The 69568-nt window shown below is 56.1% G+C and overlaps 1 protein-coding gene across 5 annotated transcripts; it reads left to right on the top strand.

Annotated features, from left to right (window-relative positions):
- The first annotated feature begins 31619 nt into the window (after window positions 1-31619).
- KCNJ12 (potassium inwardly rectifying channel subfamily J member 12) lies at window positions 31620-69296 on the top strand. Of its 5 annotated transcripts, none has more exons than XR_006270088.1 (3): window positions 31620-32288; window positions 43128-43306; window positions 44443-44776. XR_006270088.1 is itself a non-coding variant. In XM_043472153.1 (3 exons), the coding sequence occupies exon 3, from the start codon at window positions 64813-64815 to the stop codon at window positions 66094-66096; it is 1284 nt and encodes a 427-aa protein (XP_043328088.1). In that variant the 5' UTR covers window positions 31630-32288; window positions 58483-58601; window positions 64752-64812; the 3' UTR covers window positions 66097-69296. The 5 variants fall into 5 exon arrangements, 4 of the variants coding, with proteins under 4 accessions (XP_043328088.1, XP_043328112.1, XP_043328097.1 ...); XM_043472153.1 differs by lacking the exons at window positions 43128-43306; window positions 44443-44776 and adding exons at window positions 58483-58601; window positions 64752-69296 and having other exon boundaries at window positions 31630-32288; XM_043472177.1 differs by lacking the exons at window positions 43128-43306; window positions 44443-44776 and adding an exon at window positions 64752-69296 and having other exon boundaries at window positions 31630-32288.
- The last annotated feature ends 272 nt before the right edge of the window (window positions 69297-69568 follow it).

Genomic DNA, 69568 nt, shown 5'->3' with positions numbered 1-69568 from the left:
CTCCCTATGAACTTGACGACTCCAGGTGCCTCCTGAGTAATATTTGTATTTTTGTGACTGTCTTAATTCCATTTAGCCTAACATCCTCAAGATTCACTCATGTTGCAGCAAGTGTCAGGATTTGCTTCCTTTTTAAGGCTGAATAACATTATTTTGCATGCATAGACCATCCACATAGAATTTTAAAGAAAGAAATAAAAATGTGAATGCTTTGTTTTTGTATTTGATCCTTTAATTGACTAGGATTGTATCTGGGTGGATGGTGTGAGGTAGGGGGTAGACATTTGAATTTCTCCACTTTTTCACAGGTTTTGGTGTAAACGTGCACCACGTGCAGGGCAAGGCGGGGAGATAAATGAAGCAGCTATTCTTTTTTTCACCAAATATTGAGTGTCTGCAACTTGCCAGGTACTTTTGTAGGGTCTGGGGTACAGCTCCATGAGGACAGTGACCCTATCCTTGCTCTGCTAGTGACTGGTGTCAAATGTTGGAAGACATGGGCCTGCCTGGGGTTACAGGAAGAAGTGGTCACTTTCAGCTTTTTGGAGGATGTTACCAGAAGGTAGCCTTTTATCTGGGCCCTATAACATGGTTGGGATTTGGAGAGAAATGAGGAACGAGACCTTTCACTTAGAGGCAATGACTTAGAGACCTGGAAGTTGAATGCAGGTGTGGTTTCATAGTCTATTAAGTTAGAAAGCTGTAGGCGACAAATCCCCAAGTATAGCAGCTTGAATAAAAAAATACATTGAATTATCTCATGTAAAGAAAAGTTCAGAGGCAGCTATTCCACTGTTCAGTGGAAGCCATCTCTGGCTATCCTACTGTTTTGCCTCCTGCTGTGTGTTGGCTTTTTGTTCTTAGGTTTATTGTCTTATAGCTACAAAAAGGCTGCCTCAGCTCCAGGCTTCACATCCTTTCACCATGGCCTTCAAAAGCTGCAGAGAAGGGGGGTGACCAGTGTGTAAAGTGTCCACTCCTCCCAGGTCTGTCCCTTTGTGCCAGGAGGATCGTCTTTCTCAGCCTTCCTTTATGTCTCCGTTTAGCCACTGGCACTGGGACTCTGTGACCGGGTTAGCCCCATCTAGATTCATCCTCTAGAGCTGACAACCTTCTGCAAAGATGGAAATGCTCTGGATCTGTGCTGCCCAGCATGGAGGCCACTGGCCTCATGTCCCTACCGAGCTCTTGAACTGTATGTAGCTAGCGAGGCTGCAGAACTGAGTTTTTATTTAACTTTTAATTAATTTAAATAGCTAGGTGTGGTGAGAGGCTCCTATATCAGAGAGCATGGCTAGAATAAGGTCTGGGTTCAGATACTGAGGAGGAGGGAGCTGGCTCAGAGAGGGTCAGCATGGGTCTGCCGGGGACCTCCCTGTGAGTAGATAGATGCAGATCAGGTGAGTGTGTGTGTGTGGAGGGTAGGGCCCCCATGGCCACAAGCACTTCCATTTTCCCCCAGGCAGGAAGGACCCTGGGGAGAACTCACCTGGGGGTGGGTCGGCAGGTGCACTGGACGCATCCCTTCCAGAAACTTTGGTCCCACCTCTAGCACCGTAGAAAGCGCAGCTCCCGACCCGGGCACCTCTGAAGATCTCTGACTCAGGTATCCAGCTTCTGGTGAGCGTGCTGACCACTAGCCTGGGGTCTCCGTGGAGGCCTTGCCCAGAGCACAAACTCGGACGCAGCAGCACATAGCCCTGCACCCTTGCCCCCACTGACTGACACTCTGAGTCTGCAGTGCCCGTAGGCCACGGCGTGGGGGCCGGAGGGGCCCGGTGCACATGTGCCCAGGGAAACATGAGGCGGACCCTGGGTGGGGGGAAGGTGAGGTGGTCCCACTGGGCTGCAGGGGGCGGTGTCTCCTGGCCTGGCTCCACCAGAGCCTGCACCTTCTCTGAGGCCTCTGGAGTCAGAGTTTGAAGCAGCCCGGGTAGGCCCTAGCCCATAAGTCAGAGAAACTCAATGGAAACATCATGTGGGTGTATTTTCAGCCTTGCTGGCGGGAGTTGGAAGTCAGCACTGCTCTGGTCATCAGGGAGGGTGAATGGGCTGCCTGACCTCCTGAGAGAGTGGTGGTGGGAGGATGAGCCCAGAGGGTGGTGACATGGGCAAGGTCACACTGTGTGTGGGGCAGAGCTGGGGGCTGAAGGGCCTGGGAATGGAGCCCTGGGCTCTGGAGTGAGGACTCAACTGCAGTACAGGCTCCTCCTTGGGAGTCACTCTACCTCCCTGTGCCTCAGTTTCCTCATCTGCGAAATGGCATCACAGTGCCGCCTCGGGGGTGGACGCCAGCCTGGCCACGGCCAGGTCACAGCAAGTACTCAGAAGCACTAACACATGTGCAGCCAGCTCTGTTCTGAGCACTTTTTGTGCCACTTGCAGTGAGCCCCCATCTCAGGGCGGCTCCCTTCTGGAGGGCGCAGTGCAGAGTTCTGAGCCTAGGTGGGCAGTTCTGGGCCATGCTCCTTGCCAGGACCCTGAGGGTGAGGCTGTTCTGGGGCCCTAAGCCCACAGTTCCCATTCTGAGGCCTGGCCCCCACACTCTCATCCTGCCATCACTGCCTCTGCTCCAGGATCCATTCCCTGCCTGCCTGCCTTCCCACTCTCAGTTTCAGGCATAGAGGGTGGTTAAGCATCCACTGATTCACTCACTCATCCAGCACATGTCCACCAGACCCACAGTGAGCAGGCTATCTACGGACATGGCCCCAAACCTGGCCTGCCCCAGAGGGTCGGCTGGGTGGGTGGGGATGGTGAACAGACGCCAGAGACACAACCATCCTAACCAGTCATGAGGAATGGGGCGGGGGAGCTTTCCTAGGGCCTGGCCCTCCCCACCCAGGAGGTGATGTGAAGTCTATGAGGCTGGGGACAGCGGTCCTGGCTGGGCAGGTGCAAGGGGCCAGTGGTGAGGAATAAAAGAGCAGCTCGCTGGGTGTCCAGACCAGCAAGACCGGGGGTAGCTGTGGCTGGAGGGCAGCAGCAGGGCCTGGGGTCCCCTCAGAGGACGGTGGTGTCCCTTTCCAGTGGCTGACTTGGCCTGACCTGGGTCTGCGAGTTCTGTGGGGTGAGTAGGAGGTCTGAGGCCATGAGGCCGGGTTAAACTAGAGCAAGCCTGGATCTGAAAGCCCCTGGGGCAGGTGTTCTCCCAGTGGCAGGGTTAAGTAGGCTCATTTTGTCAACCTTTCTTCATGATTCCCCTTAAATAAAATTCATGAGTGTGTTTATGCATCTGCCGTGTGGCCACTGCCCAGGTCAGGCCCAGCACCCCACAGGCAGCCCTGCTTCGACAGCATCACCCAGAACGGTCTGGTTCATTGGGAGGCATGAGTGTGGCTCTGTGTTTGGATCCCTTCTCTCTGAGTAAAGGTCCCCGTGGCTGCTCCCCGTGGCAGGCCTCCATGGCTGCTGTGCTGCATGCCTCCATGTGAATACACATGATGTGTTTGCTCTTCCTCCTCTTGATGAGTTGCTTCAATTTAGGGCGATTCTGAACAAAGTGGCAAGAATGTTGTAGTGTGTCTTCCAGTGGATTCGTTTCCTGGGGGTTCACACCCAAGAGTGGACCGCTGGGTCACAGGCTATGGGCATCTTCCACAGAAGCTGTCAGACAGCTTCCTAGGCGCTTGTCCTAATTACATTCCCACCCACACAGTATGGGAGGAGTTAACAAACCCATTGAGGAAAAAAATGGAACTATGTCAAACAGGATAGAAACTGGAGTAAGGTTCATGGTGGGGGAGACTATACCTCTTGTCCCAGATCACCCGTGAATCCTAGGGTGCTCTGGGACCCAGTATAAACCCCTCTTTCCTTCCCATAGGTAGGAGTCATGTGCTGGAGAGGGCAAAGTTTGTTAAAATGAAAATTCCAGAGCCCCATCCACATAGCATTTGATTTGCAGCCTGAGGTGGAACCCCTGCCCTCCCTCCCCCACCACCTTTCCCTCGCGCCACCCTTCCCATCCCCTCCACCCCACCGCACCCCCACCCCACCACTAGTCCTCACCCAGTGACTCAGAACCGTGACTGACTGGGTTTGAGATGGCTGCAATGGACATGGTACCTGGGAAATGCATTTTCCCGGAGAAGTGTTGTCAGAGCTGGTGCCTGAGTTTTATCTCCTCTAACTTTTATCTTAATTGGGGCCAAGTCTCTGCTGGGACCTGGCCCGTGTAGGGCTGGAGGACAGGGAGTGGGCAGCATGGCTGGAAGGATGCTGGTAGGAAAGATGTGCCTCGCTGACCATTTTAGCTCAGGGCCCGGGGCTGGGCTGGACACAGAGAGATGGATCCTTCTTGGAATCAGGGACAGTGAGCAGGGCCAGGAGGAGATTAATGTGACTGGGCTTTGCAGGTTGCCCAGGAGCTGGCCATGGGCTGGCAAGGAAGCAGGAAAGGCTGCATCAGGCAGAAGATGTGGCAAGCGCAGAGAGTGCCGGTCAGCCTGGTGTGGGTGGGGCTGCAGGTGCGTGCCAGCAGAAAGCAAGGCAGCTTTGAGTCCCCTCCTCACCTTCTCTTCACCCCCACGCAGGCCACAGCCAACTCTCAGATGGAGGAGAAGACCCATCCTTGTGGGCCCAGAGTCAGTGCAGAGGGGGCTGATGCTAGTCTTTGTACTCTTTACTGGTGGGGCCAAGCTGCCCCTCAGCCCGTGAGCTGTCGGTACAAAATGTCCGGAGGAATGAGAGGGCGCCCTTGGTGTGAACTTTATGTGCAATGACACATCTTTATCAATAAGCTGTCAGAGTGCTGGCAGGACTGTCACAGTCATCCATCCTGAGGGGTACACTCTTTGTTCCCTCTGTCTGTGTCCCCTGACTTCCTAGCAATGGATGGTGGGTAGGATACCCCTTTGCAGATGGAAATGTGGCCTGGAGCTTTGGCCCACTGAAACCTCAAATCTCCTCATCTGTGAAGTGGGGATATGGTGTGTATCAATTAACAATTGCCCTGTAACAAACATCCCCTAAATGCAGGGTATAAAATGACACTTTTATTTTGCTTACCATCTTTGGGTTGGTGATTTGGGTTGAACTCAGCTGTTCTCCACTGGGCCTGCTCACTGTTAGCCAACTCAGGTGGGATGACTGGGCCTTACTTCCAAGAGGTCCTGTACCTGTCAGCAGGCCAGCCCAGGCAGAAGTCTACAAACTTGTTAGAGACCTGGTCTTGGTCTTGGTCTTGGCATCACCTCTGCCTGTCCTCCTGGTGCCGCCAAGCTCATGATGCAAAGTTTGTCTCCTGATAGAGGTCACCACGGGGAATCTGTGACCTTAGTTGCAACTTACATGTGGTCAAAAGCCATCATGCATTCAATCAGTAAACAAGTTCTGAGCTCCCAGGCCTCATGTCGGGTGTTGCTGGGGCCACAGAGAGAAACCAAACTCAGTTTCTGCTCTCAGAAGCTCTGATTGCTGAAGAGGCAGACATGGTCAGACGAGGATGCCCAAGGTGTGAGGAGTCAAGGGAAGTTCTGATCTGATGCAGATGAAGTCATGGAGGTGGGTCTGGGGCACATTTGGCTCAAAAGTGCTGATTCGGGGCTTGTTGTTCACCACAGGTATTCGTGATGGTCTTGTTGGCTCTGGGCTATTAGGTGACACCCGGGCAGCTGAGGTCACTTAGCTTGAGAATGGTCCTGGGCCAACTGGCTTTGACCCCAGGGATTCAGTAGGTGAGCCACTGACTTCAGGACCGTGGAGCCGTGCCACCCGACATCTGGGTGATGGGACATTTTGCTGGAAGTGGGAAGCCAGGTGGGTCCTGGGTGACCCAGACTCTGAAGAGTCTGGGGTCCAAGCTACCAGGAGGGGAGCCGTCCAGGCCCAGGGCCTTTGGCTGGCAGAAGCTCAGGGAGGGGGACTCTGAGGGTCTGGTGAAGTCATATTTCTCCTCGGGGAAGGTCCACTCCCCAGTCTGCTTCCTTGGGGCCTCCTCTGCCTGGCTGGCAGGGCTCTAGCAGATGGGAGGCTATGGGGACAGCCAGCCCCAGACTCCCCTGCTCAGCGGGGCCTTGGCCACCCCCAGGCCTCGTGGGCCCTGGCTCTCTGTAGCCCCGTCCTCCGGTCGGTCTCAGGCAAGGAGGAGTCTCAGGTGGCTCTTGCCCAGGACTTCTGCACTTCGCCTTGCTCAGTGCTGGAGCATGAGCATTGCTCTGTGGAGGAAAGAAGAGGCCCGGGACTTGCCTCCCCAGCCAGCGGGCAGAGGGGCGGCCGGACCGGGTCTCATTCTGCTTACTTCGGACCCATCGCTGCTGAGGGCATGGAGGCCTGGGGAGAGGACGGGTGTCCTAGGTCCTAAGTGAAGAGCCAGGACTGAGCGACGTGATGGAGCGATGAGGGTGAGCCCATGTCTGGGGCAGGCCACTTGCTTCCCACTGCCTCTGTTTCCCGTTGGTCAGACAGTACGCTCTCAGCATCTGCCTCGGGTGAGGAGCCGTTCAAAGTGGGGAGTGAGAGTTTAAACAGCATCTGGTGTGTGTGTGTCTGGGTGAAGCCGGCTGTCACAGTCGTGTTCATAACTGGCCTGGATGAGGTTCTGGGGTGTCGGTTCCCACAGAAGCCCCATGAGGCGGGCTACGCTCCTCAGTTTACAAGCCTGCTCCCCAGTGCAGGGTCAGACAATGGCCTGAGGTCCCTGAACTGGGGACGTGGGCAGTGAGTGAGGCCGTGCTGCCCACAGAGCCCTGTGGGGTGTGGCCTGCCGGCGGCGAGCGTCCCCTCACTGAGTCCCCTGGTCTCAGCTGGCAATGGCCCGGTGGGGACCAGGCGGGGGCCCCAGACACCTCGGGGTGACACGCTCGCGGCTGGTGGGGCTGCCCAATAGTGACTTTACGGGTGAGGGGCCCCTCACGTTTCACCAACCAGAAAACTAACTGCGGTGGTAAAGGGGTGTGGCTATGACACTGCCAGGTTGGTTCTCCAAGCACACAGGGCCACTCTGCGGGGAGCCACTTCCATGGCTGGTGGGCGGTCGGGCTGGGCCTGAACCCTGGGCAGGGCCCAGAGGGTGCCCCTTCCCTGCCAGCTGCGGTGTCATCACACGTTTATTACTGGGAAACCGGCGCAGAGAAGTCTTGCCTCTTTCCCCAGGTCCTCCAGCCCTGAGGTGGCTGTTGGAAGCCGCCCCCTGCCCACACTCCCAGACCCCACGCCCTCGGGTCCACTCACCCCACCCTGTCAGCTCACTGGGCCCCTTCCCACACTCACCACAGGCCCAGCTCACTCCAGGCCCGGGCCTCAGCCTGCCCACCTGAGACGTGTCCTCCTGGGCCCGACACACCTGGTCCTTTCTGTCCTCTGGCTCCCTTGTACCCCTCCTCCGGCCCTCCCCCACTCCCGCCAGCCACGGCTCCAGAGCTCGAGGCAGGGGTTTGGTGTGTCTTGCCACCCCTCTAACCCGCCACAGGCCCTTCTCTTCCCTTTGAACTGTCTGTCTTGCTGTGGAGGAAGCTATTCATAGCCGAGATGATGCAAAATTTATAAAGCGTGGTTGGTAGGGCTGAATCCACCCGACACAGGCCACCTACCCGTCCCTCTGGGCAGCTCTTCCTGCCTCTGTGTGTGTGTGTGTGTGTGTGTGTGTGCATGTGTGCACGCACATCCAAGTGCACATGTGAGCGCTGGCTCCCCTACCCGCCCCCCCACCCCGTTCAGCCCCCTTCCTTCCTGGCCTCCCCTCTTGGCACAGCCAGCCTGAGTGTCCACTCTTGGGGGCCCTGGGCTTAGCCCACCTGGTGTGGAGCAGCCCAGCCTGTAGCCCCCTCGCCACGCTCCAGCTTGACTCTCTGTCTCCTCACCTGAAGCATGAAGGCCCTAAGCCTGGGTGCCTGACTCATGCCTGTGGAGCCTGTGTCTCAAGGCAGGACTCAGTCAAGTCTCCCTGCACCCCATAGAGTGGTTGTAGTTACCCCACATTTACAGATGGGGAGACAGAGGCACGGAGCCTCAGACTGTGGTCATGAGGGTGGTGGGCTGGGCAGCGGGGAGCTGGGATCTGAACCCCGCTGTTGCCTAATCCCCACTGCCCACCCTGTGGAGTTCCAGGAACAGAAAGGCCCTAGGGCTGGGGCTCCGGAGACGGCTGGTGTCCAGTCCCTTCACAGGCGGGTGGGTAAGTCTCAGGGACGAGACACCAGCTAACCAGGGACACGGAGGGACGGCCGCTGTGGCTCAGCTCTCCACCAGCGGGGAGGGTGACTGTGGCCCTTGCTGGTGGTGGTCATGTAGCAGCAGACATGCCACGGGCCCTCCTCACGGCCCCGGAGCTGGTGCGTTCTCCTCCTCTGCCAGGTGGAGACATGGGGCTCAGAGAAGGGACGTGGCCAAGGTCACGCTGCCGGCAGGTGGCTGGAGGAACACGCACCCAAACATCTGTTCACTCTGTCTCCTGTTGTGGCTGCTTGTGGTCCTGCCCTGGCCCTGGTGACTCCCCTCTTTTTATTGAGGTAAAAACCATGTGACATAGAATTAGCCAAAGCGCACAGCTCAATGGTATTGTGTATACTCACGGTGCTCTGCGGTCGGCTTTACGCTCCAGTTGCAGAGCGTCTTCACCCCCAGAAGCAGCACCCTGTATGCGTCAGCGGGCACCCAGCACCCCTGCAGCCTTCGTCTGTGAATTTGCCTGTTCTGGACACTTTGTGTAGGTGGAGTCATGGTCTTTGTCCTTTGTTTTGGCATAATAACCTCCGGGGTCGTCCTCTCGGGGTGGAGTACTATTCGACTGCATGGACAGACCACCTTTTGTGCATCTGTTCATCCGCTGATGGTCACTTGGTTTGTTCCCCACTTTGGCCATTGTGGGCAGTGATGTTCTCAACCTTCATAGATGGTTTTGTGTGAATCCTGGATTCAGTTTCTTTGGGCGGAGACCTTGGAGAGGCATTTCTGAGTTACAGTCCCTGGTGTTTGGAGGGTTTGAACTCCTTCTGTCCTCCCAGGCTGCACATTGCTCCTTCCAGGGAGGAACCAGGTCACAGACAGGGAGGCCAAGGCCCACAGGGAAACAGGGTGTGGCCCGGTGTCAAGGAGCTGAGCTGGGACTTGACAAAGGTCCACTGGACCCCTGAGTCCTGGTTGTCACATTGTCACCGTGTCGCCAGGCCAGCGGTTGGGGAGCTCACTCTGGAGAAAGCCAAGCTGTGGGGCACTCACGGTCCCTCTTCCTGGGGCATCAGTTTTCCTCAAAAGTCCGGGGCAGGACGTGACACTTCCCATGAGAGCCAACCTAGGGCAGATTCTGCAGGAGAATGCCAGCCTCATGTAAATTTTTCATCCTCAACAGGAGGCATCTAAGAAGCATCATGGCTTGAATGGGTCAAGACACGTCGGGGATGGGACCCAGGCTGCTCAGTGGCCAGGGTGTGACTGGTACTCCAGACAGGCTCCCAGTGTGTGTGAGGGAGGGTCTCTGCATCCCCAGTAGCCTGCCGAGAGTTCCCCTGGACTCCTGAAGCCCCAGGGCGGAGGGGGAGGACACTGCCAGCACAACCCAGGGCCCCCGGCCCCGCCCCCGGCGCCAGCGTGGACGGGGCTGCGGCCTTGGCTCTCCTCCTCCCACGGCCCCAGCTCCTCGCGGCTGGCCACGCCACCCCCACCCTTTCTGAGCAGCCGTGGACCATTGGTAGACATCAAGGTGACCAGCGCATCTATCTTCCTGACCCGGCCAAGGAAGCCCCTGAGTGTCCCTGAGGGGCTGTATTTACCACTGTCCTCATTGTGCACGCTTCCCTGTTGGCTCGGTTGATAAAGAATCTACCTGCGGTGGGGCGACCTGGGTTCCATTCCTGGGTTGGGAAGATCCCCTGGAGAAGGGAACGGCTCCCCACTCCAGTATTCTGACCTGGAGAATTCCATGGACTGTATAGTCCACGGGGTTGCAAAGAGTCGGACACGACTGAGCGACTTTCACTTCACTGTGCACATGGGTTGCCCACTAGGGCCGAGGGGCAGGTTTGGGCCTGGTGAGCAGCTCAGGATTGCAGGCAAGGGTTGTTCCCCTTCTGCGCTCAGAAGCCCTTGAGCTAATGTTCTCACTGGGGAAACAGATATAGGGTGCTAGGTGGAGACCAACACTGTCAGGGAAAATAACACAGAAAAATGGACAGCGAAGGTCGGGGAAGGCCTCTCAGAGAAGGCACCACCTGAGTGGGCACCTGGACAGGGCGAGGGGCCGGGAGGAAGAGCTTTCCAAGGTGGGGTGGGGTGGGGCGAGTCAAAAGCCCTGATGGGGCATGGTGGAGGAAGCTGCCTCGGACCTGGCCCTGTTGTAGGGAAAGATGAGAACTGAGGGCTCCAGGTGCTCTGGGGCCCCACTTCCCAGCCTGGGGTCCACCTGTTGGTATCCTTCATCTGGTGGACATCAGAGCTCTTCCCAGTGGGGCAGAGAGGGGCTTGGTGCACCCATGCCTCATGGCCCACTTCGACGGTGCTGGCATTCCAGGGGTGACCCTCCTCTTAGAGAGGACGGGACCCAGCTTCTGGGAGGACACGTGCTCTCTCGAGGCCACAGGTAAAGGGTCAAGGTGCAGACACTAGCTGCCAGACCTCTGATGATGTGTGGGGATGTCAGACACCAGATGATGCCACTTCTGGTCCCTCCTGGAGTGGGCAGGGACAGGGCAAGTTCGGTGGGCAGGCTCAAGGCTGTCATGAGGAGCCCCCTGCCCTGAGCGCGACTCCCTTGAGGCCCCTCAGTGATGCCTCCCATTTGTGTGGGAGGGGCCTCCCGCAGTCCCAGCAGATACCAGTTGAGGTCCAGTGTCCAGGACTGGGTGCCGTCCACAAAGAAGCAAGGGCAGCTGGCGGGGGGACCCTGGCCCTCCAGTCTCTTGGCAAGAGGACTGGCCCAGCCACCCTCCCTGCCTTGACTTCTTTTTCCTGCCCGTCCGAAGCAGCTCTGTGGGGCTCTGGCCCTGGACGGACCCAGGGCCCTCCTCATTCTTGCTCCCGGGGATTCAGAGCCTTGCAGGGCTCAGGCCTGGTTTACTCCCTAGGCTCCGCCTGTTTCTAGGGCCAGGTCTGTGGGGTCCAGAAGGCCCGTTTTGTGGTCTCAACTCTGCATCCAGGGGCTTGTAGCTGAGGCCAGCCCTCACTGGAAGGGACTTAGCCCAGCAGCTCTGGGAATCTCAAAGGGCTGGCCCTGTGGGCACACAAGTTCCCGTTACACACTCTGAGCGAGGCTTTCCAGAGAGGCTGAGCTACTGGCCTGGGGTCACACAGCACCTGCCCTTGCTGTGTTCTGCCTCCAGCCCCTCCCAGCCCCTCGTTCCTTTCCTCTTCTGCTCTTTTCCTAGAAGCTTGGAACCGGGGGCCAAATGAGTCCCAAGCACTCAAATAGAATGTGCCCATTGTGTCTGGGGTCACCTGGCAGATGCAAAGTGGGGCCCCAGGAACCGAGGGGCCACTGCCTGTGAGTCCTTTAAGGGCACTGACAGGACCCCATCTGTGGAAGGAGGGGTATGGCGTGTTGTGTGCGGGTGACTAGCCTTTTGGAGCTCCTCGCCACCGAGTCTGTCCCCCTCACCGGTTTCTCCCTGTGGGTGTGAGACCAGGAGGTGCGGTGGGAGTGTGTTTCTGCGGGGCCAGTTTGGTCGTGTGGCAATGGAGGGCTGCATCTCTGAGCCCAGAGAAGGGGCAGCTAATGTGAGTTGAATGGCAGCCTGGAGGCGGGCCAGTAGTGGGGCCTCAGCCGGGTCCTTCCCTGGTGCCCAGCCCTGTGGTGGGGACAGTGACAGTCAGATGTCCTGGAGGAGCCAGCAGGAAGGACTGGTGGTGGGCACACACGGGGTGGGCACACACAGGGTGGAGTTTGGTGCTGTGCCGCTGGGCCCTTCTGTGTGGGTAGTGGTCCACAGCCCTGCCACACACATGCTAGACCCTGTCCCCTCCTGCTGGACATTGGGCCGTTTCACCTCTTTTAGCCACTAAAACAGGCCCTGCGGTTACAACTTCACATATCTTAATTATTTCTGGAGGGTTTGCCTGCTATTGTAAAGTCCCTGGGTCAGTGGGTCAGGGGGTTTTATTTCTACGCTGAACTTGTAACGGACATGTGGGGACAGAGTCTGAGGGAGCAGCCTCCTCCAGCCCTTCATGTGCCCCTTCTAGAGGTGACCACTGGGTTCCTTGTGTGTCCTTCCCATGTACACACAGCATTGACACAAAATTGTTTTTGTGGTTATTTTGAACAGAAAAAGGCAGCATGTGTGAATGCTGCCCCGCACCTTGCTTTTCATTCATGTGTCACCTCTGGAAGTGTCTCCTGGCCAGAGCAATAGAGCCGCCATGCTCACTGTCTCAGCTTTGTGACACTCTGAGGGTGCCGATGTCTGTTGCGTCAGAGCCCCGTGGTGGGCACCCTGAATTTCCAACCTTTTGTTCTGCACACAGGCTGCTCTTCGCCAGTGGCATGTTGGGCACCTGCTGACCTGGGGAGGTCATCTTTCAATGTCATATCTTTTTACCCTTTCATATTGTCCATGGGGTTCTCAAGGCAGGAATGCTGAAGTGGTTTGCCATTCCCTTCTCCAGTGGACCACATTTTGTCAGAACTCTCCACCATGATCCATCCATCTTGGGTGGCCCTACACGACATGGCTCATAGTTTCACTGAGTTAGACAAGGCTGTGATCCATGTGATCAGTTTGGTTTTCTGTGATTGTGGTTTTTCATTCTGTCTTCCCTCTGATGGATAAGGATAAGAGGCTTGTGGAAGCTTCCTGATGGGAGGGACTGGCTGTGGGGGAATCTGGGTCTTGCTCTGATGGGTAGAGCCATGTTCAGTAAATCTTCAATCCAATTTTCTGTTGATGGGTGGGGCTGTGTGCCCTCCCTGTAATTTGGCCTGAAGCCAAACTATGGTAGGATCCCAGGACTCCTGTATTCAGTGCCCCTGACCCCGTGGCAGGCCACTGTTGAGCCACGCCTCTGCTGGAGACTCCTGAACCCTCACAGGCAAGTCTGGCTTGGTCTCTTTTGGGGTCACAGCTCCTTTCTCATGGGTCCTGGTGCACACAAAGTTTTGTTTGTGCCCTCCAGGAGTCTGTTTCCCAGTCCTGTGGAAGTTCTGTAATCAAATCGACTGGTCTTCAAAGTCAAATTCCCTGGGAGTACTCATTCCCTTTGCTGGATCCCCAAGTTGGGGAATCTGTTGTGCCCCTTAGAACTTTTGCAACAGTGCGAGAACTTCTTTCATATAATTGTTCTCCAGTTTGTGGGTCTTCTGCTCGGTGGCTTTATGGTGGAGCTAATGGCCACCTCCTCCATGAGGCTTTATGTCACACATGGTGCCTCCCAGGTCTGCTGCAGCCAGAGCCCCTGTCCCCTGACAGGCCACTGCTGACCCTTGCCTCTGCAGGAGACACCCAAGCACTCAAAGCAGGTCTGGCTCAGTCTCTGTAGGGTCTCTGGGTCCTGGTGTGCACAAAGTTTTATTTGAGCTCTCCGAGCACCTCTGGTGAGTATGGGGTTTGATTCTAAATGCAATTTTGCCCCTCCTACCATCTTGTTGGGGCTTCTCCTTTGCCCTTGGGCATGGAGTATCTTTTTTTGGTGGGATCCAACATTTTCCTGTCGATGGTTGTTCAGCAGTGAGGTGCAAGCTTGGAGTTCTCACAGGAGAAGATGAGCGCACATCCTTTTACTCCACCATCTTGAATCTTAAACGTCCCACCACAAGCACCCAGGCTGCTGGCACCCTGTGGGGTGTGGTTGGGTGTGAGCAGCTAACAGTGTTTCCTCTGGGATCTCAGAGTCCATGGGGCTCACCATGACACCATGGAGCTCCATGGGCCTGTCGCTTCCTCCACTGAGCCAGATCTCAATATGCTGCTGGAGAAGAGCAGAGAAATAGCTCAGGAAAGAATGAAGAGGCTGAGCCAAAGTGAAAACAACACCCAGTTGTGGGTGTGACTGGTGATGGAAGTAAAGTCTGATGCTGTAAAGAGCAATACTGCATAGGAACCTGGGATGTTAGCTCCATGAATCAAGGTAAATTGGAAGTGGTCAAACAGGAGATGGCAAGAGTGAACAGTGACATTTTAGGAAGCTGTGAACTAAAATGGACCAGAATGGAATAATTTAACTCAGATGACCATTATATCTACTGCTGTGGGCAAGAATCTCTTATAAGAAATGGAGTAGCCCTCATAGTCAACAAAAATCTGAAATGCAGTACTTGGGTGCAATCTTAAAAATGATAGAATGATCTCTGTTCGTTTCCAAGGCAAACCTTTCAATATCACAGTAATCCAAGTCTATGCCCCAACCAGTAATGCTGAAGAAGCTGAAGTTGAATGGATATATGAAGACCTACAAGACTTTCTAGAACTAACACCAAAAAAAGAAAAAAAAATGTCTTTTTCGTCGTAGGGGACTGGAATGTAAAATTATGTAATCAAGAGATGCCTGGAGTAACAGGCAAGTTTGGCCTTGGAGTACAAAATGAAGCAGGGCAAAGGCTAACAGAATTTTGCCAAGAGAATGCACTGGTCATAGAAAACACCCACTTCCAACAACACAAGAGATAACTCTACACATCAATATCACCAGATGGTCAATACTGGAGCTGTCTGTGGCTCAGATCATGAACTCCTTATTGCAAATTCAGACTTAAATTGAAGAAAGTAGGGAAAACCACTAGACTATTCAGGTATGACCTAAATCAAATCCCTTATGATTATACAGTGGAAGTGATAAATAGATTCAAGGAATTAGATCTGATAGACTGAGTGCCTGAAGAACTATGGATGGAGGTTTGTAACATTGTACAGGAGGCTATGATCAAAACCATCCCAAAGAAAGAGAAATGCAAAAAGGCAAAATGGTTGTCTGAGGAGGCCTTACAAATGACTGAGAAAAGAGAGTCAAAAGGCAAAGGAGAAAAGGAAAGATGTATACATCTGAATGCAGAGTTCCAAAGAATAGCAAGGAGAGAGAAGAAAGCCTTCCTAAGTGATCAATGCAAAGAAATAGAGGAAAACAATAGACTGGGAAAGATTAGAGATCTCTTCAAGAAAATTTAGAGATACCAAGTGAACATCTCATACAAAGATGGGCACAACAAAAGACAGAAAAGGTACAAACTTCACAGAAGCAGAAGATATTAACAAGAGGTGGCAAGAATGCACAGAAGAATTATACAAAAAAATCTTCATGACCCAGGTAACCATGATGGTGTGATCACTCACCTAGAGCCAGACATCCTGGAGTGCGAGGTCAAGTGGGCCTTATGAAGCATCACTATGAACAAAGCTAGTGGAGGTGATGTAATTCCAGCTGAGCTACTTCAAATCCTAAAAGATGATGCTGTGAAAGTGCTGCACTCAATATGCCAGCAAATTTGGGAAACTCAGCAGTGGCCACAGGACTGGGAAAGGTCAGTTTTCATTCCAATCCCAAAGAAAGGCAATGCCAAAGAATGTTCAAACTACTGCACAATTGCACTCATCTCACATGCTAGCAAAGTAATGCTCAAAATTCTCCAAGCTAGGCTTCAACAGTCCATTCCATGAACCGAGAACTTCTAGATGTTTAAGATAGATTTAGAAGAGGCAGAGGAATCAGAGATCAAATTGCCAACATGCGTTGGATCATAGAAAAAGCAAAAGTGCTCCAGAAAAACATCTATTTCTGCTTCATTGACTACGCCAAAGACTTTGACTGTGTGGATCACAACAAACTGTGGAAAATTCTTAAAGAGATGGGAATACCAGACCACCTTACCTGCCTCCTGAAAAATCTGTATGCACGTCAGGAAGCAACAGTTAGAACTGGACATGGAACAATGGACTGGTTCCAAATTGGGAAAGGGGTATGTCAAGGCTGTATACTGTCACCCTGCTTGTTTAACTTCTATGCAGAGTAAATCATGTGAAATGTAGGGCTGGATGAAGCCCAAGTTGGTATCAAGATTGCCGGGAGAAATATCAATAACCCCAGATATGCAGATGACACCATCCTTATGGCAGAAAGCGAAGAGGAACTAAGGAGCCTCTTGATGAAAGTAAAAGAGGAGAGTGAAAAAGCTGACTTAAAATGCAACATTCAAAAAATGAAGATCATGGCATCCAGTCCCATCACTTCTTGCAAACAGATGGGGAAACAATGGAAACAGTGACAGACTTTATTTTCTTGGGCTCCAAAATCACTGCAGATGGTGACTGCAGCCATGAAATTAGAAGACACTTGCTCCTTGGAAGTAAAACTATGACCAACCTAGACAGCATATTAAAATGCAGAAACACCTCCAACTAATAAAAATAAATAAATAAATAAAATAAAAGTAAAATAAAATAAAATGCAGAAACATTACTTTGCCGACAAAGGTCCGTCTGGTCAAAGCTACGGTTTTTCCAGTAGTCATGTATGGATGTGAGACTTGGAGGCTGAGCACCGAAGAATTGATGCTTTTGAACTGTGGTGCTGGAGAAGACTCTTGAGAGTCCCTTGGACTGCAAGGAGATCCAACCAGTCCATCCTAAAGGAAATCAATCCTGAATATTCATTGGAAGGACTGATGCTGAAGCTGAAGGTCCAATACTTTGGCCACCTGATGCAAAGAGCTGACTCATTGGAAAAGACCCTGATGCTGGGCAAGATTGAAGGCGGGGAGAGAAGGGGACGACAGAGGATGAGATGGTTGGGTGGCATTACCAACTCGATGGACATGAGTTTGAGCAAGCTCCAGGAGTTGGTGATGGACAGGGAGCCTGGCGTTTGCAGTCCATGGGGTCACATAGAGTCAGATGCGATCGAAGGACTGAACTGAACTGAACTGAAATGGTGCAGCAAGCGTCCTTGATCAGGCGTGCCACATGTGTTTGAGGATATTCATGAGCTAGAGTCTTCAGTGGGATTCCCATGTGGCTCCTACCAATGCAGGAGACATGGATTTGATCCCTGGATCGAAAATATTCCCTGGAGGAGGGAATGGCAACCCACTCAAATATTCTTGCCTGGGAAATCCTGTGGACAGAGGAGCCTGATGGGCTACAGTCTATGGGGTCACAAAGAATCAGACATGACTGAGTGACTAAACAAGAACAAAGTGTTCATCAGGCCCGGGGGTCAGTGGTCTCTGGCAAGCTTGGCTGAATGGCCCTCCATGGTGGCCATTTGGCCAGTGGTGAATGTGATGCCCACTTCCCCATGCCCTTCTGGGGACTTTGAAAATCTGTTGGTGAAATGGTACCTCCGGTTGACTGCATTTGGAGTGCACTGGCAGAGTAGAGGCTGAGGGAGAGGGAGGGACCCCTGGTGAGGCGGTTGGCTGTCACACGGGGTGGTCCTCTGTGTTAGGGGCAAGCAAGTCTTCCTGAGGGATTGCCGTTGTCTGGCCCTCCAGATGGAGGCATTATTGCTGCAGGGGAGAAAGAGGCAGGGCCTCCTGGGAGGTGAGTCACTGCAGGCCAGTCGGGGAGGTGTGGCCGTGAGTGTGGGTTTAGGGTGCTGTAAGGCTGTTGGCTTGGCAGGAGGGGACAGGACCGGCCTGTGAGAGCCTCGATTTGCCCTCTTGGTGCTGAGGAGTCAAGCAGGCGAAGGAGAAGGCAGGACCCAGGGTGGACGGGCAGGGCGACCCTCCAAACACTGAGCACAGGGTGGAGGGAGCCCGATGTTTTATTCATGGCCGGCACAGAGCCATCCATCTCTGCTGCCCAGCCCGCGCCGCCTCCATCATTCTGCCATCTCAGGCTATTTTGGGCTTGGGCTCTGCCTTCCTCCCCCATCATCCAGGCCCCTCTCCCCTCCTGGGGTGGGGGCACTCATTCTGGCTTGAGGTGAAAGCCAGAAGCCACGCGTCTACCACCACCGAGCACTCGGGCAAACTGAGGTTCCAAGAGGTGCGAGGCCCGCATGGCAGCTGGGGGTTGTTCCTCCCATTTCAGGCGGGGGGAGGGGCCCGGGGGACCTCAGGTGGTAGACAACGTCCCAGGTCACACGGGGCGTCAAGACTGCCAGGAAGCTGGAGCTGTCCCCACCTGTCACTGGGCAGAAGATGGGCAGGGTCCCCCTGTGCCAACCCTGGGCAGTCTGCCAGCACCCATGCTCTGCGTCTTCCCGGCCCCACGCACACCTGAGCCACCTTGTTTCCCCCAGCTGCACCAGCGTGTTTACCTATTGTCTCCCTGGGGAGTGTTGCCTCCACATCATCTGATGTGCTCACCTCTCAGTGCTCAGAGCCGTGCCTGGCACACAGTAGGTGCTCTGCAAATACTGTCAAATCAGTAGTTGCCAGTTCTGTGCTCACTGACTTCTGCCCCTCCCCCCAAACCCATTTCCTGTCAGTCTTCCCTATTCTATGACACTTACTGGGCACCTACTGAATGCCAGGCCCTGTGTAAGGGGCTAGGGGCACAGTGGTGGCAGAACAATGGCCCTGTCCTCATGGAGCTGACATTCAAGTTGGGGATTAATAAATATCGGGGGGACATAGTGCATTGAAAAGAAAAAGGCAGGAGAGAAGGGCCCATGCTGCTGGGTGGGAGGAACTGCAGGTTAACATCTAGTGGTCTGGGAAGGCCTCCCAGAGCAGGTCACGGATGAGCAAAGACTTAGCAGGTGAAGGACTGAATGAGAATCCATTTGGGAAAGAGCATTCCTGGCAGAGGCAACAGCAGGTGCAAAGACCCTGGGGTGGGCTTTTACTTCCTTGCTTCCCCTCCCCCACAACACTCAGGCCCTCAGTAACCTCTGCAGTTCTACCTGCTGAATTCCAAACCTCCTCCCCACCTCCACTGCCACTATCCCTGGCTGGACATGGTCAGTGGCTGCCTTGTGGCCACCCTGGGTCACACTTGTCCACCTAAATTCCTCTTCACATGGCACCTGGATTTTTCTGGCACCTGATTCCAACCTTCCCAGCACAGAGATCCCCTGTTCACCCACTACTGCTGACAGTAGGAGCCCAAACTTCCAGCGTGGCTGGGCTTCACGGCCCTCCTAGGTTCCCTCTGCTCTCCCCTTTTATGCCTGCTGTTGGTTCTGAAAACCCATGGGCCCCACTGCTGAGTCACCCTCAGATGCCCCCCTGGCCTGGGTTGGAAGTGTCCCCGAGGGTCTGTGACTGGGCTCCTGACTCAGTCTGTGACTGAGGCCCAGAGAGGAGGGGTGAGCCATGGTCACAGGGGCAACGGAGAGGGATGAACAGAACCGGAAGCAGGCACTGGCCTCTGTCTTCTCACTTGTGAGAGGGCATGGAGGGCAGTGTCCTCTCCCCAGGTTCCAAGCTGGTTTTTAGACTCCCCAGGGTGGTGGAGGAGTGGGGCTTGCTCTTCCCCTCCCTCTCTGCTACTTATCCACTTAACAGCCCTGATGACCTTGGGCCAAGAGGGGAGGGCTGCTTCTGGAGGGCCCGTCAGCCCCATTAACACTGTTAACAGCCCCCGGGGAAGCGAGGGCCACCGGGTCGGGTCGCAGCAGCAGCTTGGCCATTAACAATCCATTAGCCCCGTCCCAACCCCCACTCCAGCCGGGGACCTGCACTTCCTGGCAGAGCTTCTGCCCCCACACTAACCCGGCAGGCTCAGAGGCCCCCACCTGTGCTCAAGGGCTGGCTAGCCTGTGTAGGGCTGAGGAGGAAAAAGGCAAGGGAGAGCCTGGCAGATGTGAGCTGGTGGCTGGACCTCTGAGCAGGGGATGATGGCAGGTAGGGAGGGGGTGGGCTGTGGGGCCAGCAGCCCAAACTCCCCTCTGTCCCTTTACCAAGTAGGGGTCATATGCTGTCCTCTGCGTCCTCCCTCCAGCGTGCATGAAGTGCCTTTTACCCAGGAGCAGCTGTGCCAGATCAGGTAGGCAGTCAACAAACATCCACCGAGCTCACAGCCCCAGTGTTCTATCAACGCTTCAGTGTGAGAACAAGACTCAGACTCTCCTAGTTACCGAATTCATTCATTCACCAACACTAGGTCTCCTGAGCTTCCTGCCAGCTTCTCATACTTTCTAACTGGGAGAGTCTAATTCCATTTATTGAGCATCCACTGTATGTCAGGCCCTGAGCATAGCAGTGAAAGAGACAAATATCCCCGGGGCGAGGTGGAAAATAAACATGTGAAGCGACCAATGGGGCAATTTCTGAAGGAAAGTGCCGTGCAGGATATAAAACACGGTTTCCCGTGAGCAAGAGTCAGGGGGCCTCTGTAGTCTGGGGACTTGGGCTGGGGGCTGTCGGGGAGGACACCACTGAGCTGAGGGCCCCCAGAGTGTTGGTGGACTGCAGGGCGGGCGCTGAAAGGTTGTGCTGCCTGCGTCCCTCATGGCAGGACTGGCCGGTGACCCAGGCTGTCCACACTGAGTGCTTCGTAATATTCCTTTACTGGCTCCTCCCGGGGCCCTGATGAGGTGCGGGCTGCTACCCTTTGGGCTTCATGCAGGAAGGAACTGAGGTTCAGCAAGGGTCGGGATCCGGCCTTCGCCAACCATGGGGGACAGGCTGGAGAGGAGTGTGAGTGGGTGCTGTGGGAGGGCGGCCGCCTGCCTGCCTTGCTAAGGGGATGGTGGGGGGAGGGGAAGACGGTCTTCAAGTGGGGAGGAATGTCAAGTGGTGCTGTAATTGGGATACTCCAGGAAGTGGTTCAGTGGGTGAAGAATCTGCCTGCAGTGCAGGAGCTGCAGGAGATATGGGTTCGATCCCTGGGTCAGGAAGATCCTCTGGAGGAGGGCACGGCAATCCAGCCCAGAATTCTTGCCTAGAGAATCCCCATGGACAGAGGAGCCTGGTGGGCTATAGTCCATGAGGTCACAAAGAGTTGGACATGGCTGAAGCAACTGAGCAGCATGGGAGAAAAACTGTTACACATGCTCAATTATTTTATATCAAGCCCATCAGGGTGAGGAGAGAGCCCCAAATCTCAGCAAAGCTGGTGTGGGGGGTGGGCACTGGTGCTAGGGGAGGGAGGAATGGAGGTTTCTTCAAGTTGCAAGGCCAGGAGGGTCCTCTTATCCCACAAGCTCATGCCCTCATGATGGAGGAATTCCAGGTGCTGTGGGGGACACTTCGGTGAGGATCCCAGAAGCAGACAGACCCTTCCTCCTTGACCATGCTAAGTGGAAAGGAGGGCCTCCTGGGAAGGAGAGACCAGTGTTTATCTCTGTCTGGGTCACCACCGGCTTTACACCCTCCATGCCTCTCCCCCCACCACCCGCCTCACCCTCCTGATAAGATCCTGGTTCCCTGGCCTGAGTGGTCCTCATCAGCTTGTCTCATGGTCTCCCTCCGGCCCTGCCGGGTCCTGCCCTGAGTCGCTTTGATTCTTAACCAGGCCTGGTAGGTTCCTGCTACCTGGACCACCATCTTCCTTTTGCTCACAGCTGGAGAACTTGATGTCATTTTTTTCCTGGTTTGGTTCAACTTTTCTCCTCAGTAAATCATCCCATGTGTCTCACCTGCTGGCAGGAGTCCCTGGTGTGTCCTTGGCCCTCAGTTACCTCATCTCTTCAGCTGGGATGGAGGCTGGACTGAAATTTCAGAATTCTGAAGTGCCTGTGCCGGGAAGGATCAGGGTCTCCAACCCGCAGGCCCTCGAGAAGGTTTCCACAGTGGTCGGCCAGAGATCAGTCATCCCCAGGATCTCGGCCCTCAGCAGAGCCTGGCCGTTGGCAGGTAGTCAGGGTGAGTGAGGAAAAGCTGAACATTTTGAATTCCATTTTAGAATTAAATTTTAAATTTCAAATTAATTAAAAAAATTTATTTGGCTGCGCCAGGAGTTGTGGCACTCGGGATCCTTAGTCGAAGCAGATGAACTCTTAGTTGCAGAATGGGGATCTAGTTCCCTGACCAGGGATGGAACCTGGGCCCCCAGCACTGGGAGTGTGGAGTCTTAGCCACTGGACCACCAGGGAAGCCCCTCAGACTAATTTTTTAAATCATGATTTTGCCTTTACAAATATGTCTGGGAGTGGAACAGTGGCTGGGAAATGGGAACCTGATGGAGAATCATTTCTGGGGGCTCCCAGGAGCCACCCCATGGGCCTCCACTTCCCCATCTGTGAAATGGGAGCACTCAGGTCTCCATGGAGGACTGAGTGTGTTAGAGAGGCTCAGTGTTATTGACAGTAGCTGTAACAGCTCCACCTCCCGTGGAGACAAAGTCAAGATTTCTCCAGGCTCCAGAGGAGGCCCTCCTGAGCCCCCACCCCTCTGAAGCCTCATTCACCTACCTATCCCTCAGTTTCCTTTCTTCCTCATTTACAGGATCAGTTTTTTCATTCAGCTCTCACCTTCCTCTGACTTCAACCTCCCCGCTAGATGGAGGTGAGAGGTGAATAAAAAACTGGTGCTGTAAATGATTAAGAAAGGGAATTGAGGGACAGACGGAGGGTCAATGGATAGATGAATGGATCAATAGGTGGCTGGATAGGCAGGCAGATGGATGGATGGATCAATCGATGAGAGGATGGGTGGGTGAACAGATGGCTAGGAGAAGGACAATTATGACGATGATGAGAAGAAGCAGCTATGATGCACGGAAGGACTCCTATGTGCCCCGCCTGCATTTCACATACTCAATCTCATTAAATTCCCATTTCAACTTGGTGATGGAGGCATTTATGTCCCCACTTCAGAGATGAAAAAAGCTGAGTCTGAGATGTGAAATGACTTACTAAGGGCTAACAACAAATGACAAAAACCCTTTCTCAACCCCCCTCTGGCCTCCTCAAATGATGCTGGGGGTGAGTGAGAGCCCAACCTTCAGAGCCCCTGAGACCAGCAAGGCTGAAAGGAGCCCCAACTGGGATGGGGGGACCCAGGTAGGGGCAGCACCTCCTCACTTGGTGTGAGCTATGTGCTGACACAAGACCCCAGATTCCTCATCTTGCTTCCCTCACTGCAGCCATTTTGTGCCTAAGACCTGGTTTGATGGAAAGCCCAGGAGAGATCCCTGGACAATGGTGCCCCAGCTCTGGGCACTGCCCTCTCGTCTCAACGTGCCCCCTGTCCCGATGAACACACACACACACGACACGCTGACCAGAGCCCCACCCAGACAGAAGCAGCCCCCGCCTGCTGCTCAAGGACAGAAGAGTCCTGGCTCTTTGCACACCTCTTATAATGTGGCTCTGACTACCCCAATGGCAGCTATGTCTGGCTTTGAGCTGCCCTGGTGGTAGGAAAAGTTGCTCTTTCTTCTGCAGGAAGAATGGACCAGAAGGAGGCTGACTTTTGGCCTCCAAGAGACTTTGATTCCACACCTACCACCTGGTCCCACCACCAACCATTTGTCTTTTCTGTTCTCTCTGCCCAAAGGCCCTCCTTGCTCCCATTCATTTTGTAATGCTGGGCCTTTAGGCACCTGAGGAGTAGGCGGAAACAGCCCTGAGACTCTGTCAGGAAGGGGGCAGCAGCTGTTGTGAACCTCAAGTCTGGAGTCAGTACTTCATGGCCATGTGATATTGGACTCAAGGTCTCTGTACCTTGGTTTCCCTCAACACAAAGTGGCCAAGATGCTCTCACAGGGAGAATGGGGTGTAGGTGGAGAGGTTGCCTGGAGAATTCAGTGTGTTGAACCCAGGGATGAGCTGAAAATATTCTGAGGTCTTGGGGCCGGCCTCTCTAAGAAACCCGGGTTCTGGGCCCCCATATTCAGCTGAGCTGCTGGCTGTGGGAATGGGAGGAGGGACTGCTTTCTCCAGGCAACCCACCTGCCCCATTACAGAGTCCCTTGTGAACAATGCCTGCACCCTCCCAGCTTCCCCGACCTGGGCCCTCTCATCTCTTTCGCTGCCCCATCTTCTGAGTGCTGGTTTTGGGTGCTGGAGATTCTGGCTCTCCAGGGGTATCAGGAGCCTCAGCCCAGATGCTGGGGAGGGACTGAAAGCTGCACCTGGGGAAGACAGCTCCCTGGTGGACTTAGAAATAGCAAGGCCAGTAGTGAAGGCATGAGGTCTCTTAGGGCACCCCCAAGGACAGCACCTGCCCGGCCCGCACCCCAGAGCACAGAATCCCCTTCTGGTCTGACCTTGGAGCTTATGCAGATAGCTGTGCTTTAGGAAGGGTGAGCTTGAGGCTCTGAAGTGTGTGGCCACAGGCCCAGGGCCAGAGTTGTGGTGCCGCCTCTCTGGGGCTTTCTGGCCCTTTCCTGTGCCTTAGACACCTCCTCAGAATCTTAGTTTTTAAATGCATCACCTAACATCCAGGATCCCTGCAGGGCCAGTTATCACAGAGGCTAAAAAGCTCGCTGTGATATGGCAAGATGTGAGCTGTGTGTGTACATTGATGATAAAGCCGAACGGCACGTTTCATCTCAACCACACTTTGGGGCCAGAAATGAACATCAATGACATAACCCCAGCCCCAAGAGTGGGATGTGAGCACTTCTGTGACTCTTCTTGGTGATGAAGTACTACTACTTCATCTACTGCTACTGCAGATACCAGGGTTTGCTGCTTCAATTTACAGCTGAAGGAAATGCTAAATTTCAGCTGTGCTTGGTAAAAATAGTGATACTCTCCCCATTCAAACACGTGGGCCCAAGTCCATCCCTGACATTTTGCCTGCTCCTACCCTCTCTGCCAGGAAGAACAGCAGCAATAACAACGCCACATTCAGTGATGGACAGTGACAAGTGACGATCACTGGTCTTTATGGAGGCCTTGCACTGTGCCAAACACTGGGTGAGTGATTTTTCTGTGTCTTATCCTTACCAGTTCCTTGGTGGCATAGACAGTAAAGAATCTGCCTATAATGCAGGAGATCTGTGTTTGATCCTGGCGCTGGGAAGATCCCCTGGAGGAGGGCATGGCAACTCACTCCAGTATCCTTGCCTGGAGAATCTCCATGGACAGAGGAACCTGGTGGGTTACAGTCCCTAGGGTCGCAAAGAGTCAGACATGACTGAAGCAATTAAGTACAAACAGCACATCCTTACCATAGTGCCTGCAGGGTAGGCACTAGTATAGTCCCCATTGTGCAGAGGAATAAACTAAGGCACAGAGAAGTTAAGTAACTCACCCAAGGTCACGCAGCTTGTAAGTGATGGTATCAGGATTTTAATCCAAGCCTATCTAACCCCAGAACCCATGGTCATTACTGAACCCTCTGTGTTCACAGAGGGATGTTCCCTGGGGCTGGGCCAGGTTCTAAGGATGTACAGTTGATTCTGTTTGTCACCCCCACCCCTAGGTTAATGGATTTTAAATGGAGGTGGTACTAACTGTCCCCAGCTGTGGATGGCCCAGTCTGGGGGCAGGGTTCCCTCCAGCTCTGAGCCTGTTGCCAAGATGCCAGTAGGGGTAGCACTGGGCCAAGAGAACAGGGCAGGCCCAGGTGTGTAGGCTCCTACAGACCACTGGGGAGCCGTGAGCTCCCGTCCCTCAGACCAGCAGCTCCTCCTGGCCCCTGGCACAGGGCGAAGCTGTCCCCAAGGAGCTTCTGTGAGATTTAGGTCATCACAGAGTGTTTATTAATCACCACAGACAGGACGGGGTTGGGCAGCTCCACGGGGAATCTGGAGCCGGAAGGAGCGGTCACAGGAAGGAGCGGCAGGGGTGGGGGGAAGGGGGGTCAGGATGGCTCTCTGGACCAGCCTCCTGGGCAGCAGGGAGCCCCTTCTCCCCTCCAGCTTTTATTTTATTTATTTCTGGCTATGCTGGGTCTTCCTTGCTGTGGGAGGGCTTTCTCTATTTGCAGGGAGCAGGGGCTACTCTTTAATTGTGGGCATGCAGTTTCTCATTGCAGTGGCTTCTTTTTCTGGAGTATGGGCTCCGGGGCATGAGGGCTTCAGTAGTTTTGACCCAGGCTTAGTTGCCCTGCAGCATGTGGAATCTTCCTGGACCAGGGATCAAATCCATGTCCCCAGCACTGTAAGGCAGACTGCCAACCACTGGACCACCAGGGAAGTTCCTGGGCTATTTTTAAATGAATTGATGTGTGTGTGTGGGGTGGGGGGGCACACGGAACTCTTGAAGGTGGTGTAAAGGCACAACCGGCAACCCATCCACAGAGAACAGCGCATCTCCCTCCTGCCCCTAACCTCCTGATCCTCCTCTGGGGAGTCAGTTTCTGGTGTCTTTTCAGAAGGTGTCCTAGGTTGTGTGTGTGCACATGCCCTGCTTAAGCAACATACACTGATGACATCCAATCCCGTCTCTTCTGCATTGTGCTTCTTCACTGTGTCTTAAAGAATTTGCCCCATTAGGTTCATTCAGCAAATAGTTATCGAGTACCTACTGAGTGCCATTTGTGGCACTTCCAGACCCTTGTCCTTCCAGACCAGAGCATGGTCCTCATTCCCCAAAACTGTGTGCTCCTCACCTCCCTGGGTATGGGGTGAATCCCCAGCATCAAGGGATGTGTCTTCTTAACTTGGGCGGTGGTGGCTAGACTGCAGGCAGGGGGTGACCTGGGCTGGAGGTAGTTCTGATGCAGTGGAGAGGGAGATACCCAAGCTGGAAGGGGGATGTGTTTGGGGAAGGGGAGGGGGGAAGCCCCCTCTGCTCTTGAGGAGCCCCCAATCTGAGGGAGAATCAGGCTTGGAGAAGGACAGTGATGTGGTGTGGGCAGCTGGCAGGCTGTGGGTGCCTGGGGCAGGCATGGGACCCGGCCTGGGAGGGCAAGGCACCAGTGAGGCCGAGGAACCCCCTACTGCGATGGGAGAGCCGCATCCTCTGTCTGCTCTTCCAGTGAAGCATCTGAGGGCTGCCCAGGTGCTGGGCACTATACCTGGGTGCCACACCTGTTCCACAGTAGAGGAAACGGAGGTATGGGAGGAGAAGGCAGGAGCCAAGTCTCCTCCCTCCCTCCACCCCAGCCCTGCCCCTGTTAAGAGCCCAGGCTGTTGGTGCTCCTTATACAGGCGCTTCCACCCAGGCTGATCCCTGAGACGGGCCCTTAGGACACCAGGGAGCCCTGTCCACCCTGTCACTTTATTACATTTACGAGATAACTTGACTTAAAAAATGCTGATGTGATAAATGCTTTCTGCACAAAATTAAAAAGAAAAAACAAACAAAAACGACCAGCCCTGAAACCCACCTGTTGTACTGTGCAAACCACTCTCATTCCTCAGGGTGGAGGCTGAGCTCCTGCTGAGAGGTCTGGTGGGGGGCGGCGCAGGGGCAGGGACCCCCCAGGCTGGCCTGAGCCCAGAGAACTCAGGAAGCAGGGTGGACATTTGCCTCCACACAGGAGTGAGTGAGGGAAAAAGGCTCCAGACCTCCAGAATTTTTGCTTTGCTGATGCAAATCTATCTGTAGCTGTTCTTAACATAAATAGGATCATGTAATAGGCCCTGTTCTGCTTCTTGATCCTCTGGGGGCTGGTGAGGAAGTGGAGACGATGTCTTGGCCAATTCACTCTCCGTTGTCCGGCCTTACAGATACCTCTATTTCGGAGTCAGGCCCAGTTCAGAAGAGAGGAGATGGAGGCAGAGAGCTCCAGCCCTGCCCCCTTTTGAGGAGGGAGGGGTGAGGGGCTGGTCCTGGGGCAGAGGCTCCATAGGTGGGTGATGGTCCCCTGTGGAGACTGCGATGGGTACAGGCAGTGCCCACTGGGTGGATTATCCCAGCGGGAAGGCCTCCTTGGGGAAAGCAATTTTTCACTGTGAGAGCTGAAGCGACTTCCCTCCCCACCTCTGTTCCCCTTTATTCCTGTCGGCCTGGACCCGCAGGTCATAGCCCCTCCAGAGGAAGGGAGAAGGTCTTGGACCCCCACGGTTCTGCCAAGGAGGAGGAGAGAGAGGTTCGGGAAGTCTGGGGGTGGTGTGGAGGCCTTGCTGGACTGCTTGCCTCCTCAGCAACCCCTTGACGCTAGGAGCAGAGCCCACGGATTGCTCTAAAGGGGCTCCCACGACCTCGTCTGCAGTCAGTTTTTTTGCACTCTCACTTCTGCTCTCCTCTGTGAGGGGTCCTCTCAGGTGGGCTGAGCCCACATTGGTGCAAATGTGTCCCTAGCAGCCCCTGCGGACAGAGTTCATCGGACAGCTAATTTAAAGTCTTGGGGCTGGTTCTCATTGGTTGACTTCGATCACATGTCCACCTCCAACCAATCACAGTAAAGCTCACAGCCAGGCGTGGGTCACCTGTGTTCTGGGCTCACTGTGGTTCCAGCCATCCCTCCAGCAAGCAGGTGGCAGAGGGCACAGGGTTGGCCTGGGTAAGATTCTCAGGAGAGGGGCCCAAAGAGTGGGAGGATGTGGACCACCAAGGCCTCCCAAGTGGCCCAGCCAGGACGGCACCTGCCCAGCGGACAGGAGACACTGGATGGAGTGGCCTTCATCCTGGTGCTGCCCCCTGACCTCCAGACAGCTGCAGCCGCGGGGCAGCATGGGGAGGAGGCTGAGTGCAGAGCCTGCGGGAGGGAGACGTCAGCCAGCCTGCTCCAGGCTGAGATCAATGCCTGCTTCCTGACCGGCTGGGCAGGACTCAGTGTCCTGTTTCCAGGGCTGCCCTCTGTTCCTGGAGTTCTGTTCTCATCAGATAGATGCTGAGGGTCAGCCCAGGGCCTGCAGGTGCCCGGGGACAGAGGAATTCATGGCCAGGAGCTCCCAGCTGTCACTTTCTGGACCTCTACCTGCAGTCATGTCTCCACAGCACCCCTGACAGAGGACCTCAGCCTCGACCTGCGCGCCTGTCATGCCCTCCCCAGGCAACCCCTTCCTACTGTTCTGGGGCTGTGGGCTGCGAGCATGCTGGGTGGATGTTATCCCTGCCCTCATACAGCCGACATACCTTGGAGAAGACCGACAGTAAACAAGATGCTGCAGAAAGTGGCCTGCTGGGAAGAAAGCAAAACGGGGGAAGGGAGACTGTGGGCGGGCCTCTCCAAGAGGTGCCCTGAGGTGCCCCTGAAGGAAGAACAACCTGGGAGGAGGGTTCAGCAGCAGAACCAAGCTGGTGGCCTCTGAGGCCTGGATGGCCAGGCAGTGTGTTGGGAACAGGGAGGCTGAGGGTGGGGAGCACTGGGACTTTGGTTTTCTCTCCTGCCCTGGGAGGCTGTGAGCCCCTTATATGTTTTGAGGGTTTCCTGCTGAGGAATGAGAGACCTGGGCAGGTTCGGGGAGGAGGCAGTTCCTGGGGCTGTGACACTGGGAGGAACCTTGGGAGCCTCAGGGTGGCAGTCTGCAGGGCGAGGTACCAGTGAGGTACTGCCTGGTTTTCATATCCCAGTCACTGGTTAATTGACACTGGTGTTGTCATATTAAGATGCCAGGGTTACAGGAGCTGGCAGCTCTGAGCCTGCTGGCCACTCAGCCCAGTAAACCCCAGCCTGCAGGGTCCCCTCCTCACCCACCCCTGCTCCTCATGGCTCTGTGGCCTCAGGAGCAGCCCCTAGTCTCTGGGCCTCACACTTCTCAAATAAAGGAGCAGCTCAATTGGACCAAGGGGCTTTTTGCCCTTCTGGCCTGTCTGTGGCTCTGAGAATGCCCGGCTCAGCGAATGTTTCCTGAACAGCTACTGTGTGCCCCACTCAAGGCTGGGAGGGTCTGGGCCCCACCCTGGAGTAGAAGAGAGTATTTCAGAGCAAGGTGTGCTGGGAAGGGCTAGCTGTAGCCAAAGCTCCTGCTCATCTCACTGGCTTCTCACGCAGCTGTGGGAGGGGGTTTGTTTTACAGAGAAGGAAGTGGGACCTCACAGGGTGAGTCCAAGTTCCCCCTACCTGGCCCTGCTGGGCCCCCTCCACATCAGAAGGAGGTGTGATGCCCCCCACTGCTGTGGGCAGTGCCCTGGAAGGGCCATGAACCCTCTGCCCACAGGTAGACAGTGCCTGCATCCGGACATGGGAGTGCCTCCCCAGGGAAGGTGGTGACCCTTATTGCCCAGCCAGGGGCCCATAGTGGCTGCTGGTGGGTGCGTACTAGGGTGAGGAATTGAGTTCCCACCTGGCAGGCAGGTCAGGAGGGAGTTGCAGAGCCTGAGGAGTCAGGCTTATATCTCTGCTGGATGACCTTGGGAAGATGCCTGCTTCTCTGGGAAATGGGTCTGATAAAGGTTCTGGGGGAGGCTGGGGCCCCGGGGTCCAGCTGACTAGCTCTGAGACTGGCCCTCTGTGTGGGGGCTCTGTACTTGGGGCTGAGGGTGCCCTCGTCCCAAGACCTGCTTGAGTTCGACACAGAGTTGATCCAAGGTATTCCTGTGTATTCCCCAGCTGAGAGGAACTATCTCCCAGCTGAGAGGTGTCTTGGCTCCTCTGGGGACCCTGGGTGTCTTGGGGCCCCTTCCTCTTAGGGTGGTACTCTGTCCTCTGTCTTCTGGGAAACTGGGCCGGGGAGGGTGGGGAACTGAGCCACTTCCCTCCTCGGTCACCGTGAGGGAGAGGGAGGAAAAGTTTCCTGAGAGCCTTTGGTCCCCAGGGAGCTGGTCTCCGAGGAGGAGAAAACCAGGACACCAAGTACCAGTGGGCGGGGGGAGGGGCTGTGTCTGGGATCTCCTGGGATGCCCCTTCTCTCCACTGCAAGCTGTCAAAGCAAGGGCGCTCAATCTGGGGGCAGATATACCTTTGAGCTGGTGAAACAGGGCCAGTGTCGTGGTAACAGTGGAGTGTGGTTGTGAGCCAGCGCTCGGTCAGCGTTCCGCCGTGAGCCTGCCGAGGGCGTTGGGTCTGCTTGGTCCTCAGTCCTCTCTGTAGCTGCACGACCCGGGCGAGGAGAGTGAGGCACAGGGAGGTGAGGGGATCCGTCGCCACCGCTGGGCAGAAGACCTGGTGTGGCTCCAACTCTGAACAGCCTGGGGTGAGTTTTCTGGGTGGCCTTGGCCAGGCCAAACCACCAGCTGCCTGGGGCTGGGAGCCTGGGGCTGGTGGGGCCTGTAGACCGCTCTGTCTGAGCCGCCAGCAATCTGGGCGGTGGCCAGAAAGCCATCCTCCTTGGTTAGAATCCTGCAGCCAGTCTCCCTGCTGTGCAGACACATAATTATATTTCACATTAAAGGGGAAGCTGGAGGCTGAGGGGGCCAGGGAGCTCTTTGAGGCTGCTGCTCTGGGCACAGACCTGCCTCCTTGGCCCAAATCTGTGGCCCCTGAGCTGAGCAAGGGTTCAGACTGGTGATAAAATGGGGTCTCCCTTTTAGGCCAAGGTCCAGCAGGGCAGGTCTGTGTGCCGGGATGAAAGGCCTGGGCCCTGCCAATGGCTGAGAGATCTGAGGCCCAGACAATAGGCCCCAGGAGGCTTGAAGGGCAGGCCTGTGGGAACAGGCTGGGAAGAGGCAGAAGCAGGGGTGGCAAGAGAAGAGGGTCACATGGGGGTCAGGTTCTCCGAGAAAGAGGGCAGGGGGAGGAGCACAGAGAGAAAGCAGGAGACAGGAAGAGTCAAGCAGAGCACAAGATGAGGAGAGAAATTCTATTCAAGAGGGGGAAATATGTGTGTCCGAGTGTGCATGCCTGGTGTGGAATGGGAAAGGAGTCCATGGGAATGTGCAAGTTGCTATCTGTGCACAGGTGCCCTCCTGCAGCCACCAGCCTGCACGTGGAAGTATGAGTGTTTATCCCACCTGTGCACTTTCAACCATCATGTATGTCACAGCATGCATTCTGCATGTGTGGATCCAGACGCCTGAGCTCGTGTACTTGGCTGTGTGTGCCTTCGCCATGCACCTGTGTGGGTCCCTGGGAGGACATGCCTCCGCCTGTGTGTGTGTATGTGTGTGTGCGCGCGCGTGTGCACGCTCGCGCGCGCGCTCCAGTGCGCAAGTGGCTGGTGGTGTGTCTGTGTGTGGAGGGGGGCCGGGGCCAGGGACGCCCGGTCAGGCCTGGGTCTGGTGGGCGGGGGCGGCGGCGGAGCGGCTCAGAGCGGGAGTGCTCTCGGCGGAGAGTTAGAGTTGTTGCCGAGCTGGGTTCTGGTGACAGCCGGGCGCGGAGCTGGGAGCGCGCCGAGCCTCAGTCTCCTGCCGCCTCCTCGCCCTCCATTCCACTCTCCCCGCCTTCTCCGGGCCTTGCCTCTGCCACCGCCTCCCGGGGAACCGTAGCTGAGGGCGAGCGGCCGGAGCGGGCGTGGAGGCGCGGGGCGCCTGGGCGTAGGGGAGCGCGCCGGGCCCAGCCCGGGATCAGATAGCAGCAGGCGGGGGAGGGGTTGGATCGGCCGCACGAGCTGCCGGACGGAGGGACGGAAGCCAACCGCGCCGACCGGAGCGTGCGCCCCGCGACCGGGGGCGCCGTCCAGGCGCGCGCCCCCGACCCGCGGCTGGACCAGGGCGATCGGCGGCCCAGACCGACGCGCCCCTCAGCATGGAGCGCCCCCGGGGGCTGCCCTGAGGCGGCGGCAGCGATGCAGGCAGCGCGGCGGCTGCCGGGGCCAGGAACAGCCGCCCGGAGCTCGGAGGACGCGGAGCGCGCAGTGCCCAGGGCACTGACCGAGGTAAGCGCCCGGGGGCTCGGCTCCAGCTCCCCGCCGGTCCCCTCCCGGGCCGACCGAGCAAGAGAGGGTGCCGCAGCAGGGCAGGTGGGACGGCGGGCTTGGTTCGTCCTCTCGTTTTCTGTTTTTTCTTTTTCTCCCCTTTCTCCCCCTCCCTGGTGAGCTATCGGAGGAAATGCTGACTGCAAGCTTTTCTCCCCTGCCATGTCTCCAGCCACCGCCACCAAGGAACTTCGCTTCTTGCTAACCTTCGTCCTGGGGGCGCTCCGGGAAACTTTGAGGCGCCCACGGTCCCCTTCTGGACTACTTGCACGAAAAGATTCGGGAGGGAGCGTGGGAAGGCACTTTCGTGGGCAGCGTCAGTCTTATCCATGACCTTCTCCGGAGACCCCCGACCGGGGTCGGGGTGCGGAGGGAAGTGCGGATTACTGTCGGCCGGGAAAATGCCCCCAGGCCCAAGGGCTCCGGGTCCTTGGAGTCGGCTCTCTTTCCCATCTTCTGTGCTCTAATGGAGCAAAAACATTCTGGAAACGGTGTTCTCCGCTGGCGAGTGAGCTAGCCAGTGAGTCCAGGCGCACCTTTTTTTTTTTCTCTTTGCTTTTAGAAATCGGCCTTGATCGCGGAGCAGGGGGCTTGGCTGAGAAGCCCGGCGGATTCAGGGCCGGGGTCCCCTCACTGTGCCGCGGTCTGCTCTGGACGTCCTGGGGCGCGGGGAGGGGCCCCGGCGAGAGCAGCTGGGCGCAGAGCTCCTGTCGGGCTTCAGATGGGATTCGAGGCCTGTTCTGACGAGTGTGCACATGTCATGTGAATATTTAAACACCTGTGTTCAGAATGGGAGAGCACAGGAAAGTGTCTCTTTGGAGGTGGTCTTTAGTTCTGCCTCCCCACGGCCTGAATCTGCTAGGACCTGGCCACCTTGCTTCCCGTTTCCTGGGCGGCTCATCCTCCGGGAGCACTGCCCTGCCTGGGACCACTGCCCGCTTCTTCTCTGCTCCCCCGTACCCAGGACGGACCCTGGAATAAAGTGCTGGGGACCTCCTGTCCCCCATATCCATGTTGCGTCCCACAGCCCGGGGTTTTCAGGCTCGGTTTCCTGGGAGCACAGAGGCGCCCACACGCCCCTGAAATCAGCAGCCGCCTCCTCGAAGGTGTGAACCCAGAAGGTGGTAGCCTCTGGCCTACCCCTCACCTGCTCCCTAGGTGCAAAGGACAGCCAGGCCCTGGCTGCTGCCCGACTGAGACCCCAGCCTCCCCTTGTGCTAGTTTGCTCCTTTGCCGTGCCTCATCACAGGTCTCCACCCCGACCGCCACCATGTGGCCAGGGAGGGCCAGAGAGCGGACAACCCATGGAGCAGTGGGGGCTTCTGGCCTTCCTGTGGCGTGCTCACTCCTCCGTTGTGAGAAGAGCACCTCCACCTCATGCTGGATTCCCATCCCAAAGAAACTCCCCAGCAAAATCTGCCCCTCAGCTTTCCGGCAGCCCCTCCCTTCCAGGTAGGGGGCCCAATTTTGGCAGCTCCAGAAAGGGGGCTTCCATCATTTGGGGCCAAGGCCCCAAGGGAGAGCAGGGTGCAAGGGGGAGGGGCTTGCTTGAGCACCCTTGGGGACAAGAAGTGGGCACCAGTATGCTGGACAGCAGTGGAGGTCCCTCTTCTCTACTGATGTACTGCTAAGAGCATGTGCTGGGCATTCTATAAACACAGGTGTTTAAAGACACCTGTGTGTGTATATGTTTGTGTGCTCAGTCATGTCCAACTCTTTGCGACCCCATGGGCTGTAGCCCGCCAGGCTCCTCTGTCCATGGGATTCTCCAGGCAAGAACATGGGCATGGGTTGCCATTTCCTTCTCCAAGGGATCTTCCCAACCCAGGGATCAAACTGAGGTCTCCTGTACTGGCAGGTGGATTCTTTACCACTGTGACTGGGACACACCAATCTGAATCCCCAGTCCCAGACCTTACGTTGTGCCCCCTGTCCAGCTGAGGGTAGAGCAGAGCCCCATCCCTAGACCTGAATGCGATGGTCCTTCCCTTGGTGAAAGGGGCAGAGCCTGACTTTGTTGGTCTCTCCCTGGACCTCCTCCCATGCCCGACTGCCATGTCAGACCCCCATTGGGCTGCCGGTTGCTCAGGAGGGGACCCCCTGAGATATGTGCCTGGTGGAAGGATGTTCAGTGAACTGTGCTGTACTGGGAGAAAAAGGTGCCCGGGGAGGGGTAAGATCTTGCCCAGAGCCACACAGCTTGTCAGGAGTTTGAGCATAAAACTCCACCTTGCTCTCCCTAGGCCAGAGGGCCGCCCTGGTGGGTTTCCTGTCCCAGGGCCATGCTGTCCCTCCTCTCATGTGTGCCCAGACAGGACCAGGTGACACGGGTGGCCCGGAGGCAGTGAAGTGGTAGCGACAGGAGTGATAACAGTAACAGCAATCACAGCGACGGCAGCGCCCTGTCGTTGGGAAGCACTGGGACCGGCTTGGCTGTGGGCAGATTCCTCTGGCCTGGCGAGGCCTCAGGTGCCCTGGGCCATGGCTGGCAGCACCAAGCATGGCACCCGGAGCCTTGGCACAGCGTCTGGGGTGGAAGCAAATGCACCGTCACTCCCAGCAGCCTCTGTGGCCCTTGTCTGGCTCCAGGCTGGAGGCTGCTGGAGCCCCCTCAGGGCCCACCTGAATCCCACTCTCAGCCTGCTGCTCCCAGCTGGGGCTGGCTCTCCTTTGACTGGGTTCACCTGGTGCCTGTTGCTGGGCCCCTGCTGGGGCTTTTGCTGTGAGTGACACTGGGCACACGTGCCCCTCCCCTGGGGCTGCAGCTGGAGCCTGGCCCCCGCTGACCTGGAGGAGGGGCTGGGGGAGGCAGCTCATGGACAGCAAGGGGGTGGAGGCTGGGCTGGCCACTCGGAAGGTGTGGTGGGTGTGGGCTTGGTCCACAGGATGGTTGCTCCAGAGGAATTTGGCCATGTGGTAGGGAGACAGCCAGGGGAAGGCCAGAGATGAAAGAGAGCCAGCCTGAAACTGGGCTGCGGGCAGAGCAGGAGGCTCAGAGGCTTCAGAGAAGCCATGGGGGTGGGGAATGGGGGTGGGGGTGGGGGTGAGGCCAGGCTCAGGCGGGCGGGTTTTCCAGAGGATCTGGGGCCGAGAGCAGAATTGGAGCCCTCACTGGGCACTGGCTGAGGGCCCAGCACTCTGCCAGCTGATTTAATTTCCTAATGGTCAGCCAGTGCAGAGGGTGGCAGTAGCTTTTGAGTCCCAGGGAGGTTCCCGGAGAGACTGGAACACGGCTCTGACCCAGAGCCCACCTTCCTGCATCCTCCAGATACCCTGCCCAGATGCGTCTCTGCGCCAGGCTGACTGAGACGGCTCCTGCACCCAGGGCTGGTCCCCTACAGGCCCTGGTGTCTGCCCGCCATCCCAGTCCCAGGTTGCTGTGTCCTCAGGGCCTGGTTAAGGCCTGGCATGCAGTAGGAGCTCTGTAAATGTTCAGCGGGTCTGTGTCTGGGCTGCTTTCTCTGCCGCAGAGCCTCAGCAGAAGTGTGCTCCTGGGGTGGAGACTCTGGTTCTCTCTACTTAGCTGTGGCCCCAGTGCAGCGTCTGGCATACAGAAGGTAATTAATGGGTGTTGAGTAAATGGAGACCCGGCCCTTGCCCTCAGGGATCTCCTTGTTTCGGGAGAGACTTTGGGGCAGGCAACTGGGGCAAGTGCAGCCGGTGGTCTGACTGTGGCGAGTCACTTCTCCTCTTGGGCCTCAGTCTGTCATCTGTGAAGTGGGATCAAAGCACCTGGCTGGGAGGCTTCTGAGATGCCCAGGACGGGACAGTGAAATGTGAGCTTCTGTGTGTGCCTCTTGCAGGGGGTCCTAAAAGAAACAGGGTGTGGAGTGGAGGGGGCTCTGTGGCGGAGGGCATGGGCCACTGCTGGGGCTTTAGCTGTGAGTGACCCTGGGCACACCTGCCCCTCCCCTGATACCTTCCTCCCCTTGGACAGGTGGGGAAACTGAGGCCCAGCGAGGGCAGGCGAGTCCCCTCCCCACTCCACTGCCTCCACTCACCCCACCCGTGTCCCGCTGCTCCTTCTTCCTGCCCAGCTGCTGAAGTGGCAGCTGCAAAGGCTGCGTGAGGCCGTGGGGGCCCTGGGCCCCTAATTAGCCTTCAGTCATGTAGCGCCACACATGGCTCTCTTTGCGTGGCCCCTAGGGTCTGGGCTCTGGGCCCTCCTCGTCCTGGTCCACCGGGCCCTGCAGACTGGTCCTCCTTATGCCTTCACTTCCTCTTCCCGTCAGGTCATCCTGCTCCCTCCCCTCTGCACCTCCAGCACAAAGGCCAGCTCCAGCCCTGACACTCCCCTGCAGATGTCCACTTGACTCCGCCCTCATCACCTTCAGGTCTTGCCTCTCCAGGCTCCCCTGGGCAAAGCAGTACCTCGTGTTTGTCATGTTTCCTGTCTTGGAGTGTTAGTACCTTGAGAGCTCATCTCCTGAGCTCACCTCTGGGACACAACCTGGTTCCACCAGCTCACTGTGGCCATGGTCCCCAACTGTGGGGGCCTCCTGGGGGAGAGGACGGTGGGACATGCCCACTGTGGGAGTGGGCAGCCTGTGGCCTGAGGGGGCCAGCCCCAGCTGGAGGTGGCGGGTCTCTCTAGGAGCAGAGTTGGGGGCAGCAGTTGAGACCCTCTGCCCCTAAAGCCTCCTCACAGCATCTTGGAGGCATCCCTTGGAGAGCTGCGCTGGGTGGGTGGGTGGGGGGAATGTGGAGATAGCGAGGTATTGAGCTCTGTGTGTGTGTTTGAACAGCCGATGGCCGAGGTCAGGGAGGGGCTGTGTGCCCCCACTCCCCGCCCACCTCCTCTCCTTCCAGCTGCAACCCAAGCCCCCTGAGTTGGCTGCTCCAGCCTGCAATTCCCCAGCACTTAAAGCAAAAATAAATCTCTGCCAGCAGCTGGCATTCTGGGTGGTAGCAGTCACGCCACCCCCTGCCCCGACCCTGTGCCTCTGGGCTATTGGTTCCAGGCCAAGCTGGGCCAGGGGTGCCAAGGGGAGCTGGCTTCATCTGGCTTCTTTCCAGAGAGGTGCCTCTCTGGGTCACTGTCACTGGGAGGGTAGAGGTGGATGGATGTTGGCGACTCCTGCGGGAGCTGGGATCTGGGGGCAGGTGGGGGCTCAGAGGTGGGGTTTCCCAGGGGCCTGGGCCGTGACCTTGTGGAGGCAGGGTGTGGGCAGGGCCCTGGAGCCCCTCTCACATGACACCCTTGGGATGGGCCCCTAGATCTCGCTATCCTTGCTGGGCTCTCTTTCTGTTCTCAAAGAGCCCTGGAGGTCTCCGATGGGTGAGTTTTAGTGACACAGGCGACACAGGCCTCGAGGAGCTCAGAATTCAGCATTATTCATTCTTCTGACAATTAAGTCTCCAGCAAGCATCACTGCTATGCCCTGTGCCTGGGGCTGGGGCCTGGGAACTGATGTCTCAGTTGGGGGGATCATGAAACAAGTGAACAGACACTTAAAGAAGCATAGACTTTGTCATATTCTTCTGCTAATTATCACAGCTTTTTATGACAAGAGTGTTACATGCTCATGGTAAAGCATCAGACAATTTTAAGGATAGAAATGAATTTCTTTTTCTCAAACTTTGTCTTCCCCTCACCCCTACCATGAAGTTACATGCTCTTGAGGTGACTGTCATTAGAGAACTTTCTGGGTTGTCCGAGTGCTTCACCAGTACATCCATCGGCAGCGCCCTGTGTCTCTCTCCCCATCCCCATTTCCATGTTTCTCATCTTCCATCCCTGCTGTACATGCTGGTGCCCAGGCCCCATCCCCAGGGGCTTCATCCTATCTCCTTCAGTGGTGTTGGCTTGAGGGCTAAGTCAGAGCCTTGGGACCATGGAATCTTAGCTGTGGAATCTAGGAACGCACAGCCACCCAAGTTCCCAGGCAGTGGGCTCTGAGTTATGGTTGTGGCCTCTTTGGGACAGAGACCCTGGAATTGCAGAATTGGTGTATCTCAGCCCTGGCAGGTGTGTTGGATCTTTGCTGGGGTACCTCCTTCCTCAGCCCCCTCGGGCAGCAGTTGGAGAATCCAGATCTGGCTCCACCCTCAGAAATCCTAGTTCCAGGGGCCCAGGGTGGAGCCCTGGCTCAGCATCCGTGGGGAGGTCACCCTGCTGCAGTCAAACCTGGGCTGTCCATGTCCTCTGGGTCTCAGGGACCATGTGGTCCAGCATGGACAAATGTGCGGCTGAGGCCGGTGTGGTGCCTGACCCTGCAGGGAAAGCACCGGCCAGGTTGCTCCTCTGAGGCCCTGGGGGTGGTGGTGGGGGGGGGGGAAACAGGCCTCTGCTGGGGACGGTCACCCTCAATCTGCCACTGAACTTCCTGCTGGGTGCCTCCATCACTCCTGTCACCTGGTTTGGAGGAATCAGAAGGACGGTCCCCGCCTGGCCCCACTGAGGGCCCCTGTGGAAAGGGTCTGAGAGGCTGAGTTGAGAGGACTGCCCGGGTGATCAGCCTGAGCCTCAGCAGTCCTGCTTGTGAAGTGGATGTGAGCATCATGCGTCCGTCTGGGAATCTGTTTTCTTATCCCCTTTCCGCTCCAGCTCTGTGGTCAGGGCAGCCAGGGCAGCCTCCTCGCTCCCTGCCCCCAGCCCCTCTGCCATGCAGGCCGGAGGCTAACTGTGCCCATCACCTTGGCCCGCTGTGCCTCAAGCTGTCAGCAGCACCTGCCTGGCCAGGGTGGCCAAGTTCCCCCCAACCCCCAGCCCAGCTCCAGGAGCCTTCAGGACCGTTGGAGGGGATGCCTTCAGAAGTCCTTGGGGGCAGCCACAGAATGGCCTGTCCCCTCCCTGGGGGCTTCATAGCAGAGGAGACCCCAGCCACCTTCTTTCTTTCCTCTGCTGGCCCTGCCAGCTATAGCCTCAGGGCACTTGTGGGCTTTGTCCCAATCCTGTGGCAGATGCCCTGACCCTGAGGCTGCAGAGCGAGGTGACCAAGCTCTGGGTCCTTTCCTGACCCAGCTGCCCTCCTGGTGGGCCTCAGATCAGACACTGGAGGAGAGGGTGGCGGGGGAGCAGCACCCCTGGGAGCTGTGACCTGAGCCTGTGGTCGCAGTCTGCTCATCTGGGAACTGGGCACATGAGGGCAAGTGGTTGAACAAATCTGCACGGCTGACCTGTCTGCACTGCCCTGCGTGGAGCTGCCATCTCCATCGGTCAGCTAGGTCCCAAGGGGAAAATAGAAGTGGGATGGTGGGCAGCAGGTGGAGTCTGTACTACTTTCTTCCATAATAAGACAAAACAGACTGGGGGGCTTAAAACAGAGCAAGCTATTGTCTCTCAGTTCCAGGGCCAAAGTCTGAATTCAAGATGTTGGCAGAGTCGCTTCCTCCTTGAGGCTTCCTGGGGTTCCTTGGCTGGTAGACGTGTCCCTTCCATGTGTCTGCACATGGCCTTCTGCTCCCTGAGTCTTCTCTCCTCTCTAGAGGACACTTGTCATTGGATTTAGGGCCATTTTCCCCTGATGACTCAGTGGTAAAGAACCCGCCTATCAATGCAGGAGACTTAAGAGACATGGGTTTGATCCCTGGGTTGGGAAGATCCCCTGGAGGAGGGCATGGCTACCCACTCCAGTATTCTTGCCTGGAGAATCCTATAGACAGAGGAGCTTGGCGGCTACAGTCCATGGGGTCACACAAAGTCAGACATCACTGAAGTGACTTAGTGTGTATGATCCAGGATGATCTCATCTCCAGATCCCTTGCTTAATTATATCTGAAAAGACTCTTTACCTAAATGAACTCACATTCACAGGTACTGGGTGAACACGTAGTTTGGGAGAGCCATCACTCAACCCATTACACGTGGTCAACCTGGGTATGCTGCCCTGCGTCCTGATTTTTTTCTCCTTTAAGAAAAATATGTAGTTTTGGGCAATGTATCTTGGAGAGAGAAGCACATTCAGTATGCTTGGTTTGTGCTACTTACCAGTTGTGTGTCCTTGGGCAGATCGCTTGACTGTTCTGTGTCTCTATTTGCTCATCTGCAAGTGGAGGCATTGATGGTCCTCCTCCTCATCAGACTGCTGGGAACTCTCAGAGTAAATGCAGAGGAGGGGTATAGTAGATGGCACCTTTGATCAGTACATCCATGAGCAGAATGGTTTTACAGTCACCCGCATTGCATGCATTGGGCTGGATTTCTGGTTCACGAGCGGCCTCGACACCCCACATAACGCTGCTGTGATCACCTGGGTCCTGAGGTCCCTGTGCCAGGATTACACAAGCAAGAAGTCCGCATGTGGCCCTGCTGGGTCAGAGGGCCTGTGCCTTGGCAACTCTTAGAGCCACTAGCGATGTGCCCTCCAGGGTGGTCGCTCCCTGCCCCTGGGAGAGAGGACGAGACTCTGTCCTTGTCAGCGCCTCCACGGGCACCTTTCTCGTTTTAGAGCCAGTGGAGCTTTTCTTCCTGTTGAAATACCTTTCTGTGGTTCCCTTCCTGGCTGCTGCTAGCTCCTGCTGAACGCTTATTTCCTTAACCATTGTCCTTCTCCAGGTTGAGGTCTTTCCTGGTGCCCCTGCCACATGTGGCACCCTTTCTCATCCTGGTGGGTCCTCATGGTTAGACCCAAGGATGGAGAAGCAGCTGCCCTATTTTCCAGATGCCAACACTGAGGCTCAAAGAGCTCACATAGCAGCCCAGCCTCTCTCATTTCTAATAGTCCATTTGCACCTGGAGCCTGCAGGGCCTCCTCAGGTGTCTTGGTTTCCCTGCAAGCCTGCTGTCACTGGAGAGAGAAAGTTGGGCTTCAATATTCCTGTGCCCCCATCCTGGCTGCTTCCCTAGGCTGCCAGAGTCCCTTTGGAGATGGCTGATGTGCTGTTGAGCTGCTGGGATCTGCTGGCCTGAGGTTGCTGCCCCGGGAGCTTGGGTGTCCTCAGCCCCCTCCCTTGGCTCCTGATGACCATCAGGATATTTTGGATGCTTCAGCAAAATGCCTGCCTTGGCTGTGACTTCAGCAACCCATGGTGTCACTGGGTGCCTTTATTTCTCAGGAAGTGCTCTGATGTTTCACTGAGACTCGGCACCCAAAGATAATAATGAAGATGACTGTTTACTTTGGCTTCTGGTTCCAGGCACTGCGCACAGTGCTCTCCCGAACTTTGTCTCATTTAATTCTCAAATGTACTGGCTGGGAGAGGGGCAGGATTGAGAGATGAGGCACCAATGGAGGCAGGCGGCCAGGTGGAGAAGCGCCGAGGCTGGAGGCCCCAGGGCCTTCCAAAGACGTGAGGTCCTGTAGGAAGGCCACGGGTCCTGCTGGGCTCTCCCTTGAGGGAAGGCTGAGACCTGGGCTGAGGATCCAGGTGCAGTGTTGGGCATGAGCCAGGTTGGCCTGGATTTAAGTAGGGCTGCCCCTTGCCCTGTTTGTGGCTCCAGGCAAGTAGCTTCACCCTTCTGAGTCTCACTATTCTGAGAAACAGGGCGAAGTCTGCCCTTTCAAACGTGATTCTGTGTGCCAGGTTTTAGGAGTATTTCAGAAGCCTAGATGGTGAAGGGTTCTCAGCGGCCTATCCATTTTACCACTGGGAAAATTGAGGCTTAAGAAGGGGAGGGGCTGAATGATCTTCCCCCCTCCATCCCCTGAGACCTCAGCCACAGGACTTGGGGCTGGTCCAATCTCCCTCATCTTTACTCCCACAAAACTGGGATAGGAAGACAGGTCATTGTTTGAGCAACTGCTCTGTGCTGGGAGGCTCATGCAAGGGAAAGATTTAGGCCAGGGCCCTGCTAAAGCTCTCAGGGTAGGGATCAGGCCTCCTTTATCCTTTCCTTAGGCAGAGGGGAGGCTCCCATCTCTCCATCAGCCCCTTGTCCCGGGAGCCCTGACCCCTCCCAGGGCTGAGTTCTGTGCTTCTGCGTAGGTGGGTGTGTTGGACTTTCCGCAGACCTTCCCGTGAGTGCTGCTGAGAGGCTAGGATGCGAGGGCACAGGGGAGCTGCTTGGGGTGGAGCAGCACTGCCCATCGATTCACCCCCCATCCACTTCACTTTGGACCTAAGTTAAATGAATTCACGTGGCCTGAGTAGAAGTCCTCGGCAAGGACTGGGGCTGGTGGAGCAAAGAAGGTACCTCAGGGGAGGGGTGTCTGGCCCTGGCCCCACAGAAGGCTGTGGTAGTGCCCGTGCCTCCCAGGGTGAGTGTGCAGCCAGTGGAACTTAGAGAGCCCTTCAGAACCATCCCTGGTGCCCTGGTCCCCTGCCACCTGCTTCCTGAGCCTGCCCTGTCCCTCCTGGACATGCAGGAGATGAGATTTAAAGGGCATGACTGTCTTCTGCCCTGGTGCTTCATGAACCCCTCTCTTGCTCTGGCCCCAGACCCACCTCCTCCCTCTCCATCCAGAAGCTGCTATCTTGGTCCTGGGGCCCTGCCTCGCTTCTAGGCTCCTGGACTCTCAGCCGACAGTGTGGCCTCCTCATTACTGAGAAAATCGAAGAGGAGCCTTCTACTTGCTCCCACTGCAGCTCCCACCTCCTGCCACCTGCACCCCTTCACCACGCCTGCATCCCTTCCCTGTGACTTCCCACCTCCCGCCACCTGCATCCCTTTACCCTGCCTTCATCCCTTTCCTGTGACTGGATTGCTGTGCTCCATGTCCACTCGGCCCCTCCGCTCCCACCCACCCAAGGCCAGCGCTGTGGTGTCTCCTTCTCCCTGCTAAAGCCTTCTCTACATGCTGCACCCGTTCCTTCCAGAGGTGACCACTGAGGGCCTGCCATGGGCCGATGCTTCCTCCAAGCACCAGGACATACCAGGGGACAAAACAAAGCCCGGCCGACATCCGTTTGTAATTACAGATTCTCAGTGAACTAGGAGTCGAGGGAAACTTTCTCAACTTGTTAAAGGCAGCTACAGAAATCTAGAAGTGACATCCTACTGAACGATGACAAACTTCCCACTAGAATCAGGAACAAGGCAAGGAAGTCGTCTCTCATGACTGTTTTTCAACATCTTACTGGAAATCCTGGCTAAGGAGGTAAGAAGAGGAAGTAAAAGATATACACATTGGGGAGGAAGACATAAACTGTCTCTATCCACAAATGACATGATCATCTATGTAGAAAATCTGAAGAAATTGACACAAAAACTCCAGGAAGTATTTCCGTGCTCCATGCTAAGTTGCTTCAGTTGTGTCCGACTCTTTGCAATCGACCCCATGGACTGTAGCCCACCAGGCTTCTCTGTCCATGGGATTCTCCAGGCAAGAGTACTGGAGTGGGTTGCCATTTCCTTCTCCAGGGGATCTTCCCGACCCAGGGATCGAACCTGTGTCTTCTGCATCTCCTGCATTGACAGACAGGTTCTTTACCACCAAGCCACCAGGGAAGCCCATGGAACTATTTAGATTGGTGCAAATGTAATTGCAGTTTCAGATGTGAATTTTAAATCATTATAACTAGGTTCAAACACATCTTGATTACTCAAAATAGGAACCATTACAATCAATACATTTTTGCCAATGAGAAATAAGGAAATCAGTGTGTTTATTCCTGTAGCGTAAAAACCCATGTTTTGGGATTAGATGAACTCTTGGAAAGCATTTTCTGCCTCCTGTTGGTTGTGGAAGTGTTTTCCCTGCAAAAACCTGTCGAGAAGCTTCAAGAAGTGGTAGTTGGTTGGTGAGAGGTCAGGTGAATATGGTGGATGAGGCAAAACTTCGTAACCCAAGTTGTTTAACTTTTGAAGCTCTGGTTGTGTGGCATTCAGTCTCGTGTTGTCGTGGAGAAGAATTGGGCCCATTGCAGTTTTGGGTGCATCTCATCGATTTGCTGAGCATACTTCTCAGATTTAATGGTTTCACCAGGATTCAGAACGCTGTAGTGGATCAGATGGGCAGCAGACCACCAAACAGTGACCGTGACCTTCTTTTGGTGCAAATTTGGCTTTGGGAAGTGCTTTGGACCTTCTTATCAGTCCAACCACTGAGCTGGTCATCACCAGTTGTCATATAAAATCCACTTTTTGTCAGATGTCACAATAATCTGATAGAGAAATGGTTTGTTGTTGTTGCATAGAATAAGAGAAGATGACACTTCAAAACAATTTTTTTGGTTTTAGTCAGCTCATGAGACACCCACTTATTGAGCTTTTCATCTTTCCAATTTGCTTCAGATGCTGAATGACTGTTAATGGTCGACATTGAGTTCTCCGGTGACTTCTCATGCAGTTGTGAGAGAATCAGCTTTGATGATTGCTCTCAGTTGGTTGTTGTCAACTTGTGATGGCAGGCCACTATGCTCCTCATCTTCAAGGCTCTCACTTCCTTTGCAAAACTTCTTGAACATCCCTGCATTGTACCTTTGCTAGCAGTTCCTAGGCCAAATGCACTGTTAATGTTGCAAGTTGTCTCCACTGCTTTACGACCCATTTTGAACTCGAATAAGAAAATTGCTTGAATTTGCTTTTTGTCAAACATCATTTCCATAGTCTAAACTACATATAAAATAAATAGCAAGTGATGTCATTAGCAAAAAAAATAAAGCAAAATATGTGCATTAAAATGATGTATAACATAACCACATTTATTTAAGAATGTATTCCAATATCAGATGGCAAAGGTTAACAATGCAAAACTGCAATTACTTTTGCACCAACCTAATAAGCAGTTAAAGCAAGGTTGCAGGATACAAGGTTAATGTACAAAAGTCAATCACTTTCATATACACTAGCAGTAAACAAGTGAAATCCAAAATGAAAATCACAATACCATTTGTATTAGCACCCCGACAATGAAATTGTGCTGGGCTTAGTCGCTCAGTCGTGTCTGCCAGGCTCCTCTATCAGTGGGGATTCTCCAGGCAAGAATACTGGGTTGCCATGTCCTCCTCCAGGGAATCTTCCTGACCTAGGATCAAACCTGGGTCTCCTGCATTGTGGGCAGATTTTTTCACCTTCTGAACCACCAGGGAAGCCCATGAATACTGGAGTGGGTAGCCTATCCCTTCTCCAGGGGATCTTCCTGACCCAGGAATAAAACCCGGGTCTCCTGCATTGCAGGTGGATTTTTACCACCTGAGCTACCAGGGAAGCCCTCAAACTACCTAGATATAAATCCAACAAAACTCTGATGAATGAGATCAAAGAAAAGCTAAAATAAATGGAGAGATATTCCATGTACATGGATAGGAAGACTCAATATTGTTAGATGTCAGTTATTCCCAGCTTGATCTACAGGTTCAATGTATCCCAATCAAAAATCCCAGAAAGTTATTTAGTAGATATCGACAAACTAATTCTAAGGTTTATATGGAGAAGTGAAGGACCCAGAGCAGCCAACACACTATTGAAGGAGAAGAACAAAGTTGTAGGACTGATGCTAACTGACTTAAAGACTTACTATAAAGCTACAGTAATCAAGACAGTGTGGGATTGGCAACGGAACAGACAGATAGATCAATGGAGCAAAATAGAGAGCCCAGAAATAGACACACACAAACACAGCCAACAGATCATTGACAGTGGAGTGGAGGCAGGGGAGCAAGGATGGTCCTTCAACAAATGGTGCTGGAACCACTGGATGTCCACATGCAAAGAACTTAATCTGGACACAGACCACATTACCCTTCACCAGACTTAATGCAAACTGGGTCATCAATGTAAATGTAAGGCACAAAGCTATGAAACTCCTAGAAGATGGTGTAGGAGAAAACTAAGATGACCTTGGGTATAGTTAATGGCTTTTTAGATGCAATATCAAAGGCATGATCCATGAAAGAAAGAATTGACAAGCTGGATGGACTTCATTAAAATTAAATGCTCTGGGAAAGATGATGTCAATAGAATGAGAAGGCAAGCTTCAGACAGGGAGAAAATATTTGCAAAAGACACATCTGATCAAGGACTGTTATCCAAAATAAACCAAAAACTCTTAACACTCAGCAATAGAGAACAAATGACAAACAGACAATTAAAAAAAAAAAAAAAAACGGACCAGAGACCTGAACAGATACCTCAGCAAAAGAAGATATACAAATGGCAAGTAAACATATGAAAAGATGCTCTATATCATTTATCTTCAGGGAAGTGTAAGTCAAAACAACAGTGAGATACTGCTACATACCTTCAGAAGGGCTGGCGAGGAGGTGGAGCAACAGGAACTCTCATCACTGCTGATGGAATACAAATGGTAGAGTCACTTTGGAAGACACTTTGGATGTTTCTTATAAAACTAAACATATTTTACTGTATGACCCAACAGATACCCCTTGGTATTTACCCAAGGAAGCTGAAAACTTATATGCACACAAAACCCTGCATGCAGATGTTTCTAGCAGCTTTAGTGGTTATTGCTAAAACTTGGAAGCAACCAAGACGTCCTTCAGTAGGTGATGGATAAATAAACTGTGGTCCACCCTGACAGTGCAGTATTCTTTAGCACTAAAAAGAAACGAGCTTTGAAGCCATGAAAAGACATGGAAGAACCCAAATGCATACTTAGCCGTATGCGTGAAAGAAGCCAATCCCGAAGGGCTGCATGCTGTGCCATTGATTCCAGCTACCAAATGTTCTGGAAAAGGCAGACCTATGGAAACAACAGGCAGATCGGTGGTTGCCAGGGGTGGAGAAGGGGAGATGGATAGGCAGAGCACAGAGTTTTTAGGGCAGTGAACTGTTCTGTGTGATACTGTCAAGGCAGATACAAGTCTTTGTCCATTTGTCCAAACCCACAGGCCGTACAGCACCACGAGTGGGTCCTGATGTAACCTGTGGACTCTGGGTGATGTTGACGGGCCCAGGCAGGGCCATGGGTCACAGCGAAGGTCCTGCTGTATTGAGGAATATTGATGATGGGGGAGGCTGTGCATGTGCGGGGTCAGGGTAAATGGCAACTCTCTGTTCCCTCCCCTTAATTTTGTTGTAAACCTAAAACTGCTCTAAGAAACACTCTTGAGGAAAAAAGGAATCCCGGCCCTCACGTGTCCATGGGCGGCTGAGTTAGTGACCTGAGAACCTGTGAGAGGGCAGGGTCATCTGAGCAGAGATCCATGTGGACTTGGGGAGGAACCAAGAGGGGGCCTGAGGGGAGAGGCTGGGGTGGACACTGTTCACCGGGTCAGGTGTGTCAGGCTGCAGTCGGGTTCATGTCTCTGGTGTGTGCCCTCATAGGAGAGGATCGCGGTGAACTGAGGAGCCCCTGAGCCCCGCGTCGCTGGGAGTGCGATGGAGTCACATCGCCCACTCCAGACCCAAGCGGAGCCGCAGGAACCCTGGGTCCCACAGGCCTGGCACACAGTAGGCGCTCAGCGTGTGCTCCCTTAAGGGGCACAGTTGTGGATGTGTGTATGCCCTGCAGTGCCCGGTCCCCCAGGCGTGGGCTCCCCAGGGAAGGGTGAGTCCGCCTGCTGCAGGGAGGGCAGAAAGGCAGGCAGGGGACAGGAGCCCCTCCTGCGGCACCCCTCAAAGGCTGCAGCTGCTCCAGTGGGAGGCGGGGGCCCAGCTGGCCCCCCACCCCCTAATCAGCCTGTCAGCACTGAGGAGCTGGCAGGAGCTCCCATCAGCACTATGCTGGTGGCTGGATTTGGAGGGAGTCCAAGCCACCTGGCTCCCCTTGGCCTGGGGTGCGGGTGCTGTGGGAGTGCAGGGTCTCACGGACCCCCACCCTCCTTTCTGTGTCCCCCTTCTTACAACACAGCGTCCTCAAGGGGGAGAGCCCAAGCAAGTGGGTTCAGAGTGTAGGCTTGGGACCAGTCTTGTAGACAGGGTCAGGCTGCGTGAATGGTAAACAGTGTGGACGGACAGTGGGCAGGAGGGGTGCTTGACTGTGTGTTCAGTGGCCGTTCAGGGCCGTGACTGTGTGGAGGGCATGTGTCTGAGTGTGTAGCGGGCGTGAGGAGTTCGGGCACTGTGACCAGTGAAGCGGATGCAGCCGATGGTGCAGGTGGGGGAGAGCACACTGCGTGTGGGCAGCACCTGAGGGTTTGGGCCCCGCTGCTCCGTGTATTGTGCTCAGACCCTCAGTAACTTTTAGGTCCCGGTGCCGTCTGCTGTCCCCCGTCCTGCACTCTATCCCAGCACCTCCCCAGCTCATGGGTTTTCTGACCCTGTCACCCCTCTGCCCCCCTCCCCAGCGAAGCTTCTGCTGCCTTGGGCTTTCATGGGTATTGATGCATGGCTTCCCTGAGGTGACCTTGGGAGGGGCCAGTGCTCTTCTGACCCCGTTTACAGAGGAAGGCACGAGGCTCAGAGGGGTTCGGGGACTTTCTGGGGCCTGAGGTGTCCCTCTGAGCCTCTGTCTAGAAGTCTGGCTGTGGCTGACAGAGAAGCCTTCAAAAGCCTGGCTTCAGGGCCCCAAATGGTCTGTCCCCACATCCCTGGCTATTTTCAGGGCTGGCCTGCTCACTTCACCCCCATGCTGCCCTTGCTGATGGGCACAGAGTCTCTGCAACTCCCTTCCTTTGTGCCAGGCCTGGTACCTCCTCTTCGTTGCTTATCGGGCCATCACTGTCTGCTGGCTGTTGACCTGGTGCCAGGACCTTTAATGCCCCTCTGGGGGCCTGAGACCCCTGAACCGGTGACCTGTCAATAGGAGGTGGAGGCCTGAGTGGCAGGAGGCTGGTGGACCCTGGACAGGGAGGACCCCCTGCCCTGCCTTCCACAGCTGGTGGCTGAGTGCCCACCGCCAGGTTCTGGGCTTGTCCCTACAACCACTATACACAGCAGGCCACAGAGGCCCAAGTGCAGCCTTCTGCTTCACCTTCCAGCCTCCACTTCTCCATTGAGGGCCTCTATTGGGGCTAGAATGTGGCTTCCCTAAGCTTGGGGCTGGGAGTGCCACCAGGGCTCAAGGGGGCTGTTGCCACTGCTGGTCACAGCCTACAGAGTCTTCAGTGTTCAGAGGCCACCTTCCTGTGCCTCAGTTTCTTCTCATGTCAAAGCAAGACTCTTGGGAGGCTTAAGGGAGAGCATAGAGATAAAGTTCTGGTGGGCGTGCACACTCATTTCGGGTTCTGCACACAGACATCAGCCCTCGCTCCTGCCCGGCATTGTGCTGGGTGAGATGAATCAGATCCAGAAACTCAGGACACCTAGTGTGGCCAGGGTTTGTGCAACACAAAGAAACCCAGGGGCCGTGGAGGGTGGGGGTGGCCCCAGACCCAGGCCGAGGGATGAGGCAGAATTTGGCCGGTGGCTGGCACCCTGCCAGTGGGAGCTGCTAGGGTTCAGCATTGCCAGAGGCGAACCATTGGAAAACATGCATTCATCTTCTTTCCAGCAACCCTTTCTTGGCCCTGCTGGGGCCACAGAAAAGGGCTGCCTGGTCATGCTTGAGGACTCCTGGGGCCTGGCAGGCCTGGAAACAGACCATGAGCGCACAGCATGGCCAATGCTGGAGTGAGCAGGTCCCTCCTGCTGTCCCCCTGGTGCTTGGCACAGAAATGCTGCTGCTGCTCATGATGGTGATGGTGGTCACTCTTCTCTAGGCTCTTTATGAACTTGTCAGTCCTCAAAGCAGTCACGTCTGAGCTTCCTCTGGGCCTCGTCTGAGCTGCAACCCTAGGATTGCACGTAGTCAGCACACAGGCAGGGTTGTGGACTGGCTGGGGGAGGGGAGGGAGGGGCCGTGCCCTGTGGCTGGGGCACTGCGGGCCCTCACTGGGCCCCGAGGGGAGGCCCAGGTGGAGGAGTCCCTTAGAGGTGTCTGCTGCCCTGACCTTGGGGTCGAGTGGAATGAGGAGCTGTTTGGCTCTCAGGCCCTTGCTGAGGCTGGAGTGGAGTCCGGCAGACACCTGGACAGGCCTGCGGGAAGGCAGGGAGACCATGGCTCAGAGGGGCTGCCAGGTGCCTAGACACACAACCAAGGAATCAGAGATGGAATCTGAGCCCAGAATTGGCACAATGCGAAGCCCATGCAGCTCTGTGGGTCACTGGTGGGCTGCTTCCCGCTTTGCAAACGTCGACATGAAAGCCTCTACCCTGTGGCCACAGGCTGGGTGGTGACTGTGTGAAGGCCCGGTGCTGGGCCCCATGTCTCAAGGGCCCAGTCCCCCTAGAGGGCCTGTGTGCACCTGTCTTACAGATGAGGACACTGAGGCCCTGAGAGGGGCCCGCACTGCCCTTCGGTAGCCAGAGTTCTAGCTGGCTCAGTTCCCAGGGTCTCAAGAGAAGCCAGGGATTACAGGATGCCTGGGAGATGGGCAAGGGATTCCCGGAATCCCCCATCCAGTGCTGCTGTGGCCTGGTGAGGGGTCCCTTGTCTGTGAGGGTGATGGTCAGAGGTTAGCAGTAGGATGCCAAGCCTCTTCACACTTGTCCCTGTGCTGACAGCTGGGCCCTTGGAGGCACCGGAGCCTGGCAAGCTGGCCTCCACAGCTGTCTGGAAGGTGGGCTGGGTGTTGAGGCAGGGCCACCTTGAAAGGTGAAGGGGCTCCACATGGCTTCCGCTTCAGGTAGCAGTGGGGACTGGCTATGCTGAGCCATTCTCTCCCCCCGGGGGCTGCTCCCTGCACGCACCGGAGGGTCACCAGGGCATGGATTGGGGCACATTACCAGGCAGGGTCATATGTCTGGCTTCCCTTCCTGGCTGCATGACCGTGGGCAAGTCCCTTCTCCTCTCTGAGCCTTAGTTTCCTCTTCTGTAAAACAGGAGTCGTAATGAGTCCCCCGCCTCTGGGACTCAACTGGGGAGGTCTGTGCTGGGCAGCGAAGGCCCAGGCTTTGGGGGCGGCCTGGCTGGGGGTTCGTCCCCAGCTCTGCATCTTATAGGCCTTGGAGAAGTCACTTTAGCCCTCAGTTTCCTTATCTGCCCGCTGGGGACGGCAGCAGACCCTCCCTCAGAGGGCTTTCTCAGGACGCAGTGAGCCGGCAGGGCAAAGCCCCTGTAGCAGTGAGCGGAGGTCTGGCCCAGGCTCCCGAGCAGAGTGTGCGCACCTCGACTCCGCCTGACGCTGCCGGGTGGCTGCCTGCGGGGAGCGGCGCCCGGCTGGTTCCGTCTGATGAGATATAAATAGCGGGCAATGTTTGCGAGCAAGGATCCGCCTCCCTCCCCAGCCGGCAGGGCAGCGAGGCTGACGAGCTGGTCGTGGGGACGGGAAGGGGACGGGAGCTCGTGAATAAATCATCACACGACCCGGGTTAGTGCCCCGGCCTCAAGGCGGCGGTGCAGTTAGCGCCTCAACAGGCGGGAGAGGGTGACGCGTGCGGCTCGGCCCGGCGGCCCTGGTGTGCCTGGCGTCTGGAGCGCCCTCTCCTGGGGCCCGGTGAACCTGCAGGGCGGCCCCACCCAGTCCCTGTCCCTGCCTGCTGCCTTCCCGGGTGGGCTCCCGGGTCTCCGAAGGGACCCCACACCACCGACTGTCTGCCCACTGGGTCGAGCACTCGTGTCCTGGCTCTGGCAGCCCTCACTGGCTCAAGGACAGACAGGCCAGGCTGTGAGTGGAGCCTGGGCCAAGCCTGGCCCTCTCAGCCCTCCTGCTCCTCTTTGTGTTCAGTGGTTTGAATTTTTTTTTCTTTTGAACCAAGGCTGCCCCAGCTTAGTCAGCTCTGCCCCATTACCAGGGTGACCAGGCCAGCCATCTCCTTCACCCCACAGCTGCAGCCAGGGTCAGGTGAGGGACTTCAGTGCATGCACATGCATGTAGCCTGAACATGTGTACATGGCTGTGTCATACCTCCTACACATGTGTGTACACACAGCTCACACATACAGATACATGCATGCAAGAACAGACACATGGAGACTCACCCCAGGGTGTCCGGCCCTGGCATGATGGAGGCACAGATGTGCCCTCATGAGGGCACAGCCCAGGCCCCTTTGCTGATGTTCCCAGAGGAGCAGGGGTGTGTAGATGCTCACCGATCAGTGTGTGAGCTTTGTTTCTCGTGCCCTGGTCTCTACATGAGTGCCACTTCTGGCCACGCAGCTGTGTGATGAACCATAGCACCCTGTCTCCCGGCCCCTGCAGCCTCCAGCTCCCACAGCACCTGCTTCCAGCACTGTCCTTCTCTGGTCACCTCCCAAGTAAACTGCCTGCTCCTAAACCCTCCACTCTAGATCTGTTTCTGGGGAAACAAACTGGGGCCACGTGCATGCACACCCTGACGCTCCTGAAGTCACATGCACCCACACCCCAGGCCGTCTGTCCACGCAGGACGTGTACACATGCTTGTGCATACCTTTGTGTGCTGGACTGGGGTCTGGGCACTGTGCGTAGACTAACAGGCAGGCAGTAGAACTGGGTCCCTTTCACAGATTTGGAAATGAGGCAAGGATTAGTCATATAAACACACAGCTCAGAGGCAGAGGAGGGTAGGCTGGAGCCGGCGAGGCTGGGACCGTGTGCAGGAGGATTCCCCAGCCCTGGCTGCTGGCAGTGCTGACAGTTCAGATGAAGGTGGGAGCAGCCTCCCCATCCCTTGGCTTCTGGTCATGTGCTCCAGCCCCTGGGTACGCATGACCTCTCCAGGATGCCTGGCCTGAGGATGGCACTGACTAACCTGTAGACTTGGGGCAAGGTCTCTCTGACCCTGTTGCTTCCTCTTGGGGCAGAGTCTCAGGATTGTTGAAAGGTGCACACAGTTGGTGCTAAATAAAAGTTCCAGGTAGGAGAAAGCCTTTCCTGGGGCTCTCAGTGGCCAGCCTTCCTGCTCTTGGGGAAACCACCCCCAAAATCTACCTCATCTTCCTGGGCACAGGCTCAGAGAGGGTCAGTGGCTCAAGGCCACACAGCACAGCTGGGCCTAATACGGTCCAGACACCAGGCCCCTGTCCCCTAGTCTTGGGCTCTCTGCATCCCCTGCCTTCCCACAGTACTGGTTTGCCATGAAGGAGAGGCAGCCAGGGGAAAGCTTCCTGTAGCAGGCAGTCCTGAGCCCCTTGGAGAAAACTGGTTTTTCCTGGAGACATCGGGGCCAGACATGTGGTCAGTGCCTGAGTCTTGGTTTCCATGGCCCTGAATCTGGACTCCAGTGATTCCTACCCAGCTCTGGTGAACCAGCTGTGTGACCCTGGGCATGGTGGTCACCTGAGCCCCAGTCTGTTGTGACTATCCAAAGGAACCATAGTGTGAGTGCAAGTAGCACGTGTCACAGTGTCCACGTGGGTGCACAGTTCTAGTTGTTAGGGTTGGAAAAGCGTTTGTGGCAGAAGCCAGTGTGAGGCTGTGTGGGTCAGAGGGTCAGATGCCCTCTAGCTTGCTGCCTTCCCACCCTGAGCCTCAGTCTCCTCGACCAAGGCAGGATGTGGGAGTGTTTCTCCAAAAGCCATTTCTGGGGCGTGGATTGTTCTTACTGCTGGCAGATGAGAAAGAGGAGGCTCGGGTGCCCCGGCACACGCAGTTCTAGCCCCGCTGCCTCCCTCCAGTTCCTTGAGCACAGGGAGCGACATCCCAGCCTCAAGGCCTTTGTCCTTGCTCATATTTCCAAGAACGCTGCTGTCTCCTGCAGGCCTCAAGTCCCATGTCACCCCCTCAGAGAGGTCTTCCTGTGGCCATTCTGCTTCAGGTATGACTCGGTTCTTTCCTCTCCAGAGTGGTTTTTGTCTGCCTTGCCCCCATGCAATCTTGGCCCTGAGCACCATGTCTGCATACAGTGGAGGCCCAGGCGGTGTCTGCTGAGTGAGTGAATGCCCTGTCCATCGAGCAGGCGGAGGCCTAAGGCCTCGGTTGTGCTCCTGGAGCCCAGCTCTCCAGAGGATCCTGGGTGGAATGATGGGTCGTCCGGAAGCCCACCCTGTTCCTGGACTCCTGATCTCAGAGCACAGCCTCAGGCCCATCCCAGGGTGAACCCTGGACCTCAGAGGTCTGTCAGGCCTTCCTGGTGAATCTTCTGTTCCCAAAATAAAGCCAGATTTACAAGATGAGGATGGAGAGAAGAGGAAAGCTGAGAAAAACTGTCCCTCTGCTCCCCTAGCAAGCGTCCAGGTCCATGGGTCACTGAGGCCGGGAGTCAGGCCGTGTTCTGCCTGATCTTTGGCTGGAAGGCCTCACACTGTGCCCAGCCTGCCGTGAAGCAAGGTGGCCCTCGGTCAGGAGGGCTCCTTAGGGAGGAGGTGGCTGGACGCAGAGGGACAGAGGCCAGGTCGTGGGTGCGGGGCTTGGATCTGCTGCTCAAGGCCTGCCGATGGTGGACACAATGCTTCTCTCTGCAACTTACTTCCTCCTTGCTCAAAGACATGTGGGCCATCTCACCTGGACTGTTCTTGGGTGCAGTGCCAGGCACTCAGCAGAAGCTAGGCATTCGATTCCAGGGTTCTAAGAAATGTGCTGCTGGGACCTGGCAGGGAGCAGCAGGGGACCCAGGGAAATCTTGAAAGGCTTTGTAGAGGAGGCATCCTTGGAACTTGAAGGATGAAATGCAGAGCAGGGCTTTCTGAGATGAGGGTCCAGCCCAGGCTGAGGCTCTGGGTGTGGACATTTCTGAGACGTCACCAACTGAGGATGGGAGGTTCACATTCCCACTGTGTCCTTTTCTCTTGTTGATTTATAAGAACCCTTTATATACTAAGTATATCAGCCCTTTCTATAGCAAATGTTATCATTTACCTTTCGTTTTGCTTATAATGCATTTTAATAAGCAATATCATGAATATTTTTATGGTGGCCAATTTTCCAACCTTTTGTTTCGTGGCCTTTCACGTCCCAGAGTGTTTCTTGTCCCTTTGTCTCAGGTCTCTGCTCTCCTGCGCACACTTAGAAAATGTTTTGAGACTTAAGTTGAAGATTGACAAATTACAGCTGTAAGTAAAACAGACACCACAGTGCCTTTGCTCACTGCATGGGCCCTCCCATTCTGTCTATCTGCTCTCCCCTTCCTGCTTGGAGTGAAGTGCAGTCCAGGCCCTCCCCCTTCAGGGCGAGTCAGAGGCTCAGAGATGTGGTGGTGGGAAGGCGTGGGGGGACCAGCATATTTCCAGCTCCATGTATAACCTGATGAAACCCATCTTGACCACATGAAATAGATAACATTCTTCATCCCATCTCACTGGTGAGAAAACTGGGCTCAGAGAGTTATATGACTTGCTCAAGGTCATCCAGGAAGGGACAGAGACAAGAGTTGAATGCAAGCCATACTGCCTCTGGTTTTATACTTTCAGACTCTTCTCTGGCACCCCATTGACCTTGGGGTCAAGTCCAAACTCACTAAAATGCCGTGCAGGGCCTCTCAGGACCTCTGCTTCTACATGCATTGGTGTGAAGTGCGCAGGCACTCAGCCCATCACCTCCCTGCTTTTAGGGTCTCTTTCTACACCCTACTCAGCCCCAAATCTTTAGGATTCTGAATGCAGTTGCTGGAAGGGCCAGCCCCCTTGCGTGTAGTAGGAATAGAGTTCAGAGTTGGGCGAGGTTTGCCCAAGGCCCGGTGTGTGAGGAGCAGAGCCCATGTGCACCCTTCTCTCTGGAGCCCGAGTGCTTCTGGCAGTGCTGTGGTCAGTCTCAGCTGGGCCCTCTCCAGGGAGTCCCCTGCCCCCCGACTGGGTCACACTCTCTCCTGGCCTCCAAAGGCTCTGACCGTGCCTCTGATGCTGCCTGCTGTGGCTGCTACCTAGCTCGCTATCCTCCTGCTTGATGAGGTGCCCCTTGTCGACAGACACTGCTGGTCCCTCACAAAGCCCCTGGTGCCCAGCTGAGTCCAGCAGTGAGCGAGCCCTCAGGAAAGTTTGCCTCCCAGAGGGAGGTCCAGAGAGGGATGGGGGCCTGTCCTAGGTCACACAGTGACTTTGAGCAGAGCTGGGGGCCCCATGAGTAACCCAAGCCCAAGACACCCCCGGCTCCACTTGGCCCTGGGACCCAAGGAGGCCCAGGGATGGGGCAGTGGCCATTATAATGGCCACTCTAGCAAAGGGCACCAGAAGCCTCTGTCCTCTGCTGCTTCCAGGGGCCTGGGGCCAAGGACACCCTGTCTCCCTCCTGCTCCTACTCCTCGTGGAAGGATGTTCTCAAGATAAAAATACCCTCGGAAGTATTTCCTGGTGCCTGGCATGACCTGTCTTCCACACTGGGGGCCAGAACTTCCTGCCCTGGCTTCACCTCGGTGCTCAGAGAGTGGACATTTATCCCTCCCGGCCACTTGGCTCAGCCTAGCCTGTGGTCAGTGCATCCAGCCCCTGTCTCCAGGCCACGGAGTCTGAGGGGCCTGAGGGGTTGTGGTCGCTCTGGTTCTTGTAGCTGGCACTTACTGGGCACCCTTGCCAGAGATGACACCCTGGGCACAGAGCTGGGGGGTGGGGGCAGGGCGGCCAGACCCAACCCCTGCAGAGCTCAGGCCTCTCCTGCTTCAGTGCCTGTTGGGTGCGTCCTGAGAGCAACACACCGGGCCACACAGGAGGGTGTCATCCTCTTAGAACACTGGGACAGTCGGCATTTACTGTGCGTCTGCTGCATTGGACACCCTCTTTGTAGCCTCCCCATTTTGCAGATGAGAAGCCTGAGGCCCAGGGAAGTTCCCACTGGGAGCTAGGGGGTGATCAGGCCTTGAATGCTGGGCTGAGGCTCGCTGGTCCCCAAGCCCCACCCTCCAGGCGATGCTGTCATTGGTGAGGACGGTGACTGCGGTGGTGGACCCATGTGGTGCCCGGCTTGTGCCCAGTGCAGTCCCCCCATGGCACTGGAGCACAGCTGAGCAGGAAGGGGAAGGGACCCGCCCCTGACTGACAGGGCAGTCCTGGGGGAAAAGCGGAGGGCTCCCCTCGCTTGCTGGGAGGCCGAGGGACAGTCTCGCTGTCACGTCACATCATCCCCGTCAGCTGAAGACCCTGCCCCTGCGCTGACCTTCCCTGTTGAGGACTGTGGACCCCCTCCTCGGGAACATGTTTAGTGAACCTCCGAGGGTTGGGGGTCACATCTGTTTCATGGGCTATGGCCACTGCAGGGGAAGAGCTGCCGCTCACTCTGTGTCTTTGTGACCCGGGGCAAGTCCCTGCTCTGCTTGAAGGCTCCGCCTCCTCCTTGTGGAGCTGGTTTTGCTTCCCTCACAGGAGAAAGCCCATTTTAGGGAGCAGGGAGGCAGAGGTTGAAAGAGCCCTGGGCCGGCAGGCCGAATGACACCAGGAAGTGGGAGGCAGGCGCTCCTCCGTCTGCCCTCCCCATGGCCAGGTGTCATCTCCCCTGCTCAGAGTTCCAGCTCTTGGTGACTTCGCTCTTCTCAGCCTCAGTTTTCCCTTCTATCCCTCAGGGTGGGCTGTGAAGGTTGGAGTATCACTGAGGCCAGGAACCCAGCACCCAGGGCCAGACACAGTGGGTGTCCACTCCAGGAGAAGAACAAGAGGTCAGAGGCCCTGGAACTGGTCCTCACTGTCAAAAGTCAAGCTGCCTGATGGGAGTCTGGGGTCGAGCCTCCATTGGTTTTAGAGGGGCCAATGGCAACGCCCCTGGCTGCTGCTTTGGGAACCATGAGGGATGGGGAAGCAGGGGGCTGAGGGCTGGGTGTCTTGAGGTGAGCCTGGAGTGAAGGGAGACCAGCCAGGCCACCTCCTAAAAGCTCGAGCAGGTGTCCCGAGCCAGGAAGTGACTCAGCCAAGGTCATACGGCTGGTGGCATATGAGGAGAGGCAGAGTTGCAACTGAAACTGGGTTTGTATGCTTCTAAACCCACCACTGGTGCTGCCTCAGAAGGCTTGTGATGTGGGGCTGACTCACCACCAGTTCCCTTAATCCCAGCTGGAAGATCCAGCGTGACTGTGGACGCCCGCCAGTGGTGGCTGCGAGAGAGTGGCCTGCATGGGCACCGTGGCCAGAGGACATCTCAGGTGGACTCGCCTCCAAAGACTCCCTGATGCCTCCGTCCCCCTGCTCACTGCCCTGACCTCAGTGGTTGGCGTGCTGAAGGCTCTGCAGGTATCCGGGTGCACAGGCCGCACCCTGAGGTCCTCAGTGACTGAGGAGAACCACCATGGTGCCCCTGTCTCTGCAGCAGGAGCAGCAGTGACTCCGACTTCATAGGGTTCCAATGTCATGAGGCTTGCCTGAGTTGGTGTCTGTGAAGCACCTACCAAATGTCTGGCATGCAATAGGCATTCAGTAACTGTCAGCGGTCACTTTCTCTGGGGGCCCACATCATACTGCCTTTCTCTGAAGGGTTGTTATGAACAGACTCACAGGGTCCTCCACCTTCCATGGGGTCCTGGGAAAGCAAGCAGAAGTGGGGGTTTGTGTGGAAGTTTATAACTGTTTAACTCCCCACACCAAGGAGAATGGTAACTGTGCTCTGTCAACCTCAGGGTCTTCCAGCCACTGAGGCCTCTCCAGCTGGTGGGGACATGGCAGCCACTGCTAGTGCAGCCTTGAAGACGATCACTTGCTTGGTGAGCACCGTTACTTAGAAGATAGAGTTCCAGAGGTAAGATTGGGTCATGGATGTGCACCTGTCCACCCAGTCATCCTTCTATCCAGGCACTCATCTCTTTACCCACCTGCCCATCCACCCATCCGCCCACCTATGTGACCTCTCATCCACCCTCTATCCATCTTCCATCCATCTAACTCTTTATCTACCTACCCAACCCATCCAGCCATCCTTCCATCCATTCACCTCCCCTGCCAGCTATCCAGTCAGCCATTCATCCATCCATCCATCCACCCACCTACCCATCCATAGATTCATCTGTCCATCTGTCCTTCCACTCATTCATCCATCCGCTCAAACATCCATCCACCCACTCTGTCCATCCATCCATCCATCCGCTCAGTCCATCCATCCATCCACCAATCCACTCAAACATCCATCCACCCACTCATCCGTTCACCCAACTCATCCAGACATTTCTCACCCACCTAACTGATCCACCCCTCTAGTCATCCTCTATCCATCCATCTACCTGTCAGCTCCGTGTATCCATCTACACGCTTGACCACCCACTGGTACATGTAACAATCTCCTCATTCATTGATTCAGCCATCTCCTCATCTATGCCTCTGTTCAGCAGCTTATTCCCTTGTCTTTGTCTGAGCAGCAAACATTTACTGGGTGCCCGCTCTGTTCCAGGCCTTCCTCAATCTCTCTGGACTTCTGAGATTGGCCAGAGATGGGGCCAAGGCAAAACCAACTCTCACACAAGGTGGAAAAGCACCTTCTGGTCCTAACAGAAGAAGCCCAGGGCTGGAGAAACCTAAAAGGGCCTCAGGGAAGTGGTGGGCTTCCACTGGTTCCTAACCGATGGATTTCCAGCATTCCCATTAGCTGTGATTTGGAGACCGGACCATGTGGGGTGAGGGTCACCACAGGAACATCAATAAGGAGCCTGTTGCAGTGTCCAGATAGGAATGCCTGGACAGGAGGGGTCTGTGGGCAAGGAGTGGGTGGATGGCTTTGATCATTCAGGAGATAAAATGCACAGGACCTGGGGAGGGAGTGGATTTGGGGGCTGAGGAGGAGGGAGGTGGCCAGGCCTGTTGCTGGGGTGACTGGTGAAATGACTGGGCTACCCAGTGACCCCATAGGGTGCTGGGAGTGTGGGGAAAGAAGGAGACTGAGGGGAGGGGCTAAGCTTTGGAGAAGAGGAGCAGCCTGTTGGCTCTGCAGTGCTGGGAGGACATAGGGGTGGTGAGCTAAGGGTTGGTAATCCCTGCTGTGGAGCAGCCCAGAGGCCTGAGGAAGGCCCAGGCCTGAGGGGCCCTGCGAGCTTTAGTAGTGCAGGCACCCCAAGTGTGCTCTTTGGAGTGGGGAACTGCTCCCTGGCTTGCCACTGCACAGGCAGAAAGACTGTATGTTGGTGGCTGGAAACTGGGCAGGTGGGCCTGGAAGTGGGGAGGCCCCAGGGACAGCTGAGCGTCGGCCAGGCCCATCACCAGTACACAGCTCTCCTCAGACGTCACATGGACCTTGCAGGGGCCCCACCCTGAAGGCCTGCACAGTGTTGACTCCAAATGTTTACAGCCTGGGGTGACATCTGGGGAAGGGGAAGGACTGTGTCTGGGAAAGGAGGGCAGGCACAGGAGATGACCATCATCACCCCAGACTGTGAGGGCAGAGGTGTTGGGCTCTCCCCCACCAGCTTAGCCTGCTTACTGGACTCTGAGGTGCCAGCCTGCCCTCCCCACCCCAGGGATGCCCCTGTCCCACCTTTGCACCCTGAGCTGCCCTGTCTCCCTGTGGTGCACCCTCCAAGCCTGGCCCAGACCTCTTGCTCCCTCTTGACTGAGTGAGGGCACCCTTCTCAGAGCCTCCATCTCCCCACCTGCGGATGAAGGGTTGCATTTTTCAAGCCCTTGTGCTGAGTCTGATAGATAGTGTTTGGATTAGAAAAGAGGACATGGCCACCACAGGCTGTAGTGAGAAAGTGCTCTGTGATGGATTAATGATGTCTGCTTTGGGCATGGACTGGGGAGGAAGTGTTGGTAGTCTACATGCTGGCTTTCCCTGAGACAAGTGCTTTGTAAGGATTCTTCCAGTTGACCATGGACTTGTAAGGACTTGACCATGAGGTAGTGAGTGTCCCTTCCCTGGGTTCCAAGCAGGGCCTGAATGGCCATAGATCAGGAGTGCTGGTGAGGGTTTTGCCTCTGCTTTTGTGTGCTGAGAGGGGCTACTTGTGTCCTATCACCACGTGGCATTGCAGGGACCCTGAGGACTGAGGCTAGGAATACAGTGTCCACAATCTGGCCTTGGGGCCTGGAGGAGATAAGGAGATGGGGAGTTGAGTTCTCTTCAACTCCCCACACTAGGTGCTCACTTATGAAAGGCTATGTGACCCTGGGTAAATGACTCAAGCTTTCTGAGCTTCAGTTTCCTCACCCAGAAAGTCATAAGAAGGGATTACATGAGTTGTTTGAGCTCTTAGTGCCTGGCAAGTAGTAACTGCCTGACAAATACTAATCACTCTGTTCACATCTATGAAGGGGTCCTGCCACCTGGGAAGCCTCCCAGGGAGGGGGACATTGAGCGCCTCCTCAGTGACCCCTCTATCGACCCAACTAGTCAGTGCTTTCTTGGCTTCACCCCGGTCTCCTCTCAGATGCTGCAGAAACCTGAGGCCCAGAGCCTCAGGGGACCTGGCAGAGGGTGGCCCACTCCATCCGGAGGCACCTCCTGATGATTCGGCCCCACCGGTAGTCACGTGTTAGCTGCCTGCCTAAAAGCTCCCAGCCCAGTCCCTGCTGGTACACTGAGCCTTCTGGGTGCTGGAGCCTCTGTGTGTGGGTGCTGTGGCCGGCGGGCATGCCGGCTCTGGAGACGCTGGGATCAGGACAGGTTTGCCTCCCCTTGGGGGTCTCTGGGTCCAGCCCACTGGGGGTGCCTCACACCCCACCTCCACTGTTGTAGTCGCCTGCTCAGGTGGGAGTCCTGGCTCAGGTGGGAGATCCCAGTGCCTCCCCTTCCCCTCCTAGCAACATCTGGGACCCCCACCGGTCAACCTGGGCTTCCAACTGCTGTGGTATTAACTATTGTCTTTATTATGTATCTCATCCTGGCCCACAAGGTGTTTTGTGACCAGAACAATTCTCAGCCTCAGTTTTCCCACTTATAAAATGGAGAGCTAGCCTCCTTGCTTGCTAAGGCCTCTTCCAGAAAAGCAAATCTAGCTTCCTGTCTGTCTAATCTAACCGTATGCACCCATTGAGCAGGAGCCAGATAGGCCTGTACTTCCCTTGTTGAGGATATTGTCCCACTTTTTTTTTTTTTTTTTTTTTGGCCATGCCCTGCAACTTTTGGGATGTTAGTTCCCAGACCAGAGACAGGATCCAACTCAGGTCCCCTGCAGTAGAAGTGCAGAATCCTAGCCACTAGACCGCCAGGGACGTCCCCCACATTTCTTAAACCAAGTCCTTAAAGACCACTGAGCCCTGCAATCTTGCCTTCTTCTGTATATGGAGGGTCCCTGGATGTTTGGCAAGTTTGTGGTGCCAGGACTCCTACTGTGGGTCCTTTTTTCAGCCTTTCTTTGTGGTGGTGTGTTCACCAAGTGCCTGCGAGGACTCCCCACACCCCTGGCATCTCATGCACACACACACATGCACACATGTGCACACAGAGCTGTCTGCTGTGTCTCTGCTCCTTGGCTTCCGGGGGTCTTTGCCTGGGTGACTTTGCTCCAAGTACCAGTTTCCAGCTCTGAATAGTGGAGGAGTGGCTGTGAATGTGGCCTGTGGATTTTCTCTATGGTTTTAGGAGAAACATCAATAGAATAGGTCTGGGTGGGGCATAGGCACCCAGCCCAGGCAGAGATGCCAGTGGTCACTGTGACACCTGCCACCTGCCTGGGAGCTGGCCAAGTCACAGCCTCCGTGTGAGGCTGCCCAGCTGCTGGGAACAGTCGTGCCAGTTTGGGCTCTCCTGGCCTTTGATTCGTTTGATTCTGTCCCCGTTACAGGCCTCAAGCTGCTCAGAGCCTTACCCGAAGCAGCCGTGATCTGCTGGACATCCCACAAGTCCTCCCGGCCACACAGACCTGCCCCTTGCAATCTGGTGGCATGCTGCCGGCTTCTGAGTGCCCCATCCTGGTCACCTCCACTTGGAAGGCCCAGGAATCTTGGGCTGGGCTGTCTTCCAGGCACAGTCCCTGGGGTACCCCTACCACCGGCTCCTTGCCTGCTGGCCCAGGCAGAAGCAGAGCCCACCATTATAGCCTCAGGCCTCAGCTTCTCAGACCCAGGGTGAGGTAGTCAGCTGGAGCATCTGTATGGGAGAATGGCAGTGTGAGGAGAGCTGCCGCAGAGCCTGGGGTCCCCACACTGAGAGACCTTGTGTCAGACAGAAGTAGTTCTGAGTTCAGCTCTCCTGCTTAGTGGTTATGTGATTTTGGGAAAGTCACTTGACCTCTCTGAAACTCCATCCAGAGAGTAGAAATAGCCACAGTAGTTACCTCCTTGGGCTGCTGAGGAGTGACCCAGGAGTGTTTGCTGACGGGTCTGGCCTGCTCTCCCTGTGGATGGATGAGCTGGGAGCATTGTGTACTTGCCAGACCTGGGGATCCAGTGACACTGGCAACCGGATGGAGCCCGGAGGGGTCTGCAGCCTGGCTGGTTGAGTGGGCTCCACCTTCACTTCTCCCAGGTGTTTGGAGCAGAGGTCAGAGGTGGTGCCCTCTCTGCAGCTCTGGTTGTACCCTGTCCCACAGACCAGGGCTGATCCCAACTTTGCCACCTCCTGGCTGTCACCTCCATTCTCTTTCTCGTGGACCGGCTGCCCTGGGACCTTCTCTGGGGCCTCAGCATCTCAGTGCACTCAAGCGCTCCCAGGCTTGTCTGACTCTGACCTCGTGGTGTGGACTGGTTTCGGGTTTGGGGGCAGAGGCACGTGGGGCCCATCAGTGCCCTGCTACGCCGTTCCTGCTTGGTGCCTGACACGGACAGCCACATGGCCTTAGTGCCCACCCATGGGGCCAAGTGGAGTTGGGATCTCCTGTCTACAGATGCTGCCCCAGAGCCAGCAGGGCCATGGGGAGGGGCGGCTACCTGTGCGTCTGGGGCCCTGATGCTTGCTCCCAGCAGTGAGAACAGGGTTTGTCTGGCCATGGGAACAGTGCCATGGAGTGTGGCCTGGGACTGCCCAGTGTGTGAGTGTGTTTGCCAACCAGGTGCTGTGCTGAGTGGGCTGAGGATGAGGACTCTTCTGAGTGCTCCCCACATGCTCTTATTTAGAGCTGAGGAAGGCAGGGGTGGCAGAGGTCCCCAGGCTGAGGTCAGCAGTCAGTGACCCCCCCTGGAGGCTGACTCATGGGCCCCCTTCTAGCCACCTTTGGTGATGGGGAGGCCACAGGCCTAGCTTATGGGCAGTGAGAATAGGCACCTGAGGGAGACTGTGAGTGTCAGGAGGGTGGTGGGTCCAGCATTGGGTGTCCATCAGGCCCAGGTCCAGGCCCCAAGAGTGAAACTGCTGTGAACAAACAGCAAACCCCTGTACTCAGGGAGCTGGTGGTCTCATGGTGGGACGGCTTGTGCAGCCCCGAGCAAGCTGTTGTTGTGGTCACTAGAGTTAGGAGGTCAGGGAGAATGTGTGGGATTCGAGTGGGGTTCTGGGGGGGTGTATAGTTTTCTCAGGTGCAGGGAGGCCCTGGGAGATACCCCCGAGGCATCAAAGCCAGGGCTTGGAAGAGGGTGTCCGGGTGGGCCCCGGGGTGAGCAAGGGCAAGGCTGGAGACAAGATGGACTGACTCCTGGTGGCTGCCATGAGCACTGGCACCAGGGTGGGAGCAGGAAGGCCAGCAAGGTGGCTTTCAGGCTGGTCTTCGTGGGTGATTTCAAGGACTCAGGCCAGGAGGGTAGACGAAGGAGATGGATCCTGAATCCTGAATATATTGGAAAGCAGAGCCCTTGGTGGGAGAAAGGGGGACTGAGGAAGAACCCAGGGTTCTTGTCTGGAGCAGCTGGGAGGATGGAGGCAGGGAAGGAGCTGGCTAAGATGGGAGGGAGGACCAGGAGCTGGTTGGGGGTGATTCTGGGTATCCGAAACCATGGCTGGGCCGGGGGCTGAGGCGCGGAGGTGGGGGGGGGGGGGGCGGCGGCTACCAGGCCAGTACCACCATCAGCCCTGCCTTTCTCTCTGTTGCAGGAGCTGCCCAACCCTGAGCCAGTCTGGGGTCGAGCGGGGTCCCGCTGCCCCCACCTCCTGGATGACTGCGTCCGGCCGCACAAACCCCTACAGCATCGTGTCTTCAGAGGAGGACGGGCTGCACCTGGTCACCATGTCGGGCGCCAACGGCTTCGGCAATGGCAAGGTGCACACGCGGCGCCGGTGCCGGAATCGCTTCGTCAAGAAGAACGGCCAGTGCAACATCGAGTTCGCCAACATGGATGAGAAGTCGCAGCGCTACCTGGCGGACATGTTCACCACGTGCGTGGACATCCGCTGGCGCTACATGCTGCTCATCTTCTCGCTGGCCTTCCTCGCCTCCTGGTTGCTGTTCGGGGTCATCTTCTGGGTCATTGCGGTGGCCCACGGGGACCTGGAGCCCGCGGAGGCGCACGGCCGCACGCCGTGCGTGCTGCAGGTACACGGCTTCATGGCAGCCTTCCTCTTCTCCATCGAGACGCAGACCACCATCGGCTACGGGCTGCGCTGCGTGACCGAGGAGTGCCCGGTGGCCGTGTTCATGGTGGTGGCGCAGTCCATCGTGGGCTGCATCATCGACTCCTTCATGATTGGCGCCATCATGGCCAAGATGGCGCGGCCCAAGAAGCGCGCACAGACGCTGCTCTTCAGCCACAATGCGGTGGTGGCGCTGCGTGACGGCAAGCTCTGCCTCATGTGGCGCGTGGGCAACCTACGCAAGAGCCACATCGTGGAGGCCCATGTGCGGGCCCAGCTCATCAAGCCCCGGGTCACGGAGGAGGGCGAGTACATCCCGCTGGACCAGATCGACATTGATGTCGGCTTTGACAAGGGCCTGGACCGCATCTTCCTGGTGTCTCCCATCACCATCCTGCACGAGATTGACGAGGCCAGCCCTCTGTTCGGCATCAGCCGGCAGGACCTGGAAACGGATGACTTCGAGATCGTGGTCATCCTGGAGGGCATGGTGGAGGCCACGGCCATGACCACGCAGGCCCGCAGCTCCTATCTGGCTAACGAGATCCTATGGGGCCACCGCTTTGAGCCTGTCCTCTTTGAGGAGAAGAACCAGTACAAGATCGACTACTCGCATTTCCACAAGACCTACGAGGTGCCATCCACGCCCCGCTGCAGTGCCAAGGACCTGGTGGAGAACAAGTTCCTGCTGCCAAGCACCAACTCCTTCTGCTACGAGAATGAGCTGGCCTTCCTGAGCCGTGACGAGGAGGACGAGGTGGACGGAGAGCAAGACAGCCTCGGCCCCCAGGCCAGGCGCGACTTTGACAGGCCGCAGGCCGGCACAGCCCTTGACCAGCGGCCTTACAGACGGGAGTCTGAGATCTGAGCTGCCGTCGGTCAGCCGAGGTGCAGCATCTGCCCCGCCAAGGAGAGGCCTGAGCCCCTTGAGGGCTCTGGGCCGGAGCAGGATGAGCTTGGGCCCTGGTTGCAGACTCAGTAGCGTTTTAGATGTTTTATGTTTCTTTACAACACCTGTGAATGTTGGCGGGAGAGTGGGTGGCTTGTGCTGCCTCCGGGGCTGGGGCAGGCCCAGGGGTGGGGAGGTGGCCTCCGGGCACTGGTCTACAGGAGCCAGGGCCTTCTGCCTGAGGAGGGAGCTGCAGCCGTCCAGAGACGGCTGACCAGCCACCCGACCTCTGCGGGCGAAGGCCAGCAGGCAGTAGGGCGCCTCACTGGTTTTTACCTTGGGGAGAAACACCAGTTTTGGCATTCTCAATCTTAGTTTGAGTAAGACTGTTTACAAAAAAAAAAATTAACATGTGATTGATTTTTATAATTTGTTGCGGGGGAAAGAAGGACAGTTAGAATTCTGTTAGTCTGCTAGGGTGCAAGCAGCTGAGTGGAGTTTCCAGCAAGTTCCCAATGCTGGGCAGGCCTCTCTTCCGTGAAGATGGCGCATGTGCCTGATGGTGCAGCCTGCAGGGTAGGCGTGGGGCTCACCCCCATTCTTTATGCTCACAAAGTGAATTGGATTTCGTTTGTGATGGCAATACCGAGACCATGTTAATGATCCTAATGGAAGCTTTCCAGTGTTACTGGGGTTGGGGTAAGGGCCAGGAAGAGTCTGGGAAGAACTTTGAAGTTTGACTCTGTGCCTCTGGCGAGGCGTGTCTCAGGGCCGGGATGGGACCTAACCCCCAGCCACCTCCCACCCTGACCTGCCGGGTTCTCCTGTTTGTCTCTTTCCTTTTCTGCCCAGCGGCCTCTACCCCTTCCCCAGAACTGTGGGGGTGGATGGCTCCATGGGAAAGAGAGCTGGGTTCCCCAACTCCAAGGAAGTGTTTCAGCCCCATCCCCACGGGGCCCCAGCATGAGTCGTGCCTTAGAGACCCTGGGAGTCTGGCTCCAACTGTCACTGTTTTTATTGGATTCACGCGTCCTCTCCACAGCCCCCGACTCCACCATACTCCTCTGTCTGCAGAGGTTGGGCTGACCTGGCACCCCACCCTCCCAAGGCGAGCAGTGCAGGTATGCCCGGGTGGGGCCCAGCCGGGCTGTGCCCTGATGCTGAACTCACAGGAGTGCCCTAGGAAAGGTGAGCTTGTCAGCACACACCTCTGGGTCGGGTAGAGGCTTGGGTTCCTTGTTTGTCACTGGCTTTTGGCTCTGCCAGCCCAAGAGCTGCCCAGCACAGGCTTGTTCTTGGAGAAAGCAGCTGGCAGGGGCCAGGCCTCAGGATGGAGTCTGGACCTTTCCTGGGACTGCTGAGAGCATTGTGCTCACGTATGATTGGGCTGTTCAGTCATTAGAGAGCAGGCATCTCCCCGGCCCACCTGCCCAGGTGCTGTGGGACAACTCATGACCAGGAGGTGCTAGGACTCCGGCCCCTCCCCTCCTCCCACCCTGAGGCAGCTGGAGGCTTGCCCCAAGGTCAGGGGCCATGCGGGGTCCTGGCACCAACTGTCCATTCCCACCCAGACAGCCCTGCCCTGGCCTCAGATCGCACCCTAACTTTCAGTCAGGAATAGTCAAAAGGGTCAATCCGAGGTAGATGGAGGCGGCCCTTCCGCTCAAGATCTACTGGATGGGCCTCTCTCCTTCCCAGCCCTGAGCCCCGGGCTTCTTCAGCCTTAGTCCTGGGGGTGTGGGGTCCCCGTGGGAGCCATGAGGGTAGCAGATGGCCCTGGTCGCTTGGGGCTGGCACACAGGCCTGCCAGGCCAGCCCTCCACTCACCCCACCCAGGCCCCAGCTGTCTCGAGTGGCCTGGGGCACCTCCTCTCAGGCCTGTCCACCTCCCAGGCTCACACTGGACGGCTCAGGTCACAGACTCTGCAGGAGGGCCACTCCGAGCTGCCTTTCATCTCTCACCAAAGGCAGATGCTGTGTTTTCAAACTCCACTATCTGCTTTTTGCCTCCTCTGTGTTTATTTATTTATTTATTGCTTGTGCTAAAGACCAAAATAGTCTTCCTCTTTAGTGCCCTTGAAGCAGGAGGGCAGATGGAGGAGCTGTGTGTGCAGAGGCAGGATCAGGTGGTCCCTGGGGTGTGTGTGTGCCTGTGTGTGGGGTGTGGAGTGTGTGAACCCACTGGGTATTCAGTGCCATGTGCTCTGTGTGTGTGAGCACGTGTGTTGTGTGGGAGTCTGTGGGCACACATGTGTAGGTCACATGTGGCCTGTGTGCTATACAGGTGGGTGTACAAACTTGCTCTGCCCCCGCCCCCTGGCAGTGGTATTTCCAGGAAGCTTCCTGGCAGCCTGGGTCTGGTGGTGCGGAGGCTGGAGCTACCCAAGGCGCCCTCTGCCCTGAGAAAGCAAGCTGCTTATGTGGGGAGGGGCCTGGAGCCAAGTGTGTGAGAGCCGAGGTGTGAATTCCCATGTTGAGTCATCTCATCCAGGTGCCGGTGAAGTGTGTCCAGTGATGGCTTTTCCTGGAAGTGCTCGAGTCTGTGCATGGGAGTATCCTGCAGATGTGTGCCCACGACCATCTCCACGTGTGTGTGAATCCGGACAGGTGGTGTCTGTGGATGATACTACGTGTGTATCTACCCATGGGTCTATTTGTATGTTTGTTGGTTAATCTGTTTCCAGGCTATGGGGCTGGGCACACAGCACTGAGGACAGACCCCAGCTGTGGTCCCACCAGCCCTCTGCCCCAATTCTGGCCACGTGGGCATGTAAGGAGCATGGGTGACAGGGTGAGGCTTCTGTGCACGTTGGCACAAGGTGACAGCCACACGAGTGTGTGAGTGTGCCACCTCCAAAGGTGAGCATCTGTACATGACTGCATGTTAGGAGGCCTGTGTGCATCTGTCTACAAACACATGTACATGCATGAGCCAGGCTCCAGCAGCAGAGCTACACCTGCCTGCCGAGGGTGGCGTGTGTGTGTCTGTGGGCCGCTCGTGTCCGGTCAGGCCCAGGTGTGTTTCTCAGAACACGGCGGCCCTGCCTGCCATACCTGCTGGTGCTGTGCAGCCCAGTCCCTGCCCCCAGAGGGTCCCAGTGGGGGCAGGGGACCTGGTGGGAAGGAGGCCCCTGCAAAGGTCAAATCGGTGTCAAATATATTTTAAATGGTGAAACGAGGAGAATTTTCATGTTATTTTCAACACACAGCAGTGTCTGGAGATGTAGGCCATGAGACTAGACCACACTACACTCATTTCAGCCTCCTGGAGTGGCGCCGTGTGCAGACGTGTGTTTAAAGGCCCTGCCTGGTGTGGTGCACACCCACCCCCACCCAACACCCCGTGACATGGGGGGCACTCCCCAGTGGCCGATGAGGGAAGACAGAGAGGACAGAAGCGGCCTCCTTGCAGATCCCTGCGTGCTCCTCAGGCTGTGACCTGGCCCAAGTG

The sequence above is a fragment of the Cervus canadensis genome, chromosome 1 (assembly GCF_019320065.1).
Source record: "Cervus canadensis isolate Bull #8, Minnesota chromosome 1, ASM1932006v1, whole genome shotgun sequence".
Classification (NCBI taxonomy): Eukaryota; Metazoa; Chordata; class Mammalia; order Artiodactyla; family Cervidae; genus Cervus; species Cervus canadensis.
This window is presented reverse-complemented; position numbering and strand designations above follow the sequence as displayed.

Excerpts from the sequence above, each read along its gene's own strand:
- KCNJ12 (XM_043472177.1), top strand. The coding sequence starts at position 64,813 with ATGACTGCGTCCGGCCGCACAAACCCCTACAGCATCGTGTCTTCAGAG.